The 71,760-nt window shown below is 43.7% G+C and overlaps 4 protein-coding genes across 15 annotated transcripts; 3 read left to right on the plus strand and 1 right to left on the minus strand.

Annotated features, from left to right (window-relative positions):
- Positions 1 to 25,713: 25,713 nt before the first annotated feature.
- On the plus strand, positions 25,714 to 32,936 carry LOC123145036 (F-box protein At5g51370). Its single transcript, XM_044564334.1, has 3 exons — positions 25,714 to 27,181; positions 32,115 to 32,376; positions 32,471 to 32,936. The coding sequence occupies exons 1-3, from the start codon at positions 26,019 to 26,021 to the stop codon at positions 32,534 to 32,536; spliced, it is 1,491 nt and encodes a 496-aa protein (XP_044420269.1). The 5' UTR covers positions 25,714 to 26,018; the 3' UTR covers positions 32,537 to 32,936.
- A 209-nt stretch (positions 32,937 to 33,145) lies between these two features.
- On the plus strand, positions 33,146 to 36,558 carry LOC123145037 (remorin 4.2). Its single transcript, XM_044564335.1, has 6 exons — positions 33,146 to 33,810; positions 34,411 to 34,522; positions 34,620 to 34,838; positions 34,915 to 35,125; positions 35,565 to 35,646; positions 35,733 to 36,558. The coding sequence occupies exons 1-6, from the start codon at positions 33,352 to 33,354 to the stop codon at positions 35,922 to 35,924; spliced, it is 1,275 nt and encodes a 424-aa protein (XP_044420270.1). The 5' UTR covers positions 33,146 to 33,351; the 3' UTR covers positions 35,925 to 36,558.
- Positions 36,559 to 42,866: 6,308 nt separating this feature from the next.
- Positions 42,867 to 44,009, plus strand: LOC123145038 (uncharacterized). The gene is made up of 2 exons (XM_044564336.1): positions 42,867 to 43,478; positions 43,569 to 44,009. The coding sequence occupies exons 1-2, from the start codon at positions 43,151 to 43,153 to the stop codon at positions 43,592 to 43,594; spliced, it is 354 nt and encodes a 117-aa protein (XP_044420271.1). The 5' UTR covers positions 42,867 to 43,150; the 3' UTR covers positions 43,595 to 44,009.
- Positions 44,010 to 45,274: 1,265 nt separating this feature from the next.
- On the minus strand, positions 45,275 to 47,450 carry LOC123145039 (protein NUCLEAR FUSION DEFECTIVE 6, mitochondrial). Of its 12 annotated transcripts, XR_006472065.1 has the most exons (5): positions 47,203 to 47,450; positions 46,998 to 47,122; positions 46,207 to 46,232; positions 45,803 to 45,844; positions 45,275 to 45,583 (listed from the first exon to the last, which is right to left on the minus strand). XR_006472065.1 is itself a non-coding variant. In XM_044564343.1 (4 exons), the coding sequence occupies exons 1-3, from the start codon at positions 47,322 to 47,324 to the stop codon at positions 45,825 to 45,827; spliced, it is 267 nt and encodes an 88-aa protein (XP_044420278.1). In that variant the 5' UTR covers positions 47,325 to 47,450; the 3' UTR covers positions 45,275 to 45,583; positions 45,803 to 45,824. The 12 variants fall into 12 exon arrangements, 8 of the variants coding, with proteins under 8 accessions (XP_044420278.1, XP_044420279.1, XP_044420276.1 ...); XR_006472063.1 differs by lacking the exon at positions 46,207 to 46,232 and having other exon boundaries at positions 46,922 to 47,122; XR_006472062.1 differs by lacking the exon at positions 45,803 to 45,844 and having other exon boundaries at positions 46,922 to 47,122.
- Between the last annotated feature and the right edge of the window lie 24,310 nt (positions 47,451 to 71,760).

Genomic DNA, 71,760 nt, shown 5'->3' on the forward strand with positions numbered 1-71,760 from the left:
CCTAGTATCCACTATGTTCTGAGATTGATGTTGCTATGACTTTGCTATGCTTAATGCTTGTCACTAGGGCCCGAGTGCCATGATTTCAGATCTGAACCTATTATGTTTTCATGAACATATGTGAGTTCTTGATCCTATCTTGCAAGTCTATAGTCACCTACTATGTGTTATGATCCGGCAACCCCGAAGTGACAATAATCGGGACCACTCCCCGTGATGACCGTAGTTTGAGGAGTTCATGTATTCACTATGTGTTAATGCTTTGTTCCGGTACTCTATTAAAAGGAGGCCTTAATATCCCTTAGTTTCCATTAGGACCCCGCTGCCACGGGAGGGTAGGACAAAAGATGTCATGCAAGTTCTTTTCCATAAGCATGTATGACTATATTCGGAATACATGCCTACATTACATTGATGAATTGGAGCTAGTTCTGTGTCACCTTATGTTATGACTGTTACATGATGAACCGCATCCGGCATAATTCTCTATCACCGATCCAATTCCTACGAGCTTTTCACATATTGTTCTTCACTTATTTACTTTTCCGTTGCTACTGTTACAATCACTACAAAACCCAAAAATATTACTTTTGCTACCGTTACTGTTACTTCCATACTACTTTGCTACTAAATACTTTGCTGCAGATATTAAGTTATCCAGGTGTGGTTGAATTGACAACTCAACTGCTAATACTTGAGAATATTCTTTGGCTCCCCTTGTCTCGAATCAATAAATTTGGGTTGAATACTCTACCCTCGAAAACTGTTGCGATCCCCTATACTTGTGGGTTATCAAGACTATTTTCTGGCGCCGTTGCCGGGGAGCATAGCTCTATTCTTTGAGTCACTTGGGATTTATATCTGCTGGTCACTGTGAAGAACTTGAAAGACGCAAAAACAAAAATTTATCCCTCAACTACGAGGGGAGGTAAGGAAATGCCATCTAGCTCTGCACTTGATTCACCTTCTGTTTTGAGTAAGCTTGCGGCACCTAAACCTGCTCCTGCTATTAATTCTGATATGTCGCATGTTATTGATGTGCCACTTCTGCTATGCATGATACTTATGATGAAACTACTTCTATGCTTGATACTACTGTGCCACTTGGTGAATTTCTTGATGAACAACTTGCTAGGGCTAGAGAGAATGAAATTATTGAAACTGATAGTATTGAAGATAGTGATGATGAAGACTCTCCCCCTAATAAATATGAATTGCCTGTTGTGCTTGAGGGTTATGTTCTGTATGAAGAATCTGCTAGAGCCATTCTTGCTTGCAATGATAGAAGTGATCTTAAGAAGTTATTAGCTAAATGGAAGCAGCAATCTCTTAATGCTAGAATGAAACCTGACCCTGCTTTTGCTACTTCACCTATCTTTGTTACTGATGAGGATTATGAATTCTAATAATTACTTTGGTTGAATCTGATCCTTTTTTATGGCTATGAATCTGAAACTGTTGTGGCACATCTTACTAAATTAAATGATATAGCCACCCTGTTCACTAATGATGAGAGAACTCGCTACTTTTATATCCTTAAAATATTTCCGTTCTCATTAAAGGGTGATGCTAAGATATGGTTTAATTCTCTTGACCATGGTTGTGTGCATAGTCCCCAGGATATGATTTATTACTTCTCTGCTAAATATTTCCCTGCTCATAAGAAACAAGCTGCTTTAAGGGATATATATAATTTTGTGCAAATTGAAGAAGAGAGTCTCCCACAAGCTTGGGGAGGCTTCTCCAATTACTTAATGCTTTGCCTGATCATCCTCTTAAGAAAAATGAAATACTTGATATCTTTTATAATGGACTAACCGATGCTTCGAGAGATTACCTGGATAGTTGTGTTGGTTCTGTTTTCAGGGAAAGAACACCGGATGAAGCTGAGATTCTATTGAATAATATGTTGACCAATGAAAATAATTGGACACTTCCTGAGCCAATTCCTGAGCCTATTCCTAAACCAACTCCGAAGAAAAGGGGAGTTCTATTTCTCAGTCCTGAAGATATGCAAGAGGCAAAGAAATCTATGAAAGAAAAGGGTATTAAAGCTGAAGATGTCAAGAATTTACCTCCTATTGAAGAAATACATGGTCTTAATTTACCGCCTGTTGAAGAAATATATGATCTTAATCCTTCACCTATTGAAGAAACACATGGTCTTGATAACCCGACACAGGTAGTAAAGGTAAATTCTCTCTATAGATTTGATGAAGGTGATATTCCTCACTATAAGTCTGCTAGACAATGCTTAGAAGAGTTTGATAATTTTATTCTCAAACAAGAAAACTTCAATGCTTATTTTAGTAGACAATTGAAATACAATTCCGATACGCTTGAATACTTGGGTGATTGTATGTCTAGAGTTAAAGGTGAACTTAAACTCATTAGTAAACATGCTTCTATGGTTACCACTCAAGTAGAACAAGTACTTAAAGCTCAAAATGATTTGCTCAATGAATTAAATAGTAAGAATAATGATTATGTTGTTAGAGTGGCTACTAGAACTGGTAAAATGACTCAGGAACCTTTGTATCCTGAAGGCCATCCTAAGAGAATTGAGCAAGATTCTCAGAGAAATAATATTGATGCACCTAGTCCTTCTAAAAAGAAGAAAAAGAAAAATGATAGGACTTTGCATGCTTCTAGTGAACCTATTGCTGAAACACCTGAGAATCCAAATGATATTTCTATTTCTGATGCTGAAACACAATCTGGTAATGAACACGAACCTAGTGATAATGTTAATGATAATGTTCATGATGATGCTCAACCTAGCAATGACAATGATGTAGAAGCTGAACCTGCTGTTGATCTTGATAACCCACAATCAAAGAATCAACGTTATGATAAGAGAGACTTTGTTGCTAGGAAACATGGTAAAGAAAGAGAACCATGGGTTCAGAAACCCATGCCTTTTCCTCCCAAACCATCCAAGAAAAAGGATGATGAGGATTTTGAGCGCTTTGCTGAAATGATTAGACCTATCTTTTTGCGTATGCAATTAACTGATATGCTCAAAATGAATCCTTATGCTAAGTATATGAAAGAAATTGTCACTAATAAAAGAAAGATACCGGAAGCTAAAATTTCCACCATGCTTGCTAATTATACTTTTAAGGGTGGAATACCTAAGAAACTAGGAGATCCAGGAGTACCAACTATACCATGCTCCATTAAAAGAAACTATGTTAAAACTGCTTTATGTGATCTTGGAGCCGGTGTTAGTGTTATGCCTCTCTCTTTATATCGTAGACTTGATTTGAATAAGTTGACACCTACTAAAATATCTTTGCAAATGGCTGATAAATCAACTGCTATACCTGTCGGTATTTGTGAGGATGTGCCTGTTGTGGTTGCAAACGTTACTATTTTAACGGACTTTGTTATTCTTGATATTCCCGAGGACGATGGTATGTCTATTATTCTTGGAAGACCCTTTTTAAACACTGCAGGGGCTATTATTGATTGCAACAAAGGCAATGTCACTTTTCATGTTAATGGCAATGAGCATACAGTACACTTTCCGAGGAAACAACCTCAAGTCCATAGTATCAATTCTATTGGAAAAATTCCATCGATTATTTTTGGAGGTTTTGAATTTCCTCTACCTACTGTCAAGAAGAAATATGATATTCTTATTATTGGGATGTGCATATCCCCGTTGAGGTAACATAGTGTTATTCGAAATTTCTCCGGTTCCATGTTATTCGGAATGAGCTTGTTAACAAGACCTGATCAACCTTGTTAGTGGATTCCTTTTGATGAGCATGGGATGGATGAAACTAGAAGCACAACCTTCTGTACCCTCTCTCTACTTTCTGTTATTTAGCTGAAATAAAGTAAAAATAGTATTTTCCTGTCTGTTTTCTGAATTATCCATGCAATATAAAAATACCCCGAAAATAAAAGTTCTCCAAATGCCCCGAAATTGAAATATGATTTTTTCTGGAATATTTGAGAATATCTGGCACTGAGAACACAGCAGGGGGAGCAGACACCTGGCCACGAGGGTCCAGGGCGCGCCCACCCCTATAGGGCGCGCCCCCTGCCTCGTGGGCCCATGGTGGCTCCCCTCCACTTATTCCTGCACCCACACACTTCTTCTTCCTCCCAAAAAATCACCACCCAGCTCAAGCACGAGTTCTAGCTTATTTTGCTGCGATTTTCGATCTCCTTGCTCAAAGCACCTCTCACAAAACTGCTTGGGGAGATTGTTCCTTGGTATGTGACTCCTCCATTGGTCCAATTAGTTTTTGTTCTAGTGCTTTATTCATTGCAAATTTGTGCTGCCTAGGTGACCATGTTCTTGAGCTTGCATGTCAAATTTATATGGTTCCAAGTAGTTCTAATGCTTGATATAGTCTCTAGGCACTTGTAGGAGTAGTTGCTATCAATTTTGTTGAGCTTGGTTCACTTTTATTTGAAGTTACTAAAAATTTCAGAAATTTTTCAGAGGAAGAAATATGCTTAGGAAAATATACCAAGGTGGTCCTTCAAGGAAGCAAGGACCCAGACTCGCAATGCGCGATGCCGATGATGAGCCACCAAGGAACGCTCCAGTGCGGCCTTGTGAATGGCCTTCAGAAGGCTTTATGGATCGAGCGGGAATCAAGGAAGAATTTAACGCGTATTTGCGTAACGCTGATCTTGTGAGCTTGGGGAGAAAAGTGCTGCCAGTACCACTATCTCACTAGTTCCTTTGTGAGGAGGTTTGAATTTTCATCTTCACGCAATTCTCAAACTGTCTTATTTGATCTCTATGAAAAATCTTATACTATGGACTTAGAGGATTTTACCACTGCTTGCAAACTTCCACAATGGGGTAGTGTTGGAAATATGCCCTAGAGGCAATAATAAATGGTTATTATTATATTTCTTTGTTCATGATAATTGTCTATTGTTCATGCTATAATTGTGTTATCCGGAAATCGTAATACATGTGTGAATACATAGACCACAACGTGTCCTTAGTAAGCCTCTAGTTGACTAGCTCGTTGATCAACAAATAGTCATGGTTTCCTGACTATGGACATTGGATGTCATTGATAACGGGATCACATCATTAGGAGAATGATGTGATGGACAAGACCCAATCCTAAGCATAGCTCAAAGATCGTGTAGTTCGTTTGCTAGAGCTTTTCCAATGTCAAGTATCTTTTCCTTAGACCATGAGATCGTGCAACTCCCGGATATCGTAGGAGTGCTTTGGGTGTACCAAACGTCACAACGTAACTGGGTGACTATAAAGGTATGAAGGAAATATGCGCTAGAGGCAATAATAAAGTTATTATTTATTTCCTTATATCATGATAAATGTTTATTATTCATGCTAGAATTGTATTAACCGGAAACATAATACATGTGTGAATACATAGACAAACAGAGTGTCACTAGTATGCCTCTACTTGACTAGCTCGTTAATCAAAGATGGTTCTGTTTCCTAGCCATAGACATGAGTTGTCATTTGATTAACGAGATCACCTCATTAGGAGAATGACGTGATTGACCTGACCCATTCCGTTAGCTTAGCACCCGATCGTTTAGTATGTTGCTATTGCTTTCTTCATGACTTATACATGTTCCTATGACTATGAGATTATGCAACTCCCGTTTACCAGAGGAACACTTTGTGTGCTACCAAACGTCACAACGTAAATGGGTGATTATAAAGGTGCTCTACAGGTGTCTCCAAAGGTACTTGTTGGGTTGGCGTATTTCGAGATTAGGATTTGTCACTCTGATTGTCGGAGAGGTATCTCTGGGCCCACTCGGTAATGCACATCACTATAAGCCTTGCAAGCATTGTGACTAATGAGTTAGTTGCGGGATGATGTATTACGGAACGAGTAAAGAGACTTGCCGGTAACGAGATTGAACTAGGTATCGAGATACCGACGATCAAATCTTGGGCAAGTAACATACCGGTGACAAAGGGAACAACGTATGTTGTTATGCGGTCTGACCGATAAAGATCTTCGTAGAATATGTGGGAGCCAATATGGACATCCAGGTCCCGCTATTGGTTATTGACCGGAGACGTGTCTCGGTCATGTCTACATAGTTCTCGAACCCGTAGGGTCTGCACGCTTAACGTTACGATGACAGTTTTATTGAGTTTTGATGTACCGAAGGAGTTCGGAGTCCCGGATGAGATCGGAGATATGACGAGGAGTCTCGAAATGGTCGAGACGTAAAAATCGATATATTGGACGACTATATTCGGACTTCGGAAAGGTTCCGAGTGATTCGGGTATTTTTCGGAGTACCGGAGAGTTACGGGAATTCGTATTGGGCCTTAATGGGCCATACGGGAAAGGAGAGAAAGGCCTCAAAAGGTGGCCGCACCCCTCCCCATGATCCGGTCCGAATTGGACTAGGGAAGGGGGGCGCACCCTTCCTTCTTTCTCCTTCCCCCTTCCCTTCTCCTACTCCCACAAGGAAAGGAGGAGTCCTACTCCCGGTGGGAGTAGGACTCCCCCCATGGCGCGCCTCTCCTCTTGGCCGGCTGCCTCCCCCTTGCTCCTTTATATACGGGGGCACCCTAGACACATAACAATTGATCCTTGAGATCTCTTAGCCGTGTGCGGTGCCCCCCTCCACTATATTACACCTCGATAATACCGTTGCGGAGCTTAGGCGAAGCCCTGCGTCGGTGGAACATCATCATCGTCACCACGCCGTCGTGCTGACGAAACTCTCCCTCAACACTCGGCTGGATTGGAGTTTGAGGGACGTCATCGAGCTGAACGTGTGTAGAACTCGGAGGTGCCGTACGTTCGGTACTTGATCGGTCGGATCGTGAAGACGTACGACTACATCAACCGCGTTGTGATAACGCTTCCGCTGTCGGTCTACGAGGGTACGTGGACAACACTCTCCCCTCTCGTTGCTATGCATCACCATGATCTTGCGTGTGCGTAGGATTTTTTTTGAAATTACTACGTTCCCCAACAAGGTACACTACGGGTATCTCCGAAAGTGTCTGTTGAGTTGGCACGGATCGAGACTGGGATTTGTCACTCCGTATGACGGAGAGGTATCTCTGGGCCCACTCGGTAATGCATCATCATAATGAGCTCAATGTGACTAAGGAGTTAGCCACGGGATCATGCATTACGGTACGAGTAAAGTGACTTGCCGGTAACGAGATTGAACAAGGTATTGGGATACCGACGATCGAATCTCGGGCAAGTAACGTACCGATTGACAAAGGGAATTGTATACGGGATTGATTGAATCCTCGACATCGTGGTTCATCCGATGAGATCATCGTGGAACATGTGGGAGCCAACATGGGTATCCAGATCCCGTTGTTGGTTATTGACCGGAGAGGCGTCTCGGTCATGTCTGCATGTCTCCCGAACCCGTAGGGTCTACACACTTAAGGTTCGGTGACGCTAGGGTTGTAGAGATATTAGTATGCGGAAACCCGAAAGTTGTTCGGAGTCCCGGATGAGATCCGGACGTCACGAGGAGTTCCGGAATGGTCCGGAGGTGAAGAATTATATATGGGAAGTCCAGTTTCGGCCACCGGGAAAGTTTCGGGGGTTATCGGTATTGTACCGGGACCACCGGAAGGGTCCCGGGGGTCCATCGGGTGGGGCCACCTATTCCGGAGGGCCCCATGGGCTGAAGTGGGAAGGGAACCAGCCCTTAGTGGGCTGGGGCGCCCCCCCCTTGGGCCTCCCCCCGCGCCTAGGGTTGGAAACCCTAGGGGTGGGGGCGCCCCACTTGGCTTGGGGGGGAAGCCACCCCCTTCCCCCTTGGCCGCCGCCCCCGCTTGGAGATCTGATCTCCCAGGGCCGGCGCCCCCCAGGGATCCCTATATATAGTGGGGGGAGGGAGGGCAGCAGCACCACAGCCCCTGGCGCCTCCCTCTCTCCCCTGCAACACCTCTCCCTCTCGCAGAAGCTTGGCGAAGCCCTACCGAGATCCCCGCTACTTCCACCACCACGCCGTCGTGCTGCTGGATCTCCATCAACCTCTCCTTCCCCCTTGCTGGATCAAGAAGGAGGAGACGTCGCTGCTCCGTACGTGTGTTGAACGCGGAGGTGTCGTTCGTTCGGCACTCGGTCATCGGTGATTTGGATCACGGCGAGTACGACTCCATCAACCCCGTTCATCGGCACGCTTCCGCTCGCGATCTACAAGGGTATGTAGATGCACTCCTTTCCCCTCGTTGCTAGTATACTCCATAGATGGATCTTGGTGATGCGTAGGAAATTTTAAAATTCTGCTATGATCCCCAACAGTGGTATCAGAGCCAGGCCTATGCGTAGTTACTATGCACGAGTAGAACACAAAGCAGTTGTGGGCGTAGATGTTGCCAATTCTTCTTGCCGCTACTAGTCTTATCTTGTTTCGGCGGTATTGTGGGATGAAGCGGCCTGGACCGACCTTACATGTACGCTTACGTGAGACAGGTTCCACCGACTGACATGCACTAGTTGCATAAGGTGGCTAGCGGGTGTCTGTCTCTCCCACTTTAGTCGGAACGGATTCGATGAAAAGGGTCCTTATGAAGGGTAAATAGAAATTGGCATATCACGTTGTGGTTTTACGTAGGTAAGAAACGTTCTTGCTAGAAACCTATACAAGCCACGTAAAAACTTGCAACAACAGTTAGAGGACGTCTAACTTGTTTTTGCAGCATGTGCTATGTGATGTGATATGGACAGAAGATGTGATGAATGATATATGTGATGTATGAGATTGATCATATTCTTGTAATAGGAATCACGACTTGCATGTCGATGAGTATGACAACCGGCAGGAGCCATAGGAGTTGTCTTTATTTTTTGTATGACCTGCGTGTCATTGAATAACGCCATGTAAATTACTTTACTTTATTGCTAAACGCGTTAGCCATAGAAGTAGAAGTAATCGTTGGCGTGACAACTTCATGAAGACACAATGATGGAGATCATGGTGTCATGCCGGTGACGAAGATGATCATGGTGCCCCGAAGATGGAGATCAAAGGAGCAAAATGATATTGGCCATATCATGTCACTATTTGATTGCATGTGATGTTTATCATGTTTTGCATCTTATTTGCTTAGAACGACGGTAGTAAGTAAGATGATCCCTTGTAATAATTTCAAGAAAGTGTTCCCCCTAACTGTGCACCGTTGCGAAGGTTCGTTGTTTTGAAGCACCACGTGATGATCGGGTGTGATAGATTCTAACGTTCGCATACAACGGGTGTTGACGAGCCTAGCATGTACAGACATGGCCTCGGAACACACGCAATACACTTAGGTTGACTTGACGAGCCTAGCATGTACAGACATGGCCTCGGAACTCGGAGGACCGAAAGGTCGAGCATGAGTCGTATAGAAGATACGATCAACATGGAGATGTTCACCGATCTTGACTAGTCCGTCTCACGTGATGATCGGACACGGGCTAGTTAACTCGGATCATGTTTCACTTAGATGACTAGAGGGATGTCTATCTGAGTGGGAGTTCATTGAATAATTTGATTAGATGAACTTAATTATCATGAACTTAGTCTAAAATCTTTACAATATGTCTTGTAGATCAAATGGCCCACGTTGTCCTCAACTTCAACGCGTTCCTAGAGAAAACCAAGCTGAAAGATGATGGCAGCAACTATACGGACTGGGTCCGGAACCTCAGGATCATCCTCATAGCTGCCAAGAAAGATTATGTCCTAGAAGCACCGCTAGGTGAAGCACCCATCCCAGAGAACCAAGACGTTATGAACGCTTGGCAATCACGTGCTGATGATTACTCCCTCGTTCAGTGCGGCATGCTTTACAGCTTAGAACCGGGACTCCAAAAGCGTTTTGAGAAACATGGAGCATATGAGATATTCGAAGAGCTGAAAATGGTTTTCCAAGCTCATGCCCGGGTCGAGAGATATGAAGTCTCCGACAAGTTCTTCAGCTGTAAAATGGAGGAAAATAGTTCTGTTAGTGAGCACATACTCAGAATGTCTGGGTTACACAACCGCTTGTCTCAGCTGGGAGTTAATCTCCCGGATGACGCGGTCATTGACAGAATCCTTCAGTCGCTTCCACCAAGCTACAAGAGCTTTGTGATGAACTTCAATATGCAGGGGATGGAAAAGACCATTCCTGAGGTATATTCAATGCTGAAATCAGCGGAGGTGGAGATTAAAAAGGAACATCAAGTGTTGATGGTGAATAAAACCACTAAGTTCAAGAAAGGCAAGGGCAAGAAGAACTTCAAGAAGAACGGCAAGGGAGTTGCCGCGCCCAGTAAACCAGTTACTGGGAAGAAGTCAAGGAATGGACCCAAGCCTGAGACTGAGTGCTTTTATTGCAAGGGAAGTGGTCACTGGAAGCGGAACTGCCCCAAAAACTTAGCGGACAAGAAGGCCGGCAACACCAAAGGTATATGTGATATACATGTAATTGATGTGTACCTTACCAGTACTCGCAGTAGCTCCTGGGTATTTGATACCGGTGCGGTTGCTCATATTTGTAACTCAAAACAGGAACTGCGGAATAAGCGGAGACTGGCAAAGGACGAGGTGACGATGCGCGTCGGGAATGGTTCCAAGGTCGATGTGATCGCCGTCGACACGCTACCTCTGCATTTACCTACGGGATTAGTTTTAAACCTCAATAATTGTTATTTAGTGCCAGCTTTGAGCATGAACATTGTGTCTGGATCTCGTTTAATTCGAGATGGCTACTCATTTAAATCCGAGAATAATGGTTGTTCTATTTATATGAGAGATATGTTTTATGGTCATGCCCCGCTGGTCAATGGTTTATTCTTGATGAATGTCGAACGTGATGTTACACATATTCATAGTGTGAATACCAAAAGATGTAAAGTTGATAACGATAGCCCCACATACTTGTGGCACTGCCGCCTTGGTCACATTGGTGTCAAATGCATGAAGAAGCTCCATGCTGATGGACTTTTGGAGTCTCTTGATTACGAATCATTTGACACGTGCGAACCATGCCTCATGGGTAAGATGACCAAGACTCCGTTCTTCGGAACAATGGAGCGAGCAACCAACTTATTGGAAATCATACATACCGATGTGTGCGGTCCAATGAGTGTTGAGGCTCGCGGAGGATATCGTTATGTTCTCACTCTCACTGATGACTTAAGTAGATATGGGTATGTCTACCTAATGAAACACAAGGCTGAAACCTTTGAAAAGTTCAAGGAATTTCAGAGTGAGGTTGAGAATCAACGTGACAGGAAAATAAAGTTCTTACGACCAGATCGTGGTGGAGAATATTTAAGTCACGAATTTGGTACGCACTTAAAGAAATGTGGAATCATTTCACAACTCACGCCGCCTGGAACACCTCAGCGAAATGGTGTGTCCGAACGTCGTAATCGCACTCTATTGGATATGGTGCGATCTATGATGTCTCTTACCGATCTACCGCTCGCATTTTGGGGCTTTGCTTTAGAGACTGCCGCATTCACTTTAAATAGGGCTCCGTCGAAATCTGTTGAGACGACACCGTATGAATTATGGTTTGGGAAGAAACCTAAGCTGTCGTTTCTAAAAGTTTGGGGATGCGATGCTTATGTCAAGAAACTTCAACCTGAAAAGCTCGAACCCAAGTCGGAAAAATGCTTCTTCATAGGATACCCTAAGGAAACTATTGGGTATACCTTCTACCTCAGATCCGAAGGCAAGATCTTTGTTGCCAAGAATGGGTCCTTTCTGGAGAAAGAGTTTCTCTCGAAAGAATTAAGTGGGAGGAAAGTGGAACTTGATGAGGTGATAGTCACCCCTTCCGAACCGGAAAGTAGCGCAGCGCGGGAAGATGTTCCTGTGGTGCCTACACCGACTGGGGAGGAAGTTAATGATGATGATCATGAAGCTTCAGATCAAGTTACTGCCGAACTTCGTAGGTCCACAAGGACACGTTCCGCACCAGAGTGGTACGGCAACCCTGTCCTGGAAATCATGTTGTTAGACAACGGTGAACCTTCGAACTATAAAGAAGCGATGGCGGGCCCGGATTCCAACAAATGGCTTGAAGCCATGCAATCCGAGATAGGATCCATGTATGAAAATGAAGTATGGACTTTGACTGACTTGCCCGATGATCGGCGAGCCATAGAAAATAAATGGATCTTTAAGAAGAAGACAGACGCGGATGGTAATGTGACCATCTATAAGGCTCGACTTGTCACTAAGGGTTATCGACAAGTTCAAGGGGTTGACTACGATGAGACTTTCTCACCCGTAGCGAAGCTGAAGTCCGTCCGAATCATGTTAGCAATTGCCGCATTCTATGATTATGAGATATGGCAAATGGACGTCAAAATGGCATTCCTTAACGGTTTTCTTAAGGAAGAATTGTATATGATGCAGCCGGAAGGTTTTGTCGATCCTAAGAATGCTAACAAGGTATGCAAGCTCCAGCGCTCCATCTATGGACTGGTGCAAGCATCTCGGAGTTGGAACATTCGTTTTGATGAGATGATCAAAGCGTTTGGGTTTACACAGACTTATGGAGAAGCCTGTGTTTACAAGAAAGTGAGTGGGAGCTCTGTAGCATTTCTCTTATTATATGTGGATGACATACTATTGATGGGAAATGATATAGAATTCTTGGAAAGTATAAAGGCCTATTTGAATAAGTGTTTTTCAATGAAGGACCTTGGAGAAGCTGCTTATATATTAGGCATCAAGATCTATAGAGATAGATCAAGACGCCTCATTGGTCTTTCACAGAGTACGTACCTTGACAAGATATTGAAGAAGTTCAATATGGATCAGTCCAAGAAGGGGTTCTTGCCTGTATTGCAAGGTGTGCAATTGAGCACGGCTCAATGCCCGACCACGGCATAAGATAAAGAAAAGATGAGTGTCATTCCCTATGCCTCGGCCATAGGGTCTATTATGTATGCCATGCTGTGTACCAGACCTGATGTAAACCTTGCCGTAAGTTAGGAAGGTACCAAAGTAATCTCGGCATGGAACACTGGACAGCGGTCAAGAATATCCTGAAGTACCTGAAGAGGACTAAGGATATGTTTCTCGTTTATGGAGGTGACGAAGAGCTCGTCGTAAAGGGTTACGTCGACGCTAGCTTTGACACAGATCTGGATGACTCGAAGTCACAAACCGGATACATGTATATTTTGAATGGAGGAGCAGTAAGATGGTGCAGTTGCAAGCAAAGCGTCGTGGCGGGATCTACATGTGAAGCGGAGTACATGGCAGCCTCAGAGGTAGCGCAAGAAGCAATCTGGATGAAGGAGTTCATTACCGACCTAGGGGTGATTCCCAATGCGTCGGGCCCGATGACTCTCTTCTGTGACAACACTGGAGCTATTGCCCTTGCCAAGGAGCCCAGGTTTCACAGGAAGACCAGGCATATCAAGCGTCGCTTCAACTCCATTCATGAAAGTGTTCAAAATGGAGACATAGATATCTGTAAAGTACATACGGACCTGAATGTAGCAGATCCATTGACTAAACCTCTCCCTAGAGCAAAACATGATCAACACCAGAACGCTATGGGTGTTCGATTCATCACAATGTAACTAGATTATTGACTCTAGTGCAAGTGGGAGAATGTTGGAAATATGCCCTAGAGGCAATAATAATGGTTATTATTATATTTCTTTGTTCATGATAATTGTCTATTGTTCATGCTATAATTGTGTTATCCGGAAATCGTAATACATGTGTGAATACATAGACCACAACGTGTCCCTAGTAAGCCTCTAGTTGACTAGCTCGTTGATCAACAGATAGTCATGGTTTCCTGACTATGGACATTGGATGTCATTGATAACGGGATCACATCATTAGGAGAATGATGTGATGGACAAGACCCAATCCTACGCATAGCTCAAAGATCGTGTAGTTCGTTTGCTAGAGCTTTTCCAATGTCAAGTATCTTTTCCTTAGACCATGAGATCATGCAACTCCCGGATATCGTAGGAGTGCTTTGGGTGTACCAAACGTCACAACGTAACTGGGTGACTATAAAGGTACACTACGGGTATCTCCGAAAGTGTCTGTTGAGTTGGCATGGATCGAGACTGGGATTTGTCACTCCGTATGACGGAGAGGTATCTCTGGGCCCACTCGGTAATGCATCATCATAATGAGCTCAATGTGACTAAGGAGTTAGCCACGGGATCATGCATTACGGTACGAGTAAAGTGACTTGCCGGTAACGAGATTGAACAAGGTATTGGGATACCGACGATCGAATCTCGGGCAAGTAACGTACCGATTGACAAAGGGAATTGTATACGGGATTGATTGAATCCTCGACATCGTGGTTCATCCGATGAGATCATCGTGGAACATGTGGGAGCCAACATGGGTATCCAGATCCCGCTGTTGGTTATTGACCGGAGAGGCGTCTCGGTCATGTCTGCATGTCTTCCGAACCCGTAGGGTCTACACACTTAAGGTTCGGTGACGCTAGGGTTGTAGAGATATTAGTATGCGGAAACCCGAAAGTTGTTCGGAGTCCCGGATGAGATCCCGGACGTCACGAGGAGTTCCGGAATGGTCCGGAGGTGAAGAATTATATATGGGAAGTCCAGTTTCGGCCACCGGGAAAGTTTCGGGGTTATCGGTATTGTACCGGGACCACCGGAAGGGTCCTGGGGGTCCACCGGGTGGGGCCACCTATCCCGGAGGGGCCCATGGGCTGAAGTGGGAAGGGAACCAGCCCTTAGTGGGCTGGGGCGCCCCCCCTTGGGCCTCCCCCAGCGCCTAGGGTTGGAAACCCTAGGGGTGGGGGGCGCCCCACTTGGCTTGGGGGGGAAGCCACCCCCCTTCCCCCTTGGCCGCCGCCCCCCTTGGAGATCTGATCTCCCAGGGCCGGCGCCCCCCAGGGGTCCCTATATATAGTGGGGGGAGGGAGGGCAGCAGCACCACAGCCCCTGGCGCCTCCCTCTCCCCCTGCAACACCTCTCCCTCTCGCAGAAGCTTGGCGAAGCCCTGCCGATATCCCCGCTACTTCCACCACCACGCCGTCGTGCTGCTGGATCTCCATCAACCTCTCCTTCCCCCTTGCTGGATCAAGAAGGAGGAGACGTCGCTGCTCCGTACGTGTGTTGAACGCGGAGGTGCCGTCCGTTCGACACTCGGTCATCGGTGATTTGGATCACGGCGAGTACGACTCCATTAACCCCGTTCATCGGAACGCTTCCGCTCGCGATCTACAAGGGTATGTAGATGCACTCCTTTCCCCTCGTTGCTAGTATACTCCATAGATGGATCTTGGTGATGCGTAGGAAATTTTAAAATTCTGCTACGATCCCCAACCCAACAGGTAGTACTAGTGAACCTCGCAAATCTGAATTTAGAGAATTTGTTGCTAGTATAACTGTGGGGGAATCTAGAGATATAGCACAAGCTACCATAGGGAGCATTCATTTTCCTGCTATACATTATTTTGCTCTCTTTATAGGTAGGTGCATAAATGGTAAGGATGAAGCATGTCACATGTGTGTCCCTGACCTCAGTATTCTTAGAAGTGCTGTGTTAGGAGATAAATCTTATAATTTGGGAGCCATTGTTGCATGTAGATTGCATCATAATAGATTTAATGGAGATTTCTTTGGTGGAATTTATGCAACCCGCTTAGCTGATTTTCTTGGTGTAACCATACGTGATGATGATATTGAACTGCCTCCTACTTATCTAGACTTTAATGCTATGGTTCACCATCAGGTTGTCGAGAGGAATGAACCACCTCTCCAGTACAGACTAATCTTTGACAGGCGTCACGCCGTCAATATTGTTCTTCCTGCCCCTACTCTCTTTGACTTTCAGGAAAAAGGGAGACATTACATAACCAGAGAGGAGGCGGAGGAGTATAGGAGGAGGGCTGAGATAGCTCGCCTCCAAGCTGCAGCACACGATGCAATGACCGCTGCATCTCAGTACGACCCCGGTTATAACTTTGGATATCCGCCAGGCCATCCGTGGCAATAAACCAACTTAGGCCAAAAGCCTAAGCTTGGGGGAGTACGTATTTCTCACCGACATTACATTCATGTTCACACACTCATTGCTAGACGTCGGTGCTCATGCTTTTTCACTGTAATATCCATGCTAGTTTATTTTCCTTTTTCTTGCTTTCTTCTTGTGTGTTTAATAAAACTTAAGAAAAACCAAAAAAATAAGTGTAGCTTTTAGTTAGTTTACTTTTCTTGCTGTAGTAGTAATAAATAAAAAGAAAACCCAAAAAGATTTCTTGTTCTTCTTTTGCTTGTTGGGAGCTTTCCCGTGTAAATAGTTTTATTTTATTTTCTTTTCTTTGGGGGTCGATAGGAGAAGACCATGATTAAAATTGTTAAAGTGGCTCTTATATGCATTATTGTTGATTTAACCAAGAGTCCATATTGCCTTGTCTTCTCCTGTTTATTGAATGCTCGCGGATTCCAGCTTAGTCCAATGCACGTGCACTATTATTATTATTCACATCGTTCGGTCATGCAAGTGAAAGGCAATTATGACGATATATGATGGACTGATTGAGATGAGAGAAGCTGGTATGAACTCGACCTCTCTTGTTTTTGTAAATATGATTAGTTCATCGTTCCTGATTCAGCCTATTATGAATAAACATGTTTGCAATGACAATTAGAGATCATAGTTGCTTATGTTATGCTTGATTAGCTATGAGTTATAATGGTTTACCTTGCGTGCCAACATGCTATTGAAATGGTTGTGATGTGGTATAGTGGGGTGGCATCCTCCTTTGAATGATTTAAGTGACTTGACTTGGCACATGTTCATACATGTAGATGAAACAAATCAACATAGCCTTCACGATATTTATGTTCATGGTGGATTATCCTACTCATGCTTGCACTTAATGTTTATTATTTTTAATGCATGTTCATGACTATTGTCGCTCTCTAGTTGGTCGCTTCCCAGTCTTTTGCTAGCCTTCACTTGTACTAAGCGGGAATACTGCTTGTGCATCCAATCCCTTAAACCCCAAAGTTATTCCATATGAGTCCACCAATACCTTCCTATATGTGGTATCTACCTGCCGCTCCAAGTAAATTTGTATGTGCCAAACTCTAAACCTTCAAATGAAATTATGTTTTGTATGCTCGAATAGCTCATGTATCAACTAGGGTTGTCCGTATCTTCCATGCTAGGCGGGTTATTCTCAAGAGGAGTGGACTCCGCTCCTCACTCACGAGAAAATGGCTGGTCACTGGGATGCCCAGTCCCATGCTTTATGCAAACCAAATCAAAATAATTGCAAACAAAACTCCCCCTGGGACTGTTGCTAGTTGGAGGCACTCGTTGTTTCGAGCAAGCCATGGATTGATGCTTGTTGGTGGAGGGGGAGTATAAACTTTACCATTCTGTTTGGGAACCGCCTATAATGTGTGTAGCATGGAAGATATCGCCATCTCTTGGTTGTTATGTTGACAATGAAAGTATGCCGCTCAAAATACTATTTATCTCTATTTCAAAATCGAGCTATGGCACCTCTACAAATCCCTGCTTCCCTCTGCGAAGGGCCTATCTATTTACTTTTATGTCGAGTCATCACCCTCTTATTAAAAAGCACCAGCTAGAGAGCACGGCTGTCATATGCATCCATTACTATTAATTTATATTGGGTATGACTATGATTGGATCTCTTTTGCCATGAATTACAATGTCTAGTCAGTCCTTGATCTTTAAAGGTGCTCTGCATTTATGTTTTGCGGTCTCAGAAAGGGCTAGCGAGATACCATCCTGTTATATCATATTATGATTGTTTTGAGAAAGTGTTGTCATCCGAGATTTATTATTATTGCTCGCTAGTTGATTATGCCATTGATATGGGTAAACATGAGACCTAAGAGTTATTGTGAATATGGTTAGTTCATAATCTTTGCTGAAAACTTGAATGCTGGCTTTACATATTTACAACAACAAGAGCAAACAGAGTTTGTAAAAGTTTTTCTTTATCAATTTCAATTTGTCAACTGAATTGCTTGAGGACAAGCAAAGGTTTAAGCTTGGGGGAGTTGATACGTCTCCGTCGTATCTACTTTTCCAAACACTTTTGCCCTTGTTTTGGACTCTAACTTGCATGATTTGAATGGAACTAACCCGGACTGACGCTGTTTTCAGCAGAATTGCCATGGTGTTATTTATGTGTAGAAACAAAAGTTCTCGGAATGACCTGAAACTCCACGGAACTTATTTTTGGAAAATATTAAAAATACTGGAAGAAAAATCCACGTCAGGGGGGCCTCCACCTGTCCACGAGGGTGGGGGCGCGCCCCCCCTGCCACGTGGGGCCCCTGACGCTCCACCGACCTCAACTCCAACTCCATATATTCACTTTCGGGGAGAAAAAAATCAGAGAGAAGGATTCATCGCGTTTTACGATACGGAGCCACCGCCAAGCCCAAAAACCTCTCGGGAGGGCTGATCTGGAGTCCGTTCAGGGCTCCGAAGAGGGGAATCCGTCGCCGTCGTCATCATCAACCACCCCCCATCACCAATTCATGATGCTCACCGCCGTGCGTGAGTAATTCCATCGTAGGCTTGCTGGACGGTGATGGGTTGGATGAGATTTATCATGTAATCGAGTTAGTTTTGTTAGGGTTTGATCCCTAGTATCCACTATGTTCTGAGATTGATGTTGCTATGACTTTGCTATGCTTAATGCTTGTCACTAGGGCCCGAGTGCCATGATTTCAGATCTGAACCTATTATGTTTTCATGAATATATGTGAGTTCTTGATCCTATCTTGCAAGTCTATAGTCACCTACTATGTGTTATGATCCGGCAACCCCGAAGTGACAATAATCGGGACCACTCCCGGTGATGACCGTAGTTTGAGGAGTTCATGTATTCACTATGTGTTAATGCTTTGTTCCGGTACTCTATTAAAAGGAGGCCTTAATATCCCTTAGTTTCCATTAGGACCCCACTGCCACGGGAGGGTAGGACAAAAGATGTCATGCAAGTTCTTTTCCATAAGCACGTATGACTATATTCGGAATACATGCCTACATTACATTGATGAATTGGAGCTAGTTCTGTGTCACCTTATGTTATGACTGTTACATGATGAACCGCATCCGGCATAATTCTCTATCACCGATCCAATGCCTACGAGCTTTTCACATATTGTTCTTCGCTTATTTACTTTTCCGTTGCTACTGTTACAATCACTACAAAACCCAAAAATATTACTTTCGCTACCGTTACTGTTACTTCCATACTACTTTGCTACTAAATACTTTGCTGCAGATATTAAGTTATCCAGGTGTGGTTGAATTGACAACTCAACTGCTAATACTTGAGAATATTCTTTGGCTCCCCTTGTGTCGAATCAATAAATTTGGGTTGAATACTCTACCCTCGAAAACTGTTGCGATCCCCTATACTTGTGGGTTATCACACCTGTGTCTCCTCAGATGCAGACTCCTCCTCTGAATCCATCTCCTTGCCAACAAATGCACGAGCCTTGCTGGATGAGCTTTTCTTGTGTGATGAAGACTTCGACGAAGACTTGGAAGAAGACTTTGAGGATTTCTTCTTCTTCTTGTCATCAGAATCATATTCCTTGCTCTTCTTCTTGGTCTCATTGTCCCACTGTGGACACTCATAGATGTAGTGACCAGGTTTCTTGCACTTGTGACATGTTCTCTTCTTGTGATCACGAGTGGAAGCTTCATCATTTCTTGAGCTGGATCTTGAAGCCTTTCTTCTTGGTGAACTTTTGGAACTTCTTCACAAGCATAGCAAGCTCCTTTCCAATGTCTTCAGGATCCTCAAAACTGCAGTCGGATTCTTCTTCAGATGAGGAAACAACCTTTGCCTTCAAAGCGCGAGTTCGGCCATAGTTGGGACCATAGGTATCTATTTTCTCAGATAGCTGGAACTCATGTGTGTTGAGCCTCTCAAGTATGCCAGACGGATCGAGAGTCTTGAAGTCAGGGCGTTCTTGAATCATCAGGGCCAGGGTGTCGAATGAGCTGTCAAGCGATCTCAGAAGCATCTTGACGATTTCGTGCTTGGTGATCTCAGTGGCGCCGAGTGCGCGAAGCTCATTTGTGATATCAGTGAGGCGATCAAATGTGAGTTGGACACTCTCATTTTCATTTCTCTTGAAGCGGTTGAAGAGGTTGCGAAGAACACTAATCCTTGAGTCTCTCTGGGTTGAGACGCCTTCGTTGACCTCGGAGAGCCAGTCCCAGACTAGCTTCACAGATTCCAGAGCACTCACACGGCCATACTGTCCTTTGGTCAGATGACCACAGATGATGTTCTTGGCAGTTGAGTCCAGTTGAATGAACCTCTTGACATCAGCAGCAGTGACACCTTCACCGACCTTGGGAACGCCGTTCATGACGACATACAAGAGGTCGACGTCAATGGCTTCAAGATGCAAACGCATCTTATTCTTCCTGTAGGGGTAATCAGTGCCATCGAAGACAGGGTACGCAGCGGAGACTTTGATTATCCATGCAGTCGACATAGCTAAAACTCCAGGTGGTTAAACCGAATCACACAAAACAAGGGAGCACCTTGCTCTGATACCAATTGAAAGTGCTAGTTATCGACTAGAGGGGGGTGAATAGGCGATTTTTATGAAAGTCTTCAAAACACGGGGGCTTTGAAGACAAACAGTAGAAATAAACCTATTGATATGCAGCAGAAGGTAGACTACACTAGACAGGCCATAGTCAAGTAAGCAATGAAGTGAAAGCACGAAGACTATTAGTAGCTAGGTAGTATGGATTAGGATGGGAGATAGTATGAAGCCAAACAACAACAGTCTTCACACAGTGAAGACAGTCAGATCATGCAGGCAGGCAATGACTTCACGAAGACAAACTGTAAGTAAAGAGAGGTAAGGGATAGAACCAGTTGCTTGGTGAGGACAAGGATTTGTTGGACCAGTTCCAGTTGCTGTGACAGCTGTATGTCTGGTTAGGGAGGCTGAGATTTAACTCAAAAGACCGCGTCTTTTACCTTATTTCCCTTGAGCTAAGGACACTTAGTCCTCACCCAATCACTCTGGTAAGTATTCAAGGTAGACTTCCAAACCTTAACAGACTCGTTCACCGGCAATCCACAATGACTCTTGGATGCTCAGAACGTGACGCCTAACCGGCTGGAGGATTCACACTCCTCAAGTGTAACAAGTCTTCAGATCACGCAGATAGAAAGACTTCAGTGATGCCTAACACTTTGGCTCTGGGTGTTTTGGGCTTTGTCCTCGCAAGGATCTCTCTCTCAAATGCTTCGGAGGTGGGTTGCTCTCAAACGACAAAAGCCATGCACTAACTCTGAGCAGACACCAATTTATGGTGTAGGGGGTGGGCTATTTATAGCCAGGAGGCAACCCGACCTGATTTGTCCGAAATGACCCTGGGTCACTAAGGAACTGACACGTGTCCAACGGTCAGATTTCAAACACATGCGGCATCTTGACTTGGGCTACAAGCAAAGCTGACTCATCCAGCTCTGGATAAGATTTGCTCTCATTGTCTTCGCTCGAAGGCATAGGATTTGGTTGAGCATCACTTCAGTCACTCTGACTTTGTTCACTTAGACCCCACTTAACAGTACGGTGGTTCCTATGACTCAAGAAAGAAGAAAAAGGAACTACGAAACAACTATGTCTTCGCACTCCATAATCTTCACGTGAATGTCTTCTCAAGTCATAATCTTCGTTGTGAATGTCTTCACAGACCACCATTGTCTTCAATGTCTTCACACATTTTTAGGGGTCATCTCTGGTAGGTAAACCGAATCAATAAGGGACTACTACCTGTGTTATCCTGCAATTCTCACAAACACATTAGTCCCTTAACCAAGTTTGTCGTCAATACTCCAAAACCTACTAGGGGTGGCACTAGATGCACTTACACTTTCTCCTTCACAAGGCCAAAAATTGTATATAGAATTCCGATCACGATGAACTAGATGCATAGGATAATTTTTTGGTGAAATTCCAATTTCAATCGATTCTAGTTCCAAGATCCAATATCATCGCATAGCCTATACCATGTCAATGCTTTTCCCTTCAAAAATAAAGGGAAAACCTTCTTCTTAGCTTCATCTCCGGATAAATCTGCAAGCTTAAGTAATCCACAAATTTCATCCACATATATCAACTGCATATCAGGATGTTCAGTTCCATCTCCTGCATAAGGATTAGCTAGTAATTGTTCTATCATACCTGAAGGAATTTCATAACTAATATTTTTAGTATGCGCAGTAGGTTGAGGGGCAACTAATTGTGCTTCCGGTCAAGGTGAAGATACCCCGAAAACCCCCTAAAAGGATGGTTCTCCATAGTAACAAGTGACAATAAATTTCAGCACGTAGTATAAATTTTTCCTTACCAATTTCCACTTACCAAGAGCGCTTCATTCCCCGGCAAACGGCGCCAGAAAAGAACCTTGATGACCCACAAGTATACGGTATCAGTCGTAGTCCTTTCGATAAGTAAGAGTGTCGAACCCAATGAGGAGCAGAAGGAAATGACAAGTGGTTTTCAGCAAGGTATGTTCTGCAAGCACTGAAATAGTCGGTAACAGGTAGTTTGATAGCAAGATAATTTGTAACGAGCAAGTAACGATAGTGGTAAATAAAGTGCAGCAAGGTAGCCCAATCCTTTTGTGGCAAAGGACAGGTCAAAACGGTCATTTATGAGAGGCAAAGCATTCTTGAGGGTACATGGGAATTTCCCCATATCACTTTCATCATGTTGGTTTGATTCGTGTTTGCTACTTTGATAAATTGATATGTGGGTGGACTGGTGCTTAGGTCCTGTTCTTACTTGAACAAACCTCCTACTCATGATTAACCCCCTCGCAAGCATCCATAACTACGAGAAAGTATTAAGGTAAAATCTAACCATAGCATTAAACTTTTGGATCCAAATCGGTCCCTTACGAAGTAGCGCATAAACTAGGGTTTAAGCTTCTGTCACTCTAGCAACCCATCATGTAATAACTATTCCACAATGCATTCCCTTAGGCCCAAATACGGTGAAGTGACATGTAGTCGACGTTCACATGACACCACTAAGGGAATCACAACATACATATCATCAAAATATCGAACACATGTCAAGTTCACATGATTACTTGCAATATGACTTCTCCCGTGACCTCAAGAACAAAAGTAACTACTCACAAATGATAATCACGCTCAAGAACAGAGGGGTATTAAATAGCATAATGGATCCGAACATATAATCTTCTACCAAATAAACCATATAGTAATCAACTACAAGATGTAATCAACACTACTAGTCACCCACAGGTACCAATCTGAGGTTCCGGTACAAAGATTGAACACAAGAGATGAACTAGGGTTTGAGAGGAGATGGTGTTGTTGAAGATGTTGATGGAGATTGCCCTACCAAAGATGAGATATTTGTTGGTGATGACGATGGCGATGATTTCCCCTCCGGGAGGGAAATTTCCCCAGCGGAATCGCTCCGCCGGAGGGCGAAAGTGCTCCTGCCCAAGTTCCACCTCGAGACGGCGGCGCTTCGTATCGAAAGTCCCCTCCTGATTTTTTCTAGGTCAGAATGACCAATATACTAGAAGATGGGCACCGGAGGTGGGCCGTGCTGAGCACAACCCACCAGGACGCGCCTGGGGGGTCTGGCGCGCCCTGGTGTCTTGTGCTCACCAGGTACCCCCCCTCCGGTAGTTATTTGCTCCAGTATTTTTTATATTTTCCAAAATAATTCTCCGTAAATTTTCAGCTCATTTGGAGATGTGCAGAATAGGTAACTCTGACGTAGCTTTTTTAGACCCAGAATTCCAGCTGCCGGCATTCCCTCTCTTTGTGTAAACCTTGCATATTATGAGAGAAAAGACATTAGAATTACTTCATAAAGCATTATTATGCATATAAACATTATAAATAACAGTAGGAAAACATGATGCAAAATAGACGTATCAAGGATCCCAAGCCGTCGCCGTATAATGTGTCCTTCAGAAATGACAAAATGGGCTCGATGACGTACAAGGATCGCAAATCCTTGATCGTGTGGCCGACGAAGAGATAGACGGCGGCTGAACCAGAGGGGTTGGGGATGGACCACTTAATCTGTGACATGGCCCGCGTGAAGCCGCCGCTGTCGACGAGCTTGATGTCGTAGCCAGCTTTCCTGAGATACAATAATACGCTAGCCCACTGACGTGAAGTCTTCGGCATGGTAACGTATTCAACGTCCTCGCTGGCTTCCGCGGCGAGGAGTTGCTACGGGATCGTGTATCGTCTATCTATGTATGAATTGTTGTTTTTTAATTTTGCATGTAATGAATTGAATTGTCGTTTATTTTGTATCGTCAGATTATTGAATTGGTGATGAATTTATGCTATAAGATGGACGTGTATGGATTTGCATGGATATGTGGATATGTAATTGACATTTGGAAAGTGTGGTTGTATGGGAGGGCAAATGAGGACCCGCCTAACACTGTCCGTGGGCGCGTCTAGACACGTCCGCAGACGTATAGTGACCGATTCGCCTACTCCGGTTGTAGAGGATCACACGGTTGCGCTGCAATCAAAATCGGGCCTAACTTGTGGTTGGATGATTAGTAGGGTAGTGATATCCATAACCCACCAAGTTCAAGTCCTAGACTTGACACCGATATTCGCATTTTTCAAGATATATTTTAGTCATTTCGGCGATGTGCATTCAACGAAGGGAGACGTTCCCGTCGACTACGAAGGCATCCGTGACGACTTCATCGTTTTCAAGATAATATGCCGGCTCAGCCTCTCGAAGATGCTCATAAGGCAGGGTGTGCGACTACGCATGCATGTTTTCATAAAGGTAAGTGTATGTGCATGTGTATGAGCGTCTGCGTCTGTGTTAAAAAAAAACCCGGCCCCAAACTGTTGGTCCATGCATGCAACACATTATCCCAGCCCATCCTTTGGTTGGCTCGTTGTGGCCTCTCTGCCCTCTAGCGTAACCGAATTCGCTGCAAAAATAAATACTCTACTCCCGTAACAGAAACGGCAGCAGAAAAGAGAAAACAAACCCTGCGATGACCTAGAGCAATCGCAACTGCAGACTTTATTTTCGAAGTACTAGAGCAGTTAGGGCCTGTTTGGTTTCAAATAAGTCACCAACTTATAAGTCGAAAAGTGAAAAAAATGACTTATTTTGGCAAACTGACCCAACTTATAAGTCACTCCAACTTATAAGTCATAAGTTGCTCCACCCCAACTTAAAACTTATAAGTCACCCTCTTTTGCATGAGTCACATCACCTTTACATAAAAAAACAAGATGGAAAGGTGTGGTCAGGTGACTTATAAATCAGATGATAACCAAACAGGCGTGACTTATTGAAACCAAACAGGCCCTTAATCTACTACTGGAGTAGTAGCCTTTAAGGAAAAACTAGGCGACCACTTTAACGCTCAAGAAAAGGGAAAGGCAGGCGCCGTAAACCTAACGCCGCCGCAGTACAGGGAGTACATGTACATCCATCACGGCCTGAATGTACTCTACCACGACGAGCGACGAGGCCGATTGTTCCTCGCAAGCTTCATCCCTCCCTCGCCCTTCACAACGAACAGTTTATAGAAATTGAAATAAAGTTTAACTACATCGACCAGCTCGGCAACGGAACAGACAAGAAGAAAAGCTCATATTTTTCCTTGGAGATGGAGAGATACAGGAAGAGGTTCGTTCACAGACGGACGGAGACAAGGAAAGGATTTGAAAAACTTTTCCCCACCACCACACACTTGCCTGGCCCAGAGCCCCAACGGAATCTACACCGCCTGCTTATCCCGCGCCCCCCGCGCCTGCCTCAAGCGCCAACTCCGATTTCCAAATCCCACGCAAAAACCCTCCACCGCAATCTCCCTCTTTTTTCCAAACCTCAGATCCCCCACCGCGCCGCGCCGCACAATCGCCGTCTCCCTGCGGCGCCTGGAACCGAAGCGCCGCCGCAGGCCCGTCGGTCGCGGCCGGGGGAGCCGGGCCATGCGGCGGCCCGGCGCTGCGCCGTTCGGAGGAAGTGCACCAATAGCGCCGGAAAATGCCTGAGCCCGACCGCAACTCCCTCAGCGCCGGCCGCGGCCAACACCGCGACGGGCTCAAGGGCTGGCCCGACCTCTGGCTGCTCCCCGGGAAGCCGCCGCACTCGCCCACCGCGGCCATGGCCCCGCCGCCGCCGCCGCCGGACCGCGCCCCCGACCAAACCCTAGCCTTCTCGGACGAGCTCCTCCTCCGCGTCCTCGCCTACCTCCCGGAGCCCCACCTCACGGCCTCCGCCTCGCTCGTCTGCAAGAGGTGGATGCGCCTCTCCGGCCGCCTGCGCCGCCGCCTCGCGGTGCGGGACTGGGCTTTCGTCACGCACCGCCTCCCCTACCGCTTCCCCGACCTGGCGGTCCTCGACCTGTTCCCGGCCTCCATAGCCGCCCCGGCCGCGCCGTCTCGGGCCTCCCCCGTCCTCACCTGCGGCGCGGTCTCGCTAACCCTAGACCCCGGCGCCGACCCGCCGCTCGGCGCTTGCCGGTTCCTCGCCGACGATGTGCTTGACAGGGGCCTCGCTGTCGTCGCCGCCAGGTTCCCTAACCTCCGGCGCTTATCGGCCACAGCCGCGTCCGAGTCCGCTGGCCTCATGGATATCGCCGGAGGCTGCGCCACTCTACAAGAGCTTGAGCTCCACCGATGCACTGACCTTGCCCTCCGCCCGGTCTCTGCCTTTGCGCACCTCCAGATCCTCCGCATCGTCGCCGCGTCCTCGCCGCTGTATGGCACCAGTGAAGATGGCGGGGTAACTGACATCGGCCTCACCATCCTCGCCCATGGCTGCAAACGGTTGGTTAAGCTGGAGCTTGTGGGTTGCGAGGGCAGCTACGACGGCATAGCAGCTGTGGGACGGTGCTGTGCGATGCTGGAGGAGCTCACCATTGCTGAGCACAGGATGGACGGCGGGTGGCTTGCTGCTCTAGCTTTCTGTGGCAACCTCAAGACCCTGCGGCTTCAGGGGTGTGCCAGGATTGATGATGATCCTGGGCCTGCTGAACATCTCGGCGCCTGCCTCACGCTCGAGAGCCTGCAATTGCATCGGTGCCAGCTACGTGACCGCCACGCCCTCCATGCTCTCTTTTTGGTCTGTGAGGGTGCTCGCGAGTTGCTGGTCCAGAATTGTTGGGGCCTTGAAGACGACATGTTTGCGTTGGCTGGCCTATGCAGGTACTGTAACCACCAATCTGACTCTTCAAATGTATTGGCACTAGTTTCTTAATAGATTATCATAATTGCTTCTAATGGGGACAGTTTGCGCCTTCTACTGTTTAATTATTCATGCTTTTTGTTTGTTCTGTGATAATGACATGCCTGCCAATAAAAGGAGCCTTAGGTATCTAAGTGTCAGGGGATAGAATGCTTGCAATACATGCCCCCCCCGCATGATTGAACTGACCATCGCTTTTTTGATGATTGAATGATAAGTAACTATCTTGAGGTTAAGTAGCATTCTGGTTGTCTGTGAGAGTGTTCTAACAACCAATACTAAGATAGCATTTGCTAGCAAATTTTTACATTTGTGGTCTATACCCTTGGTATGTTATCTTGTTACAAGTACTGTACTTTAGTTATCTTTTTGCTCTATATTCTGTTCGTACTGTTAGTTGTTTAAAGAAAACAATAGGTGTAGTTAACGTATTCAAGGTTGATGTTGTCAGCTGATATATTTAGTGTGCTGGGTGCACCGATTTGAAGGTGTGTGCTTAAGTGAAACCTTTTCTCTACTTATACTACTTTATTAAAAAGAAAGTACCGTTCCCTCTTACGTCAAATCCTTCGTCCAACCTTCTGAATTTTATTTATGGTAAAACCTGGTACCGATCAGACATGTTTGCTAGCCCAATAAATAGCAATAAATTCACAGCCCGTAGACAAATAAATACCACAACAATTAATCTCTTATCTTTGGTACCCCAATAAAGTAGATTCATCACGGGCATATACCTATTTTGGCCCTCGTTGCAACACACGGGCACATACTATTTTGGCCCCCGTGGCAACGAACGGGCACGTACCTCGTCTACATAAATGACCTTTGCGTGTGATGCCATTTCTTTTAGTAAACTTTCTTCTCTTCTGTTGATAAAAGCCTCATCATGAAACTATTTATGAAATGCTCGTCCAGGTAGCTCACTGGCTGTTCCACAGATCATCAATAATTTCTTATGGCCAGGCACTAGTGACCTGTAAACTGTAAAATCTGACTTGGTTGTCTGCATAATTTCATTTGATTAGGGTATACGTTACTTCTATTTGCATCACAAATTAGGCTCCATTGCAGACATCCAACTTAATATTTGGATGTCTAATTTAGAGACTTGCAAACCGTCAGTAATTTGGACATGTGTGATGGAATTTTTTTCAGCATAGAATTGACTTTCCTGGGGAAAGGAAGCAACAGATGGCCAATCTTGCACCTGTTATATGCTGAATATTTGGATGTCTTTTGCGTCTTCAATTGCCTGCTGAATGATGTCCCAGACCACTGGTTGCCAATTTTCCAATTTCATGGTGTGGTAGAACGGCTGAAAAGTGCCAAGCATTCCAGCATATCATATGTTAATGTAGCTACGTAGGATTTGGTAGATAATTGCCCTCACATGAAGAGATCATTATGCCATTAGCGCTCTTCTGCAGTTCTGCTGTTTGTCACATATTTATTGTTTGCATTTGATTAGTCCTCAAGGCATCTGAGTAAGTGCTTCCTAAAAGTGGCATGCTACTGTTTCTCTCTGAGAATGGAATGTATTTCCTCATCTTGTCGAGTGCAATTATTTCGGCCCTGACCAGGAAACGCCTTAATATCCAGCTTGTCTGCCGTGTAGTTACCTTTTTCGTGACTCTGCAAATGGATTCTACCAAGTCAACTATTCTAGCTTGTTTCCTGGATAGTGCATCCTGTGCCATTCATACCTAGGGGTGTGTTTGGTTTGAGTCATCAGGCGGAACGTAACGGGTTCGTTCCGTTCACAGGAGTTGTTCTTGTGTTTGGTTGGGTAGAGGAACCAGAACCCACTCGTTCCAGAGAATGGCATATTCCATCCATATGCGGACACACCTGTACCTCCGATTTGGTGGAACCACGCAGAACGGCTCTTGCATCTCACCCCTCCCCATGACTCACTCACCCCAAAGGCCCAAACTCCATCATTATCTCAGCGCCGCCACCCCTCTCGCCTCCCTCCCTCTCTCAATCTGTCACCTGCGCCGGCAAGTCCCGCAGCTCTTCCTCTCTGGTGGTGCCACCCTCTCTGGCGGCGGGCCAGTAGGTACGGCGGCTGGTACCAGCGAGGTGGGCTGCGAGATGGTGTCCAGCAGCGGCGTGGACCTCCACCCGGAGTCCTTCGTCACGCCTAAAGAGAGCAGAGCAGCGGCAGCGCAGATTTTGTTGCCGATTTGGCTGGTAGCAGAGCAGTGGCTCCAACGCATCAGAAAGCAAAGGACTAGACCAGCAGCATTGGCAGTAGGGAAGACGAGTAGCTGCTGCAACCAGGGAGCTCTCGATCTCACCGATTTGGATTGGTTTTAGGGACTAATGCGTGCAGTTCATTGAGAAGAAGCTCCGCCTCTAGTTCTGAAAGCGTTTAATTAATTTTGTTCCTAACCTTTTCTAATGGTCTAACCTTCATCCTGGTTTCGATTTTCTTCCATATTTTCATCTTTTCAAGAGAGCTGTGAGGTAAATTTTAGACATATTTGTTCATATACTATAAACCTTTCCCAACTTCCATATTTAGGGACTTGCAAAACGTCAATAATTTGGACATGTGCGATGGATTTTTTTTCAAATACTTGACAGTATCCCTAAGCTTATTGATCAAAGTTTGCAATGGAGCAACGCCATCATTCACTATCAAATTGACAATGTGTGCACAGCAGCGAACATGGAGGTATTTAGGAATAAATTGAGCCGATTTCCTAGCAATGATCTTGTCCATCAATCTCTTAGCAGCATTATCATTTGAGGAAGCATTATCCATAGTGATTGTCATGATCTTATCTTCTACTGCCTCCGTCCCATAATATAAGAGCGTTTTTGACACTAAGTATTTCCATTTATATTATGGGACGTGAGGGAGTATTTTCCATTCTTCGCAATACTCGAAAACTGACTTCTTGATAAGGACCAAGCTTTTAAATCTAGGCCGATACGACCGATATCTAGGCCGATATATCACTTTTGGGGCTCTACCGATATAGACATAACATATCATTTTGTAAATATCATTTTCAAACATATCATCCGATATGGACCGAAATATCGGCCGATATCTAGCCCGATATGTCCACAGATATAGAACGATATGTAGGTGACACCAATTATTTATTAGAATACAGTGAAATAAGATTATGCATTTACAACTTCATTATATATTATCAAAGTCATGCACAATGTTTCGTACGAATGCATATATATTGTATTGTTTTTTATCATAGAGTAAGGATTTTGTGAATCTTTCCTTAATAGTTTCTTAACCAACAAGTTAATAAACTAGGAATCTAAAAGTGTCATGCAAAAGCATTAACATCATACATTTCTTTTTACTAAAAATAAATGTTTTGAACTAGAAGAATGAAAAAAACTAGACATTGTTTCTCCAATATATCTACATATCGTACGATATATCACCCGATATCCGACATCCGATATGTCGAAGCCAAACCGATACGAACCCGATATCCGACATCCGATATGTCGAAGCCAAACCGATACGAACCCGATATCCGATATTTTGAAGCTTGATAAGGACAACCATAATCTAAGAGCGTTTTTGACTCTAAGTATTTCCTCTTATATTATGGGACGGAGGGAGTATTTTCCATTCTTGGCAACACTCGAAAACTGACTTCTTGATATATGACAACAACAAAGAATTCTTGATATATGAGGTAAGCTTAAATTGCCATGAGTATATAAAAATCAACATTCTTGTTCTAATTGCCATGAGTATATAAAGAATTCTTGATATACGAGGTAAGTTTTAAATTGCCATGAGTAAATGAGAATATCACCATTCTTACAAGAGAGGTGAGCTGAATCAAATTCGTCTTTGTTCCATCCCTTCAACCAAACAGTGAAACGGAACCATTCCATTTCATCATTTGACTACAACCAAACACAGGAATGGAACGGACCCATTCTACTGGAATGGAACCATGACATTCCATTTTACTTGGTTCCTCAACCAAACACACCCTAGATTTCTGGATGCAATACGGAGCTAGTGAACTAGTGGGCTGAAAAAAAATGACACCAACACTCCAACAGGAACTGGTCCCTGTGGCAATTTTATTAAGAAGAAACAACCAAGCACACAACCTACAGAGCTTGGGGCTCGAACGCGGGTGGCAGGCTGGGCGCGCAGCGGGCCGCGTGACACTAGCCAACTGGTCTGACACCAGTTTCCAACTAATGGGCTGAAATGAATGGCTAATAACCAGACGCACAACGTAAAATAGGCAAGAGCTGGTAGGGCCATCTCAACCCCAAACACAGCCTAAGCGTGCATCTGGGTTATTTAGAAATGAACGGGTAATAACCAGACGCACGCCGTAAAATAGGCAAGAGCTTGTAGGGCCATCTCAACCCCAAACACAGCCTAAGCGTGCATCTGGGTTATTAGAAATGAACGGGTAATAACTAGACTCACACCTGGGCTGTGTTTGGCATCCAGGTAGCCGTACCAGCTTTTGCCTGTTTTACTGTTTGTAACCAACTTTTTTCTGCTTTCATGGTAATTTTTTCACAACAGATTATAAATTAAGTTCAGGGTAACAGATTTCAGCAACTGCATACTGAGCCTTATTCAGCTGAAATTCATTGAACTTCAAACTACCTGGAAGCTTAATGGAAGTGCTAGTACAAAACAATCCTAGTTTTTCTGTGTGTGGATATTGATATTTTCTTATCAAGAAATCTGTTTTTCACAAAAAAAAATCGTCTTGCGGAAATGCTTTTGTCATACGACATTCCTATAGAGTAATAATAGGTACTATGACATTTTTGTCCACAGTCTACATTTCTGGAAACTTATATTTATGTATTGCAGTTGGATGTACTATAGGACTGTGACTAACGGTCGTCTCACTTGTTTTTCAGGAGAGTGAAATTGCTGTCCTTAGAAGGCTGCTCATTATTAACAACTCGAGGTGTCGAATCTGTAGTCACCTCATGGAATGATTTGCAGAGTCTACAAGTTGTCGCGTGCAACAAAATAAAGGACGAGGAAATGACTGGTGCACTCTCAGAGCTTTTCTCTAATCTCAAAGAGCTGAAGTGGAGGCCCGACAACAAATCTCTCCTGGCGGCAAGCCTAGTGGGCACTGGAATGGGAAAGAAGGGCAGAGTATTTTTCAAAAGGGTATGAAGTCTGATCATCTTGGTGTGCTCCGTTCCCTGCGATGATGCGCTTCATCTCTTCTTTGCCCGTAAGGATTGAGCTTTTCTTGTGGCAGATTTTACCGGGCCATCAACGAGTCAAGGGCAAGGTGCTCAACTATCCAGCGGGTGTTGCTGCTTAGTCTGATCGCTCTTTTGGTCCAGACAGAATTTTACGTGCTGCTGCAAAATTCGTATACTTGGAGCTGGTGCAAATTCTTCGGATTTGGATCAAAGTTCTTCATTTTTGGAAGCTGGCACACCCAAGGGCAATTGAGATACCAACTGCCCAGATTTGTGTTTTTGGCAGAGTTGTAACAAGCTGACACTACCCCATGAGAGGTTCCTAACCAATATTTATGTACGCTACAGAATTTTTCTTTTATAAGTTATGGCAGAACTTGTTAGTTCCCGATGATGAATCAGACGGAAGCACCAAAAGTGTTCGTGTTTTACGTCAAATGACTTGACTGTTGAATGGTTTTTGTTGCCTGCACACTTTGCAATGCAGAAATGCCTTCTTTTTTTAGGCAAATGCAGAAATACGTCGGTGTCTACTTGATGCAGTGTGTTCTTCGTGCAAATCTGATGGTGATGAATTAATTTGGTTTGTCAGAAGACTCACTTGCCAGTCTGCCCTGGAATGTTGATGTTGCCTTTGGATTTCCTTTTTTCTTTGTAGACAAAGCCTTCGCATTTTTTTTTTGGAGACAAGCCTTTGCATTTGCATTTGCTGAGCAGCTGTTCTTTCTCTGTGTCACGAACAGGAGAGGAGGAAGCACCCGTCCCAGCTGCCAGACGGCCCAGCGCAGAGCCCACCTCGCTTGATATAAAGCCCAGCCGTACCATCTTCGGCTCTCCTCCTCTCCCTCAATCTCTCGAATCGCGCGCCCTCTGCAACTGCCAGACGCACCCCCGCGGAGAAGAGGCGAGGTGCGCAGAGCAAGAAGCCAAGAAGATGGCCGCCGCCCTCGACGGCGTCTCCTCCTGCGGCAGCATCAACATGCGCCGCGTCGACCACCTCCTCCCGCTCCCGCTCCCCTGCGTCGGCGAGTCGACCGCCGCCTCCCGCGTCTCGCTGGGCTCCTCCCCCGCCCGCTCCGACGCCTCCGAGGGCGCCGCCTCCTTCTACGCCGAGCCCCACCCGGAGGACCAGCCCGAGGCGTCCGCGGGGAGGAGCACGCAGATGCTGCTCGCCATGGCCGCCATGGGCGGGCGCGGCGGCCCCTACGGCCGCCGCCCGGCGTCCTCCTACGGCAGCTGCGCCGCCTGGAGCGCCGGCTCCCTCACCGCGCACCGCCCGGCCTCCCCGTCGCCCATATGCAGCCCCGTCAGCAGCAAAGGCGGCGACGGCTGCCGGGGCGGCGGAGAGCGGCGCGACGATGGCGACACGTCCTCCTTCGTCACGTCACAGCAGGTCGGTTCCCGTGTTCTTGGTGCTCTTTCGCGTTGTTCCTGACAGGATCTCGCTTGACAAGTAGATAACTCAAAGGTTCTTGATTTTCCCTGCCGTCAGTCTTGAACTATTGCTCTGTAGCACGCGGTTCATGAGTTGTGTTGGGCTCCATCGATTCCTTTTGTCAAGTCTTGGAGCAGATGTAGGTTCTTGGATGGAACTGTTCGGTTTCTTGTATTGCTCACAGGAACGAAGCCCTCGATATCTTAGCATTCTGTTAAAGTTTCATAGGATTCTTGATTGATAGATGTTCCAGGAAACGATTGGAAACTCCTAATGATTATTAACTACCGAGCAGCAAAGGCTGCACATTTGCGATCTAGGCTTGCTGCTAAATTTCTGCTTGCTGAATCTTGAGTTGGACAAAGACTGGAGTAACATTATCTCAATCATACCGATGGTGCATTTATTTGATCGACCAACCAGATTAGGATGATTTGGTGTCTGGTTCCATCCAATTATTACTTGTTGCTTCCAGTTTTGTACCCACCTAGTTATGCTTTCTACCCATTTGATCTTTCATAAGTACTTGGGAGGTGCTAATAAGCCAAACTACCTCAGGAACAAGAGCAAGGGAGGTTACCAACGAGAGAAGATTTCGCCAAGTGTTCTGCTACGCCACGAAACATCCGACTACAGACTCCCAGGCACCCTTCTCTGCCGGACAGGAGAGGTTGCGCCTTTTGTCTGCCTCCCCCTTTCATAGATCAGCCTCACATTTTTTTTCTTGCATGTCATGTTCAATTAGTTTGCTTGATGGAATTATGCAGCTAACGGATCCAGTCGAGGGCCTCCAAAATTCGTCCACAAGGCCACGCCAGCTAGATTGATGCGCCGAGCTCGCTCCTCACATAACTACCATGGGAAGCGCATGGGAGCAATTGATGCTGTCAATGAATGGAGATTGCCTAAAGTAAGTGAAGAGGCAGATGAGGCAGTGGATCAGAAGGACTGGCAGGATGATGCTATGTCATCTCGTGTATCCTCAGGTATTGGCTTAAATCTCTTGAGACCTATCAGTTTTTCAGCAGAACATGCATTTGAGACAATCCTTTATTGTTTCAGCTCGTGATTGGAACTTCGAGTCGGATAGTGCCTATGAGGGAAGCAATCATGATGGTCGTGCTTTTGAGCATTCAGAGGTCGAGGATTGTGCAGCTGCAGTGCAAAGGATGGAGAGACGGCTGCGGTGCCCTGCGAGGAAACATGAGGAAAATGCTGTCCACGCCAAGTTGGTTGCCTGGAAGGATGCACAGATTGCAAAGCTCATAGAAAAGTAATCCCTCTTATCTCATCTTTAATCATTACCTCTTAGCATGCATTTGTTAGCAGTTAACTAGGGAGTTGTTCAGAATCAAGAATTGTTCATATAACAAGAATAGTTGTATTGAGCGAATGATGACGAGGAATTAAATGGCTTGGGGAATGATCACATGTAGAATAATATGTTTGTTATCATAAAGGAACAGTTTGTGCTAAACTCTATCTTACATTGGAATAAAACAGAAGAGCATGCTCCTGATTATTGGTACATACATGACTGTTTGTGACTTGTGACTGTCTAGTTTGTTGAAATGAAAACTCGGGCTGATCCGTTATCAACTCATCGTGTATAGAGTTCATGAGCTAATAAAATTGGATTTGTGTGTTACAAAAGGATAGTTCTTTGTAACTTATCTAGACAGAGCACTTACGATGTTACTTCAATCAACTAGGCTGAATCAGAAAGAAGCCCAGATCGATAAATGGCAGAAGAATAAGATTGCACAGGCCAGGCATAAACTGACAAAAACTGAGGTATACTTCAGTTCACTGCATTGAATTTTTGAATTTGATAGCATTGCACCCGCAGTTTCACATATTTGTGTCTGAACTGAATGCAGAAGAAGTTGGAGAAGCAGAGAGCTGAAGCTGCAGTGAAGATGCAAAAGGCGATAGAAGATGCAGAGAGGAGAGCTGATAAGAAGAGAGTCAAGAAGCAGGCAGCCACCAACAGTCGGATAGATGGTGTCAAGAGAGCCCTGGAGGAGATGTCTAGGACAGGAAGGCTACCCTGGACACTTGCTTTTCTGTGATCCGGCTCTTGCTTGTGCTAGTTCCAGACAAGCCGATTGGTATAAGCTCCTACCAGTGCCAGCACAGCAAGACTAAAACTAACGAAATCGACAGCGTCAAATACTAAAGAAAGGACCATATACTGTATAGAATGGTGGTTTGCTGTCCTGTGATGATGGAAGAAGTTTTAGGTCATGGAACACTTGGTCAGCATTTGAACACAGATTCTTAAACGTGACATTAGTCTCCCCATTGGAGAAGTGGAAAATTCTGCACTGTTGGCTTGATGATTGTGGCATTGGTTACAAGCAGTTTGGGTGTATCCAAATAATTTGCAGGTACTATACTGTTCTGAAATTTATTCTGCAGCTGACCCTATATATGCACTGGCAGGGGAGGCAGGCAGGTACCAGACCATGGCCACGCCTGCTGCTTCATCAGGTATAGGAGTAGACAAGAAACTGGTTGCTCAATATGCCACTGTCAATGTATACTACTACTCAAAATTCAGTTACCTTTTCAGTACACAAAATTCAGTTATCTTTTCAGTACGCCTGCTGCTTCATCAGGTTTAGGAGTACTTTGGGGAAGACATCGAAGTTTAGCACATGGAATTACTTTTACCTATGTTTTTTCAAAAGAATTACTTGCTAGCGAAAACTCAACAGTTTTGACACAAATTTGATTTTTAAATTTTTTGTGATTTGCTTGTGATAATCTTTGTGAACGATGAATAAGTAGCAAAGTTTCTGATTCCAGTATTTCATGAATGTTTTTTTTATTACATCGAAACACTTTGGTTTTCGAAACAACCCATCAGAACCAAGTTGACAACGTTGGCGAAAGCTGAGGTTCTTCAAGGCCCACTATGAAAGCATGCTTTATCAAACGTTTCAATCGTTATTAGTTGATGTGGCCGGTGATAGTTTTGTCCTAGACACCTCAGATGGTGACTTTAATTGACATCGTCTTTCTAACGGATTCTTTGCCGTCGTGGAGGGAAATCGAGCATAGGTTCCGCTGAGAATGGCCAAAAGGCGTGTGTATGGAGGAGACATCGTGGCAACTGCTTGTATCATCCACGGAGAGTGATTGAAAGAAAAGAAAAATGGCATTTCCTATACTCCCTCCGTCCCGAATTACTTGTCTTAGACGGATGTAATACTTCTCAATTTCAGCTTCATATGTACCAGCACGCTCACCACCACATAACATGCATTGTTGTGGATCTTGATTGTCCCGTCTATCTAATCAGCCTCCTCATCTGGCAAACCAACTTTATTCCTGCGGGTCTGCTAAAACTCACGGTGCTACATATTTCGCATATCACAGTTGATTCTTTGACGTATGATTTCTTGGTTGTTCATGCTCACCGAGCCAAAGGCAGCGAGGACACGGAGCAGGGGAGGGGTTTTGTAACACCAAGGAAGATGGTCGGGCACGATGGGGTTAGAGAGGTGGTCGGGAACAACGACAGAACTGCTAGCAGCCGGGTGTGGCGGCATGGCAAAGGCCACACTGTAGCACTGCCACGAGCAAGGGAGACAACCAATTAGCATGGACAAGAGTGTTTAGAATTGAGATCGAGAGAGACAATAAATGATTCCAGTGTTCTTTATTCATCATGGATGTACACTTATATACAAGGGGAACGGATGCATCCATGGGACGCGACGGTTCACTGAGGCGTCTCCTCGAGAGGCAACTGCCAATATGGGAAGCGGGGATTATCCCTTAATAACCACTGGGTTATTATTTTCAACACCCCCCCTAATCACCGCTTGACATAAGGATCCATTATCTTGATTAAGTCTCCTTCGAAAACCCTGTGGGAAAAATATGAGGAGTATAGAGTTTGATATGTTGCTAAAACTCCTTTAAACCCAGTGGGAAAAATAAGGAGAAAATGATGCAACATATAATGGTTATTGTCTCTTTTAACTCAATACGAGAAAACCCATAGAGTTCAGAGGACAATAAATATGTCGTATATACTTTCCCAAAAACCCCGGTGGGGAAAACAGAAAGTATGACATATGATCTCATGTTGATATTACCTCATTAAAAACCTTTATGAGAACCTGTATAGTAAACTCATGAAGGGAAAAAGAGTATAATATGATGCATTGAACAGGAACAATTTAGGAAGATACTCCCCCTGATTCTTGCATATTCCGAAGTCGTCATATACCAATTCCATGTACACATTCCTGGAATGTAAAAGTTGGTAGATACTTGGTGAACAAATCAGTTGCATGATTTGACTTGCAAGATATGCAATATAGTGATATTGCTTATTATGTAACCTGTTTGCATCCGGGCAACACAAGAAACATTATCGTTGAGATAATGGTTGGTGGATGTAGTCATGAGGTCTGTTTCGAAGACTCTTCATGAGAGGGCTACCACACCTAGTAGGAACACTAAGCCTGTCTACGATCTGACATAGTGGGGATCTGATCGATGTATCCAATGATATCGGTGTTTACATTTCTGTGAAACTAAAAAACCAGGACAAGATGTTTGGTGCCTTGGAGATATCGAAAGATATTCTTGAATACCAACCAATTGTGTTTGGTGGATCCAATGGCATTATGGAACGTTGAGTCCCAATATCTCATTTCCATCATCTCTTGGTCTAAATAGATCTTTCTCTACGTCCAGAGAATGAACCACCATGAGAGTTATGGATTTATAAGACTTGTCCACAATGAATTTCTCCAATATATTTTAAATATAGACAACATAGTGTACCAAAATGTATGAGTGAAGGTGCTCAAGTTGTAGTAACGAGCGGTATCTTGGTTTTACCCAAATCCTTCATTTAAACTCCGTCGTTTAGATGATTACATGTATCGTCATTGCAGGAGTAATCACTGTGTATGACAGACAAACATGGATAACCATCATTGTAGAAGTAATCCTTGTGTAAAGGAACTCACTAAGTCGGTTGTACCAAATGTACCGACAACAATAAGTCATATGGTGACTTACTGATTTTTACACAATGTATGTTGCATTTTGTATTTCGATTCAGAATTGAGATTCCATTGGAAATCAATCATATATGTCTGAATCTAGTGAGCCACATGGATATGTGATCACTACATCTATCAACTGCAGAGATAGATGATTTTGAACTGCCAATGATATAAATTATCGGAAAGAGATTCCACCTCTGGAGAATAGTTGGGTATCTACGTGAACCCTTGTGCTACAATACTTGCTCTATGTTTCACCACCTCGTTATTCTCAATTCTGTTTCTAGAAGAAAACTGGTGTAGGTATTGCTTATGAATACCTTCCCATTATTGAGCAAGATCATTTCTACCTAGATTATACCCTTTGCTTGAGTTCAATCCGAGTGTTGTTCACACTTTGCCATGGCCATGGTCTTTGGATCTGAATCACTTGAAAGGTTTTTTCAATCTAGTTGAGAAATGTATGTCGACAATTGTAGACTTCCGGTTATATGTTTCTCCAGAATCTATATATCAATATATAGTTGATGGAAATATCGTTACCCATAGTGACTGCTCGCGATTTCCCAATGCGATTGAGTCGGGTATTCCGATGTCCCGGTCATTGTGTGCACTATGACCTGGGTTGGCGGGGGTTTCCCATCCATTGGGTGTATACTACCCATTAGGTGTCTGTCAATGTGAAGTTGACTTGCATTTACTGAGTCACAGGCCTTGATATCCTTGCTTGCAAGAAGCTGAATCCTGATGTACTTTTCCCATACATCTCCCCCTGTTGCTTTGAACGGGGAGTGGAGTGAATTTTGTTGCTACCTCCACTCTTTCAGGCGTACTTTTGCGGGATTGTAGGATTGTGTGACACCTTTATAGTCAGTAAGTGAATCTGGCAGGTTATTTGCAATGTGTTGCAAATCTTCTGAACGCATGGTTCAGATCTTTGAGTACGTGGATTTGAGGCAGAAATGTGTTGAAGATTCCACTAATTTCCTGGCATTTTTTATGGTACTTGAAATCTCTCCCTAATGCCTGGAAATGTTCCTCATTGAATTAGCATATTGGCCTTGAATAACTCCCCATGCGAGGGGCTTGAGGTATTGACGGAAATACAGTTATTCCTCACATAGATCCCAACTATATGTTGAGGGGCCAATGATGTATGCCGGGTGGTGATATCGGTATGCAACCGAATTACCGCAGATAGGAAATACTTGGTAGATTTCCACGTATCAAAGATAGAGGGGAATAAGATAATGCAGTTCCGTCATGAGCGTGTAAAACTGCATGACTCCAACGTAAAGTTGGTAAGTTGCAATTCCAAAGTAAAGATAATGCAATGAGCTTAACTCTTTGGATAGGATTCTACCAAACCATTTTGAGTCTAGACATTAGGACAAATTGCTAAACTTCAATCCAAAGGCCATAGAGAAGGCCCTCGAGGAGAATTCTGCAATGTTATCCATTCGATTTTCTTGAAATCGGTGTCAGGATAATGAGCCAATGGTTTCGTGTGAATAAAGCACACACTTAAGACCATCATGTAGATATGTCTTTTAGAACCATGGCATACCTGAATATTCTACTCAATGGCTGGGAAGAGCCACTTACCTCGACTTGATGCATTCAAGGAGTCAGAGTGGTTCAGCGTAAACTTTAAGGTGTGCGAGCCTTAAAATTAGCTTCCCTGTGTCACTTGTCATGCACATAAAATCCAAATGTTATTAGAATTTAGCATCATAATAATCATAAAATATTGGAATTGCTAATAGTTTTGGTTTCAACCCAATGTCTCGGTGACCAAGGCGGGTATGCCAAGTTTGTCATGTACAAGACACTCTGGAAAACTATCTTGTACGCAACATGTGCTACAGGTGGTGTCATATGTGTAGTACAATCCAGATGATGCATAGAGAATGTGCTTGCCATATCCGTTGCATATGGTAAAGAGAAGTTATTTCTCTTTGTTGTCATCAGAAGTTTCGCTATGGAAACTATTCTGACGGATACCTCCATAGTTTAGTAGGGCACGAGTTAAACCTGGGAAGCAATAAAGCATCTCGATGTTACTCGAGTACCCATAGGGATAGTAAATATGACTCGAGTTGAGCCAACAAATACCTCATCCCGTCTAGCGATTTTAAAATATCTCCTTTCTCTCAATGAGAGTGGAAACATTGGACTTCCCTAAGTATAGAGTTTGTGGTGCATATGTCCACAAGGCACATATCATTTTTCATCGGATTGACTCCCGTAGAAATCTATATATAGACATGAAGATTCTCAATATGAAAATCACTGTCAGATATATAGACTACATACAAATGTATTTGCATCAAATTGCTGATACATTATATTGTGATATACAAGATATGATGACAACAATAATCATGTTCTTATTATAACATCATAAATGGACATAAATAAATAGATCACTAAGGAGACTAAGGGACTAAATGTATAGTCTCCAAACATGTCGGTTGATGCATATTCAACCATCATGCTCTCCATGCTCATAGGTCTCGTGACAGCTTGATGGTGTCAGGTTGAGGGTTTGAAGTGAGTTTCAAACCATTACCCTTGAGATCCTTTGCGTCCCGGTGGCGTGGTTTGGGTTGCACGCGCTATCCCATGGGATGCAAGACTGATCTTGATGTCCACGACCCGCTTAAGTAAGTTGTGGCCATTGAGGGCAAGAGCCTCAAATTGTTAGCCATCGATTACTTATAGGGGCAAGCCAGAGATAATTAATTTACAAGAAGTAAATTAAAAACCATCATGTTTTGTAATAAGAATGCAAAAATTTGACTCAAGTGTATAACTTGAAAATGCTCAACCTCAATTGTGGGAACATAACAGATCATACAGATCTCACAGTAATAGAGATAGTCTGCATATGGGCAGTAGATCCAACTCATTACCTTGTGTTTTCCTAATATAATGAGGGAGATGTCATTGTCAAAAATTTACAAGTGTGTTGTGCGGGAGAAATCAATCTCAACCGATGTGACATGTTCATGAAGAATGTCAATGTGGTAAACACAAAGAACATATTATCTCCGGTGAAAAACCGGTAATTTATTTATATTACACATTGCGCAATATAAATACATCTTAATGTTGCAAAATTAATAGATTTCAAGAAGGTGGCTCGAAATCATTAGTGTGAATCTCAAATTGCTAAGGATGACACCTTGAATTTTGCATATGTATTTGCAAGAAATTGAAAATCTCAATTGCAAATAGATGTATTATTCTCGACATGTAGTGAACATGGAGATACATACATTCCGAAATACATCGTACTTAACGGAAATACACTATTATTGTAATGAATAGTAATAATGTTGTAAACTTGATGTTCAAGTGAGAACTTGAATTGTACAGACCTCAAATTAAATGAGATGATGTTGTATCAAGTTGCAAGATAATTCAGCAAAGTGAATTAATATTTTGCGAGAGAAAATTAATCTCAACCGCAATGAGATTATTTTGCGAGAAAATAATAATTCTCAATCGCAAATCTATATTATTGTGCGAGAAAACTTAGTCTCAATCGCAGAACAATGTCATTGTACCGGTATAGAACATGTTATAGGTCAAGCAAATAACAGCCACATATTTCTGGAATTTCAAAACTCTACAGAAAATGGGCTAATAGCAGATCTATACATTTCTTAAACGTCACAAATGCTAATGAATAGCAAATGATGTAAGACACAAGTTTTGGCCTATTCCGAAAATAGGTAAAGCCACTGGACGAGACTTGCCTGCTCCCTTCCCATGCTCCCATCCATGCTCCCGCATATGTGGCTTGATTTGATTGAAAGAAAATAAGGCCCGGCCCCACCCCCTGAAAATCAGGGAGGAGATGATTAGATTAGAAAAGAAAAAGAAAAAAGAACAGCCGTAGGATGAAGTGGGAGCACGGATGGGAGCATGCAGAGCAGGCCAAAGCCAACTCGCGAAGAGATAAGGAAGCCTTATCTCTTCTACTTCGGAGATAGGAACTCTGAACGTCCCCAATGATTTCCACCGAGACGCAGCCCAGCTTCTCCATGACGCCGTGCAGGCCATGTGCTGCTGCCGCCGCATAGGGGGGCGGCTGCACCGTGCACTGTCGGCAGTTGGTACAGGCCGTGACACCACCCGCCGGGAGATAGTGGTCGAGGGCATCGCCTCGCCGTTGTCATGGTCTGCGACTTCGCCGAGGTTGCCGCCTGCGCGTGCAGGTTGCGGTCCTCGGGCGCTCTGCGCCGGAGGACGTCGGCATGCTGCGCATCGGAAATCGAGGCCGAGCAGAGCGTCGAGGGGGCGCCAACGCACCGCGTGCTGAGGAGCGCCGAGCGGTTGACGGCGAGCGTCACCGCGCCACACGTCGGGGCTGCCGTTGCCCTGCGCGTCTCCGCGTGATGGAGGCTGGGAGTCGGGGTCAAGCGCCTGAGGGCCCGCCACCGTTTCCGACGCCAGAGGCCAAGCCGGTGGTGCCGGTGCTCCAGTCCATCATGGGGCCGAGGCCAGACGAAGCCGATGCCGTCGTCATTGACGTTCTTGATGGCCTGATGGCGACAAGCGCCACCACCAAGTCCAGAGACGATGGTAATTAAGTGAGGAATTTTACCTTTCCTTGATTCGTTCTCGATGAACGCCAATGCCCCTGTTGTTCGTTCTCTTGTTCATTCCCTGTAGGGTATCGCTCTCAAAGAGGCAGTTAGAAATTGAGAGATTTCTGTCGTGACCCTGCACGGGGCGAGGCTGCCGCTTGGAAGCGCTTGCGCCGGGCTGATGGCCGCCGCGGTAGCGGGCGCCACCACGCCAAACCGAGGGCTGCGGTGGTTGAACTCGCGAGCGAGCGAGGTCGTAGCCAGGCGCTGATAGAATCGCTCCGCCGGGAGCGTGCTGATAACGTGTTTAGAATTGAGATCGAGAGAGACAACAAATAATTCCAGTGTTTTTTATTCATCATGGATGTACACTTATATACAAGGGAAACGGATGCGTCCATGGGACGCGACGGTTCAATGAGGCGTCTCCCCGAGAGGCAACTGCCAATATGGGAAGCGGGGATTATCCCTTAATAACCACTGGGTTATTATTTTCAACAAAGAGCATCTTCAATCGGATCTTCCACTTCACCCCCATATGTTTGGGCAAGCAGTTCGAACATGGTATGGATAAAAAATTGTCACCCAAGCCTCTAAATCTAGCCCATATGTTCGGGCTGTCCAGCACTACCCATTTCTAGCCCGTCTGTGAGACGGATATGAGAAGGGCACGCAGAATCTCTGGCCTATATGGACGCCGATGCACAGTGCACAGCACACATTGCGGCCTACCCGAGCTCGCAGGAGGAGGGCATGGAGGTTGACCCCGCCGCTGCTAGGTTTGAGGTGGCGAATGTCGTGGCCGACAACATCCACCTCCTCTTGATGAAGGTGGTGGAGGAGAAATTCCGCCTCACCCGAGCCTAGGAGGTGGAACACCAGTCGACGAAGGTGCAGTTCGAGGCCGAGCATGGGGGTACTGCCACCTTCGTGGAGAGCCACGCCGTCATTGAGTCCGAGCAGGTGGCGGCAGCAAAACACCATGAAATCCACCGCCACGACATCGAGCAGGAGGAGCTCCTCGCAGACAACACTGACTAGGAGATGCCATCTATTCGCCCCACTGTCAACGACCATAAGGCCACAGCTACAGCAAGGGGTCCATCGAGCTCTCCTCCGACAAGTAGGAGTAGGGTAGTATGTAGTTTGCAATTTTTCTTTTCAAATGTAGCTTTTTTCTATTTCCGTATGTATGAAATGGTTTGGAGATGCTCCAAGAGGGCGGAGGCAGTGGGTAGATGTAGAAGAAAAGGAAGAGCCGTCCGATGAGATGCAACAGTTGCTGAAATCGACGCTAGTTTCAGAAAGAAAAAAAACAAGCGATCTAGGCGACCCATTTTAAGGTAGAGTAGAATACTACTCCCTCCCTCCCAAAATTCTTGTCTTAGATACAGATGTATCTAATCAGTCTTTCTAAATATTTCAAATGGACTACCATATACAGATGTATATAGACATATTTTAGAGTGTAGATCCACTCATTTTGCTCCGTATGTATTCACCTATTAAAATATCTAGAAAGACAAATATTTAGGAGCAGAGGGAGTAGAATACACAGGTTTTCATTTGGCTAACCAACCTTTTCTATTATAACAGCCATTTCTTCACAGCACGCCAGCAACCACAACGATTCCACACTTTAAAACGTGACAAAACCTGGAAGCTGCAAATTTAAACAAAATTCACAGAAACATTGCAGAGACCATGGAAATGAAGAAATGAGACTATCTGGTGGGATGTAAGCTGATTCCAAGTTCGGAAATGACTTGTATGAATGCAGCTAGAATATCGAATAGCAGACAGGCAATACTGCATTATTAAACTCGTTTCTCATCGATCATTACCATATAAATGGCATTCAGAACTGTTGTTAACAAACACAGCCATCAATCTGCAATTTGTCCTTGCATGTTTATATCAAGATAAAAGATATGATCTCAAAACTTGGAAAGGCCCAACAGAACCGCGATTGTGCGTGTCACAAATAAATTACCACAGAAGTTCATTTAGTTCACTACTCTACAAAATTCTATCAGACTGATTGCACGACACAAGCAGGTCTTCCCGCGTTTTATCACCTTGGAGCAGATAGACCCATCTCTATATAAAACAAACAAATAAAGTATACATCAGGAGATTGAACATCGCAATGGCACCTTTATTCTTTAAATTTAAGCATGGAAGCATACAGCGTTGAAGTGTTCCTGTTACTAGAAATAATAATGTTACAAGAAATTGACTGTCTAAGACATAACACTACGGCTAAGACAGATGTCGAGCAATATGTTTGGAGCATATCCACAATAGCCAAGCGCCCACCTTAAGACATTGCGTAAATGTTTCACGTATCATCATTTTCATCTGAGAAAAGAAGAATGGTAATGTTGTAAACTACACTGGCAGGCGGATTCATACAACTCACTTTGTTAAATAGAATTTCAAGAGAAAATGTAACCGTCTTACAAAGCAAAGAGAGAACAATATAGGAAAGTTGCATAAATAATATTGCATATATTTTTCACAAACAGGTTGCTTAGCAAAATCACGACCGCTGCGTAAAACATAGGGAAATGGCGTATTTTATCCATCAATCTGTTCTTCAAGAAAGGCGGCTATAATTATATGTAAATAATATAAAGCTAGTCTTCAGGTACAAATTTGACATGTTTAGGCACTCATTCTTGATGATTGAGAAGCAAAACAGCAAGCTTCCAGTAAAATACCTTTCAAGAACTAGCAACTCATGTGCCTGCAGAAACCAAATGTCTCACTCAATTGACCTCAATACAAAAATCTATGAAAGAATATTGTTGAACAAATGAATTTGCAATCATTATTGGCTTATAGTATGAAAAAAAAAGTTTTCTCTCTCGGAGTGTAGGTAAAGGAGGTATAGTATGGAGTGCTGACCAGCTAGAGAGACCCAAAGGTAGCACTGACATGCGCAACCTAAGAATTAAAGTGATTTGCTGTTCCTACCCAAACATAAACAGAAGATTAAGGTAGTCATGTTACTACACACAGTGATGTCACCGTGGAACAGCACTAGCACACTATTACGCCAATACGGTGTTATATAGGACATTATTTTGGTAAGAATTAGAGGAATTTAGAGTTTATGCAGATGGACATCTCTAATTCCCCATTTTCATTAGTCAAACCATCTACAGTGAGCTGAATACTTTCCCTTTGGAATATAAATAATAGCAAACAAACACCAAATGGAACTTCTTAGAACACTGGCATTTCGGTGATACGACGACGACCACACACATTTGGACAAAAATTACACAGAATCATCGACAGGAAAGTGACCAAAGGGTGACACAGAGCAAACAAGCAGCATCAGATTCTTCACCATGCTAAGCAAGCAACTAAACTAATGGCGCGCAAGATTAAAGGAAAATACAAGTATGCACGGGCGGGCGCAGTTCTCACCCAAACCGAAAAGACAGACAACAGCTTCATCGATGGTACGATTGTTAAAGTCCGGGATAGGTGCGACAGAGGATACCCTGAGAGAGAGCGGAGGAGCTCCGGGACGCCGTGCTCAGCCGCGAAGTCAGCCTCGCCGCGGCCACCGCGCTGTGCAGCGGCAGCAGCGACATTCCCGCGCAGCACCCCAGCTCCAGCGGCACCCTGCACGCCACAGACCATTCCGCGTCACAGATCCGGCACCCACATGGATAAGGCTATCAACTGCGTCGCCGTTTGTTTACCTGGAGATTAACGGGGCGCGGCGGGCGGCGGAGCGGCCGACGGAGGGCATGGAGCGGGAGGCCGCCGAGCGGCAGGCCGCCGTGGCGGCGCGGGCGGCGGCGCGGAAGCAGGTCGAGGCCATCTCTGAGGGTTTGGGGAAGGCGGAGGGAGATGGGAAAGGGAGAGGCGGGCGGGCGAGGACCGAGGAGAGTAGAAGCGTTTAGGGCTCGGCGTCAGGAATGCGGCGGCGACACGGGCTGGGAAGGAAGGACACATTTCCAGCTCCATATTGGGCCGCACACCCAAGACCCAACAATAGCTGATCCTGTTCGGCAGGCCGCCAAATGTGCCACACCGAAAAAACAGGCTGCATTTTCTTGGGCAGAAAGGATTGGAAGCGGAACGAAAACAGAATAGTTCGTCCGGTTACAAAAGAATGAAAACAGAATCGTTTTTTGTGTCGACGTTATTTTGACAATTTCGTGTTCGGTGTCAAAACCAATTTGATGATTTCATATTCACTACTAACGATTTGTGGGCTTGGCAAATTCAACGTCTATCACCTCGGAAAAACAACGACATACCAACCATCATCGAGAGGTGCATGATACAACAAGGTGTAAGGGTTGTACAGAAGATTTACCCCGTAAAACCTAGGGTTTCTCCCGGACAGCGGTGACACCGTTGGAACTCATCTTTTACCGACGCTCTAGGCGGGCCTTTCCTCGTTGACATCGGGAAATGTCCTTGGGCTCTATAGCGCGAGCGCATGCCTAATCCTTCACATCCTGGAGGAGGAAGTAGTGGTAGTGATGACGGCGGAAACGGGTGGGTCAGGATGGATCCAAAACCTCCGAAACCGATGGATAAGTTGATGATCTACTTTGAAGACTCGAGATAATTGAAGGAAGATGATGTTGTTGATCTTTTGGGCCGGTCAGCGAGCCTCCGCAGGAGACATGTTGGGCGGTGTTGATAAGGGTATGCGTGAAAGCCCCCTCTAGTCATATGGCTTTCTTCACGGCCATGCAGGTGGCATGGGGTTGTGCGCAAGAGGTGAAGTTTCGAGCTCTGGATGATTACTTGTTCACAGTGGAGTTCGAGTGCTTTGGAGACTGGAACACGACAGGCCCATGGCTCTTTAGGCACAATGCAGTGCTAATTGAAGAATACAATTGACTAATTAGTATAGAAATATGTCTCTAGACTCCATCAAGGCCTGGACGAGGATCATTGAATTGCCGAACTTGGTACGCAATAATTCCGTGTCTAAGGTAATGGCTTCAAAGATGGGAGAAGTGCTAGAAGTAGAGATGTGCCTGGATGGTGTGGAATACATCAAGTTTGTGCGAGTTAGGGTGAAGATCAAGCTTGATAAGCCCTTGCTACATTTCTGCCAGGGAATGTGGCACCTTGTAAGCCTGGTCAAATATTTCAAGTGTTGTACGAAATGATGCCCTAGTTCTGTGTAAACCGTGGTACAATGGGACATATTGCTAATCAATGTGGAGAACGGGTGCATGACCCCTCCAACTTTCTCATGGTCTAAAGACAAACGTAGATGTAAACACTTTATACAAAAATGTCGACATCATATTGATGGTGTGATCTTGCAGTATCTCATAAGTTAGGTCTTTCCAATACCATTGTTACCCTAAGAATGTGTTCTGGTCATTGTCAGCATACTTGTTACGATAACAATGTTCATGGTTAGGAAAACATAACGTCAACAATACATGAGCTAGTACAAAGGCCTGACTAGGGATATGTTTGGTGTTTATCTTTTCACACATGCAGATAGGTTTGTTGCCTCCTAATCTCACATTCCTTCAAGAACCACCCAACACTGAAATATAAACTTAATCATGAAAATAACAACTTTATGATCGCCTTTATGGCATATTTCAATATTCATCTTGACCACCGCACACTCAAGCGCTCTTTTTGTTCTTGCAATCTTTTATTACCAACCCCTAACATTTTTTGGTATTTGCTAAGTACTTTAGCTACCTTCTTCAATCCTATCCTACAAAGTACCTTAGTTACTGCACTTGCAACCTCTCTTAGTTTTAGAGAACCTATCTTATTTCATAACGTTCATGACTTTCCAAAAAACTCATGAATTTTTAAAAGTTTCATGGATTTTGAAAAAAAAACTCTCAGCTTGAAAATTCCATGGATTTGGGAAAAAATTGTGAAGTTAAAGAGTTCACGGATTTGAAAAAGGTCATGAATTTGGAAAAAATCATCTTTTTTTAAATCACAGATTCCAAAAAGTTTATGAATCTGAAAAAGTTCATGAATTTGAAAAATGTTCACCAGTATCAAAAACATCAGCAGATTTTATAAAATGTTCATCATTTTTTTATAAAAGGTTCACACATTTAAAAATATATTCATGAATTTAACAAAGGTTCACAAATTAAAGATGTTCAGGTATTTAAAAAAATTCCACAAAAAAATGAAAGACAAAAAAACTGAAAAGGAAAAGAGAAAAAAACAAAAAAACAAACAATAATTGGTAGAAAACCACAGTGGAAAAACATAGAAAACAAAAAATTGATCTAAAAGCATCTAGCAGCTAAACGGGAGCTAGCAGAGGGGATATAATGGGTCGGCTCAATACAGGACCATGTGAGCACTTCGTACGATTAACGAAGGAAATGACGTCTTAGGGGCTCTTGTATGTCGCGCATTTGCGTCCGATTTGCGCGTGCCGCAAAGCATCTATTAGCTTCCCAAAAATGGAGCTAGCAGAGGGTATACATGGGCCGGCCCAATACGGGAGGACGCGTATGATTAACGAAGGAAACGTCGTCTTAGGGACTTCCTCAAAAAACAATTTCTTAGGGGCTCCTATATGTTGCGCATTGCAAGTAGGCTGGCCCATTTTCGCGAGGAGACAGTGAAAAAATCACCCAAAAAATGAATGCGCCCATGCGAGTGATCGAACCCTACACCGGGAATGAATACAATGCACCCACACTTGTGGTGCTCCCTGTGCACTGGATGTTGTATAACATTTTAAAAAATCCGGAAAAAACCTAGCACATTGACACAACATCAACTGTTGTCGAAAATTTTGTATCAAAATTTCAAACAGTTTTTGAGATTCAAATGACAAATTTGACATCATTGTGATAATGGGCCAAATCTAGAACCCAACATATGTTATGTACTATTCAGTGTTGAATTTGCCGTTTTTGTTTTCCGAGCTATGTTTCAAATTTGTGACAACCTAAATTAATGTTGTGTGAATGTGCTAATTGTTCTTTAAAAAAATTTAAACATTGAAAATGTGAAACATGAGTTTGGTGCACCGGTAGCACCACAAGCACATGTGCACCAGATATTCTCCTACCCTGCACCTCCAACAGTTAGTAGTCATGGCCAAACGAGCGGATGAGCTTCAATGTCTAATAAAGTAACACAGTTCACAAGAACTATCAGCCACTCCAGATCTAAAACATTGTTATGAATTTTCAAATGTGATATTTTTCTGCTTGTTTCTTTATTGTGGTTTTTTTTCAAATCTGAAATTACAAAAAATGTTAGAAATTTGAAAAAATGTTGCAATTTTTTCATTTTAAAATATTTTCATGATTACCAAAAACTGTCAGCTTTCAACAATGTTCGTAATTTGAAAAGTTGTTCGCATTTTCAAAAACTGTTTGGGAATTGAGAAATTATTTAGATTTTAATATTTTTCACATTCTCAAAAATCGTTTCCAAATTCCGAAAAATATGCACATTTAAAAAATTGTTTGTTGATTGAAAATTGTTTGGTTTTGATTAGTCAGAAAATTTTAAAATGGGTACATGTTTTGACATTCTGAACAGTTTTTGAAAAGCATGATTGTTTTTGAAAAATCAAACAAATTGTGAAAAACACGAGCATTTTTAGAAAAACCTGAACATTTTTTCCAAACGCGAAGATTTTTTGAATTTATGTACAAAATTTGAAAAACTAAAACCATTCTTGAAAAACATGAATATTTTTGGGAAAACCAGAACATTTTTTATAACACAAACATTTTCTGAACACAGGAACAATTTTTGAAATTCCCGAACAAAAGTTGAAACTGCTAACAATTTTTTGCAAAAGCACGAACATTTTTTGAAAAATTAAAATTTTTGAATATTTTTTTGACAAAATATATAAAATCTGATTTTTTTTGAAAAATAAAAATAAATTTGGAAACGAAAAGAAACAATAAAAAGAAAAACAAAAAGAGAGAAAGAAACTGAGATAGAAACAGAAAAATAAAAATAAGAAACCGTTTCTGGAATCTTCTAGAAGGTTCCTAGCAACAGGGAAAACCGCCTAGGAACCCTCTGAAGTTTCCAAAAACCGAAACGTGAAAGCTGTACGCATACTACAAATGGGCTGGGCCAAATCGCTCACTTGCGTCGCCGGCATGTGCATTTTGTTGACAGTTTGACGCAATGTGCTTCAAATAGGATTTTTCATCTGAAGGTGGCCATTTCTCGTTTAGCGCTTCATGCATTGGTTAACACTTTATTCATACGCAGCCACCGCGTCTGTAGTCCTATACGGGCCGGCCTATGTAGATTTATCGCTAGAGCTAGAATGATCCACTGTTTTTTGGGGTGGTTTTTTCAGGATGGGTCTTGGTAGATTTTCCCTTTGTGTTTCTTTCTTTAAAAAAATCACAAAAATGAATTATTTTTCAAATTCACGTCTATTTAATATCAAAATTGTGAACTTTTTTGAATGAACAAATTATTTTTTCAAGTCCATGGATGTTTTCAAAGTTTGTGAACTTTTTCAACACACAGACAATTTTTAGAATGCATGAATATTTTCCAAATTGATGAGCATTTTTTAATTCATTAACCTCTTTTAGAATCATGTTTTTTTAAGTCTATGAACTTTCCATGAAAAGTCAACGGTATTGTTCAATGGTCATTGGTCACGGTCGACGATTTTGGTTATCCGTTGCATCGAGAGAGAAAAAAAGTGCAACGATTGAGCGTAGGCTGGGATGCGGCCCATGAACGGGCGACTTGTTGACGCTCTTGTTCTCCAACTGGCGCCAGGGAGGGGCTCTCCTTAAGCGCTGAATAGGAATTGACGTTGAAGGTGGCTCTAAAATATGAGATCAAATATTTTGAATAAACAAATCTACAAAAAAGAAATGCACAAAACTCCCAAATTATGATAAGTGTCGCACATGCAGTGCGCTACTTGTCATCATCATCACCAGAGGAGGTGAGAGTGATTTTTGCGATGGATGGATATACCTACTAGTGATTTCGTTGAAATATTTTCTGGTGGATGACCTTGTAACTTGCTCAACTGGGCTGTCTTGTAGGCCTCGCCACATGTCTGCTGAAAAAACAATGGACCTCGGGCCAGCTGCGTCGTAGCCCATCGACCGTTGGAGATATATCAGACGACTGGGGGAATTCTCAGTCCGATATTCGTCGTGCTGAAGCTTTACTAGCACATGACTGTGACGTACAACATGGCACTGAATGCACAGGAGCACAAACCAAGCGACATATACCGAATCGGATCATGTTGAGCTTCGTTTGGTTTAAGAGGGCTGCACGTGAAGAGGAGAAATGGAAAGAGTTCTTTGCCCTCTTCTTGCATGCCGCAACGGGTATGGTATTCTAATCCGAACTGATCATGATTCTTCCTCATCTGGTCCAAACTTGCGTGATCTAGCATCAACTTACCCAAGACGCCCACCAGAACTGCAGCAAAAGACCTGCCTTTCTAGTTTCTACTACGTATACCGTCTTTGTTTCCTCAAAAAAAAATGTGGATATGGACGATCATGTTTCCATCGAGCAGTACACAACTACTCAACGTTAGTACAAAGTTGAGTCGTCTATTTTGAAACGTAAGGAGTACATGTTAAAATTAATGGGCTAGGCCCATAGCAATTTCTGAAATCTCAAAGCCCATGTGTAAAATGGTAAGTGGTGGTGCTAAGTTTAGTCCCACCTTGGAAGTTGAAGAAGAGTTGGACCTCTTTATATAGTGGGTTCTCTCCATCACTCTAAGTGGTGTGTGAGAAGAGAAAGGAAAACCACACGCGCGCGCTCGCTCGCCTCGCCTGGCGGGGCGTACATGCGACATGCGCATGAATGGTCCGCCGAAATCCCGTCTGTCTCCTTGCAGGAGCGCAGCTTCCTTTTGCCGTTTTATTTTTATGTCTTGGCAGACAAGTTTTTGATTTCTTGTCCAGTAAGTATACGAATTAGAAACCGAGTCGGTTTGGGATTGTGGTCGCGACACAATACCGCCTCTGGTCCTAATATATATACAGCTACCGGCTGCGGTCAGAGACATACCAAAAAACACCTAGGGTTTTGCCTCATCTCACAACTTGCGCCGCCATCGTAGTCTACTCCATCCCAAACGCCGGCGTGCATCGGCGCGTGGGAGAGCAGGTCTCCGGAACCATTCGTCTTTGCGATCCTGCACCGGGAGAGGACGAATTAGGTTTTTGGGAAGCGCTGTGCGCGACTGCTCAAATTCGTCATCACGGGTCGTCTTCCGTCCAAGTCGGGCGGTGCTACTCATCGTCGTATTCATCGCCGTCAGCAGCAGATCGTCGCCAACATCGTCATCAACACTGTCGCACCCATAATAGCTAACGATCAGTACGTCCAACATCCTCTGTTCATGTCTGTTTCTACAGCTATTGTTACGTGTTTGCTGCTGTTATGCATGTCTTGCTGTTCTTCTAGTTTGCTAGATTATTGCTTGCTAGTATCTCTTCTAGTCATGAATTATTTACTGGAATTAATCATGAACTTGCCTAATATTCCAACAATCCAAAAACCTAATTATAGGCAATTTCCTGAGTTAACTATGGCTGGATTCGCTGATGCACTGAGGCCGGATAAGTTTATCGGTGTGCACTTTAAGAGGTGGCAGGTGAAGACCACGCTCTGGCTTACTGCTCTGAAAGTTTTCCACGCTAGTGTTGGTGCTCCAGAGGGAATGACCGACGAAGATCGGAGAAAATTCCAGGAAGCCAATACTATGTTTGTGGGATGCATTCTGAGCGTTCTTGCTGACCGTCTGTGTGATGTGTACATGCACATAAACGACGGGAAAAATTCTGTGGGATGCACTGAATGCAAAATTCGGTGCAACAGATGCAGGCAGTGAACTGTACATCATGGAGAGTTTTCATGACTACAAGATGGTGAATAACCGTTCTGTGGTTGAACAAGCTCATGAGATATAGTGCATTGTGAAGGAACTTGAACTCCTTAAATGTGTTCTACCCGACAAATTCGTGGCTGGGTGCATGATTGCAAAGTTGCCTCCTTCATGGAGGAATTTCGCCACAACTCTGAAGCATAAGAGACAGGAGATATCAGTTGAAAATCTGATTGCATCTCTTGATGTTGAAGAAAAAGCTCGGGCTAAAGATACCAGTGAAAAAGGAGGTGAGGTTCAGCCTACTGCTAACATGGTGCAGAGGTACCCACAGAACAAGAACAAAGGGAAGAACAAACCTGTTTTCAACAAGCCTACCAAGACTACTACCTTCAAGAAGAAGAAGTTCAACAAGGCTGAGCTAGAGTGCTACGCCTGTGGGAAGCCTGGACACTTTTCCAAGGAATGCCCTGAACGTGCAGACCGCAGAGGGAAAACAAGCTCCAAGACTGTCAACATGGTGACCGCTAGCAATACTGATGGGTATGGTAATTTACCTATTGTGCTTTCAGTATTTCAATCATCTTCGTGGTGGATTGATTCGGGTGCTAACGTTCATGTGTGTGCTGACATCTCCATGTTTACTTCTTATCAGGTCGCAAGGGATTCTTCCGTCCTAATGGGGAACGGGTCACATGCTTCTGTTCGTGGGATTGGCACGGTGGATCTGAAGTTTACTTCGGGAAAGATCGTGCAACTAAGAAACGTGCAACATGTCCCTACTATGAACAAGAATCTAGTTAGCGGCTCCCTTCTATGTCGAGATGGATTTAAGGTAGTTTTAGGTCCAATAAAGTAATCGTGTCAAGATTTGGACAATTTATAGGAAAAGGCTATGAGTGCGGATGCTTGTTCCGCTTTTCTCTTTCAGATTTTTGCAATAAGTCAATAAACCAAATTTGTGCTAATGTTAATGATGATGCAAGTATTTGGCACTCTCGTTTATGTCATATTAATTTTGGTTTAATGTCTCGGCTATCCAGCATGAGTTTAATTCCGAACTTCACAGTTGCCAAATGTTCTAAGTGCCATAGTTGTGTGCAATCTAAGCAACCTCGAAAGCCTCATAAGCCTGCCGAGGAGAGAAACTTGGCACCTCTAGAACTCATACATTCTGATCTTTGTGAGATGAATGGTGTGTTGACAAAAGGTGGAAAGAGATATTTCATGACTTTGATTGATGATGCGACTAGATTTTGCTATGTTTATTTGTTGCAAACTAAAGATGAAGCGTTAGACCACTTTAAAATCTATAAAGCTGAAGTTGAAAATCAACTAGAGAGAAAGATCAAGCGTCTTAGGTCCGATCGTGGTGGAGAGTATTTTCCAAAAGTTTTTGATGAATTTTGTGAGGAACATGGTATTATTCATGAGAGGACGCCTCCCTATTCACCTCAATCAAATGGAGTGGCCGAGAGGAAAAACCGCACATTGACTGACTTGGTGAATGCCATGTTAGCCACTGCTGGTTTATCTAAGGCATGATGGGGGGAGGCTCTATTGACTTCATGTCATGTCCTGAATAGAGTTCCCAACAATAATAAAGAGAAAACCCCTTATGAGGAGTGGGTTGGGAGAAAACCATCACTTTCTTATTTGCGCACTTGGGGATGTTTGGCAAAGGTCAATATTCCTATTCCTAAGAAACGCAAACTTGGACCAAAGACAGTGGATTGTGTCTTTCTAGGGTATGCTCAACGGAGCATTGCTTATAGGTTTTTAGTGGTAAAATCTGAAGTACCTGATATGCATGTTGATACTATAATGGAATCTCGTGATGCAACATTTTTTGAGAACATATTTCCTATGAAAGATATGCATAGCATTGCTAGATTTTCTTCTGAGATAATTCCTGAATCTAGTACAACTGATGAATATTTCGAACAATCACATGAGGAAGTCCTTGAGAAGGATAACAATGAAGTTCCTAGAAGGAACAAGAGACAAAGGATTGCAAAATCCTTTGGTGATGATTTCATTGTATACCTTGTGGACGACACACCCAAGACGATTGCAGAAGCATATGCATCTCCGGATGTAGATGATTGGAAAGAAGCTGTTCATAATGAGATGGACTCAATTATTTCTAATGGAACTTGGGAACTAACTGATAGACCATATGGTTGTAAACCTGTGGGCTGTAAGTGGGTGTTCAAAAAGAAGCTAAAGCCTGATGGTACTATTGATAAGTACAAGGCGCGGCTAGTGGCCAAGGGCTACACTCAGAAAGAAGGCGAAGATTACTTTGACACCTATTCACCCGTTGCTAGAATGACCACCATTCGAGTGTTACTTTCCTTGGCTGCCTCTTATGGTCTTATCATTCATCAAATGGACGTAAAGACAACTTTTCTCAATGGAGAGTTGGAAGAGGAGATCTATATGGATCAGCCTGACGGGTTTGTGGTAAAGGGTGAAGAGAGAAAGGTGTGCAAGTTGTTAAAATCTTTGTATGGTCTGAAACAGGCACCTAAGCAATGGCATGAGAAGTTTGAAAGAACTCTGACTTCTGCAGGATTTGTCATTAACGAGGCCGATAGGTGTGTTTACTATCGCCATGGTGGGGGCAATAGTGTCATATTATGTTTGTATGTGGACGACATACTGATCTTTGGTACAAACATTAATGCAATTAATGAGGTCAAGTCTTTTCTATCAAAAAGTTTTGACATGAAAGATCTGGGAGAAGCCGATGTAATTCTAAACATCAAACTTATTAAGGATGAGAGTGGGATTACATTAACGCAATCTCACTATGTTGAGAAGGTCTTGAACCGATTCGGTTTTATGGATAGCAAGCCTTCTCCAACACCTTATGATCCCAGCGTGACACTCAGAAAGAACAAGAAAGAAACGAGAGATCAATTAAGATACTCTCAAATTGTCGGTTCACTCATGTACTTAGCTAGCGCTACAAGACCAGATATCTCTTTTGCTGTGAGCAAACTGAGTAGGTTCATGTCCAACCCGGGTGATGATCATTGGCATGCACTAGAAAGGGTCTTGCGCTATCTGAGAGGTACTATGAGTTACGGAATTACTTATTCAGGGCATCCTGCTGTGCTAGAAGGATATAGTGATTCAAATTGGATCTCCGATGTTGATGTACTTTACGCAACAAGTGGGTATGTATTTACTCATGGTGGTGGCGCAGTGTCATGGAGGTCTTGCAAGCAAACCATATTGACGAGGTCAACTATGGAAGCAGAATTAACTGCTTTGGACACAGCTACTGTTGAGGCAGAATGGCTGCGTGAGCTCTTGATGGACTTGCCGGTTGTTGAAAAACCTGTACCGGCTATTCTTATGAATTGTGATAACCAAACGGTTATCGCTAAAGTGAACAATTCTAAAGATAATGCAAAGTCATCAAGACACGTGAAAAGACGTTTGAAGTCTGTCAGGAAGTTGAGAAACTCCGGAGTAATAACTGTTACGTATATACAAACAGACAAAAACCTGGCAGATCCCTTTACAAAGGGACTATCACGAAATGTGATAGATATTGCATCGAGGGAGATGGGTACGAGACCCATAGATGTTACACCATAGTAGTAACCCAACCTTTGTGATCGGAGATCCCGTGAATTAGGATCTGGGAAGAACAAGCTATTGGTTAACTGAGGAGAGTAATAACTTATGATCGTCTCCAAGTGAAGATGCAAAACTCTCAGAGCTGTAAGGCTCAAATCTGTAAGGCAGGTTGGCAACATGCCTTAATGTGGTTCTATTGGCTATAATTAGCAAAGATGCTGTCCTACAGAGCAGTCTTGAAAGAACACACCTATATGAGTTCTGACTGTAAACGTCGCAGTCTATGAGATTTGGGTGATCTCTAGTAAGCTCACGAAGAGACCAGGGAGTATGACGTATAAGCTCCAAACCGCGGGGTAGCCTACTGGCGGTCAGGTACTGGTTAAGACTTTGAGTGAAACCTGTTCACACAAAACTAGCAATTCAAGGCATAGTCCATTGTCAAGTTGTGAATGGATGTAGCTTAAAATTCTAGGCAGAAGTTCAACTTAACAGTCTCTGCTGAAACACTGGTATATTAAACAAGTGGTGAGAGAAGGCAAATCTCTAAACGGGTATTTGAGATCTGGTGGGGGATTGTTAGAATTAATGGGCTAGGCCCATAGCAATTTCTGAAATCTCAAAGCCCATGTGTAAAATGGCAAGTGGTGGTGCTAAGTTTAGTCCCACCTTGGAAGTTGAAGAAGAGTTGGACCTCTTTATATAGTGGGTTCTCTCCACCACTCTAAGTGGTGTGTGAGAAGAGAAAGGGAAAACCACACGCGCGCGCTCGCTCGCCTGGCCTGGGCGGGGCGGGGCGGCGCGGCGCGGCGCGTACATGCGACATGAATGGTCCGCCGAAATCCGGTCCGTCTCCTTGCAGGAGCGCAGCTTCCTTTTGCCGTTTTATTTTTATGTCTTGGCAGACAAGTTTTTGATTTCTTGTCCGGTAAGTATACGAATTAGAAACCGAGTCGGTTTGGGATTGTGGTTGCGACACAATACCGCCTCTGGTCCTAATATATATACAGCTACCGGCTGCGGCCAGAGACACACCGAAAAACACCTAGGGTTTTGCCTCATCTCACAACTTGCGCCGCCATCGTAGTCTACTCCATCCCAAACGCCGGCGTGCATCGGCGCGTGGGAGAGCAGATCTCCGGAACCGTTCGTCTTTGCGATCCTGCACCGGGAGAGGACGAATTAGGTTTTTGGGAAGCGCTGTGCGCGACTGCTCAAATTCGTCATCACGGGTCGTCTTCCGTCCAAGTCGGGCGGTGCTACTCATCGTCGTATTCATCGCCGTCAGCAGCAGATCGTCGCCAACATCGTCATCAACACTGTCGCACCCATAATAGCTAACGATTAGTACGTCCAACATCCTCTGTTCATGTCTGTTTCTACAGCTATTGTTACGTGTTTGCTGCTGTTATGCATGTCTTGCTGTTCTTCTAGTTTGCTAGATTATTGCTTGCTAGTATCTCTTCTAGTCATGAATTATTTACTGGAATTAATCATGAACTTGCCTAATATTCCAGCAGTACACAGGATCCTTGACTTTGAGAATCAAGCAGCAAATCTGGCTAACGCTGCCGCGCGGCGACGGACCCCAGGAAGAAAGCGAACTCGCAACCGACGGACGATCGAGCGATGAATCGACATCGCGCGAGAAGAACACGTATGCCCGGGGCGATAGACTGTCTCACGCTGGTCCTGCCTCCTGCGTGCGCTCCACCTTGGCATGCCTGCAACTGCCGGCCGGCCGCTCTACGGTCCACCCGTCTACCTCGCTCTGTACAGGTCATGGCCACAGGTTCTGGATAAGGTCGAATGTCCCCTCAGCAGGTGCCCCCCGATGCACTTTTCTTATCTTGATCTGGGCAGAACACTACCTCACCTGGCTGTCAGTGAACACTCTAGTAGTAGTATTTGGCAAGGAAATGGACTTTGTCTGAATTTCGTCATTCGTTTCCCACGAGAAAAACATCCGCAGGTGTTCTCCTTCGGCAGCCACAACAGAGGTCCGGATCGATCGGGCAGGGAATCCGGACGAGCGACAGTGCCACAACCACATGCCGCTGCTCAGGTGGCGCGTCCCCCGCACATGCCGCAACAGTGCCGCACCACCCCCATCACGCGCGACTGTGCATGCACGGTGCAATGGATCGGCCGGTGGCCGTGCGTGCATGCATGCGCTTCCTTGTCCATGCTCCACGCAAACGCACGTAGCCAGACGATGATTCGGGTCACCCAGAGAAAACGAGAGGCACTGCTGCAGAACCGGAAATCCAGCGTACGCCGTGCATGCACCTGCGCTAGAAAGTCTCAGCCAAGTGCGTACACTACTGTTGCTACATACAGATGGTTTAGCTGCAAGATGGATCCTTCTAGTCTAAGCAACCAGGCAGGGGACTGACCGGACCCCTATGGGCGTGTTTGGTTATATTGCCGATCCAGCCTGGCCCGGCGAGCCTGGCTCTATTGAGCCGGTTTGAGGGGATGCAGGCCAAAAAAATCCAGATGCACATAGTTTGGTTGCCTGCATGTCCCTAGTTGCATAAGACAACCATTTTCTACCCAGCGTTTGGTTGCCCGCATTGCATTAGGCGCACATATGACATGGTGTTTGGTTGCAACCTGCATAAGGTGTTGTCACCACTTCTAACTAGTGGTGAGCTTACCATACAGAATCTGAACATGTAGCGCAATCTACTTAAACAAATGACAGTTTATCCTAACTACTATCAAATGACAGTTCAAATTATTAAGAGCCATTGGCTAAACAGGGGATAGTTCATCGGTGTTGCTGGTACCAGATCTACCTCTTCCTCTTCCTCTTCTGCTTCTGCTACTGCTGATGCTGCTTCTTGTTCTTCTTCCATCTTCTTCAAATCCTGCACTGACCTCTGTTAAGCCACATCGCCTCTACCCACTCCAACCTTTTGTTCTTCCAAGCGTCATTGTCAAATGCCTCCACACCATGGCCGGAGCTAACAACATCGTCAGGCTCGACATCTTCCTCCTCAGGCACGTGTTCATCAAACCCCCACTGGAGGATCCAGTTGTGCAGAATGCAACAAGCAAGAACTAGCTTAACCTCAGTGGAGTATGGGTGGAATGGCTTCTGATCCAGGATCTTAAACCTATTCTTCAGTGCTCCAAATGCCCTCTCAACAGTTACTCTAAGGCTGGAGTGTCTGAGATTAAACAGCTCATGTGCAGTCCTAGGATAATTCCTACCAGAGAACTCGTTGAGATGGTACCTTGTTTTCCTGAAGGGTGGAAGAATACCCGGCCGACATGCATAGCCAGCACCTCCAAGGTAGAACTTGCCGTCGGGGATGTTGATCCCATCAGGTCGACTCATGCTGTCAGTGAGAATGTTAGCATCGTGCGCTGACCCCTCCAGCCAGCCAGCACATATGTGAACTTCAGATCAAAGTCAACAGCAGCAAGCACATTCTGGCTTGTGTACTGCTTCCTCCCCCTGTATGCTGCAGACTGTGACCTAGGAACTCTGGCAGTGACATGAGTACCATCTATTGCCCCAATGCAATCCTGAAAATGGCATCACAAGCCTGTGTTAGTGCTCAACTTGAACAATACAAGCATATCAAGCCATGAATATCCTGAAAATTGTCAACGCTCACCTTGAAGTATGGATACCATCTTGGGCTTTCGCGAATCTTGGGTGGAGTCTGACCAGATGGTCTCCTGATCATCTCTCCTCTAAGCTCCCCAATAGCAAAAAGCACTTGCTTGAAGTACCTAGAGATGGTCTCCATTGATCTCCTGAACGTGTTGTGAATGACCCTGAACCTCTGGTTATGGCCAACAACATGGAGGAATGGCCACTTGCGCTTCCACACTGGTGTTGATGCTATCTTGTAGCAGCCCCCTGCTCCTGAAGGTCTCGACAAGCCTGACAAATGGTGCTCTTTTCATTCGAAGCATCCACAGAGCCTCGACGTCATTGCAGTTGTAGATGTAGTTCAGATTTTGGATCCTCTCCTGTTCCCGGGGAAATAATGGACCATAGCGGATCAAAGGTCTCCCAACACGATGAACAGCTCTCTGGTGCATGAACATGGCCCATGCCTGAATCACACTAATCAGTGCTGCTGCCTGGATTATCAGCCTCATCCGTGCGTCCATAACCTAGTCGACATCGACGGTTCGTTCAGTGGGAAATCGATCCTACACCTAGCTTAATGGCCTAACCACTGAGCTAACAAAGGGGGGAGGGGGTGCTGCTTACCGGCATCGGAGACGAGGACGGCGTAGGAGGAGCCATGACACAGACTAGGTCGACCAGACGGTGGCCAACAGCAAGGGGAGCACCAGATCCGCCGCAAACGCTGCCGCCTCTTCCGCCGCCGCCGCCTCTATTGCAGATCTGAAATCACAGCCGCCGCCGGTGGTGAGGCAGTAGGGAAGAAAGGGGGGCAGTGGCTATGGGTGAGGAAAGGGGGGTGAGGCTATTTTGGCGCCGGGACGGCACGCCAGATTTCCATCTCCCGTCATCCCCCTCGCCCTCGCCTCGCTCCCGCCCGTGCAAGCTCGCGCCGCACTCAGCCTGGCTCGCGAGAAACTGCCGATCCGAGCGTTTCCAGCAAGTCAGGCTCTGGGCTGCTTTGAGAAGCATGCGATGCAGGCCCAACAGGAAAACCAGGCAACCAAACAGGCCTCTCCCTTCCCGCGCGGGCCTGGTTGGGCTCGATGCGGGCAACCAAACACGCCCTATAAGTCCGTCCAAGTACGTACATCAAGATCAGGCACAGTACGCGCTCAAAGTCGTTGGCATCGCCTTATTAATGATGTACATGCTACCATATTAAGGGTGTCAATCATGCATACCAAGCTACGTACAATATGGTTCCGGGCTTTTTCATGTGAAAGTTTTTCTTAATTGCCCTACGGTTTAAGAGGAAATTTACAAATGGCGACATTTTTTTATCTAACGGGCGAAATAGTATGTTTGAGATAATTTCTAAAAGATTTTTTTGGAATGATGAAAATGATTTGGCGTTGGAAATTTTATGCAATTTACGCTCCTTTTTCATGTGAAACTTTTTCTGTAGTTCGAAACTATTTAAGAGTAATTTACAAAAATGCAAAAGTTTGAGCCAGATAGTATTTTTGCTTTAAATTCTAAACGGTTTCCAAGAATGTAGCAAATTATACTCCGCTAGAAATACGGTGCAAATGTGACACTTTTCCATACATAACTTCATTCCAAATTCCTTATGGTTTTAATTGTATTTACAATGGAATTCATTTTGGAGGCATAAATTTTAAATATTTTTCCCAAATGGGGCAAATGATATATCGTTGAAGAGTGGTGAAAAATGCTTAATTTTTTCATATAGGTATCTAATTCTTAACAGTTTTAGAGTAAATTACAAAATAGTGAGATCATGTGTGCAACAGTCATAACGAATACAGAGTGTTCGAAACGCACTCTATGCAGACTTTGAACTTCACGGGCGTGTCTGTTCAAACTTCACTCTGTTTCTTGTGTTGTTTTTTGGCCATAACTCCACAACCATTAATAAAAAAATTGGCAAATGACACACCATTCTAAAGTTGTTGAAAAGGACCATTTTTTGTGTTGAACATTGTTTTTCAAATTCACGATGGTTTAAGAGCATTTTTAAGTACAGTAAAACTCATATTGAATGGTATAGATAAAACTTTTGAACCATTTATTGGAATAAATGTATGATATACCATTGAAAATCTATGAATAGTATCAACTTTTTCATGTACGCTCCTTTTCTAATTCTTCACCGTTTATGAGTGGTTTTAAGAACAAATGATGCCGATTTGTTTTGAACATGTAAATCAGATATTTTTATAAACATATTTTTTTTGATTTTTTTAGTTTGAACTTCTTGGTATTGGTTTCAAAATTAGGAAAATCAAAATTTCATTTATAATATTGAACTAATCTATTATTTTAATTTGACTTCTTGGTTTAACTTTCACAAACAATTAAAACTCTATTTTGTATAAATATTGAACAATTATGTTATTTTAATTTGAACTTTTTAGTTTATGCTTTAGAAATGGTAAAATGTAAATATTTTTTATAAACATCAAACTACTATATTATTTTAATTTGAATTTCTTGGTTTTATTATTTAGAAGAGAGAAAATATAATATATTTTTGTATAAACATTGAATTACTCTATTATTGAATTTGAACATCATGTTTTTAGTTTTTAGATATTGGAAAATCCATTTTTTATGAACTTCAAATGGCCCTTTCAATTTAATTTAAACTTCTTAGTTCTATTTTTGAGAAACGGGAAAAAACTATTTTTTGTAAATATTGAACTGCTTTGTTATTCTAATTTGAACTTCTTTGTTTTACTTTTTAGAGACACGAAAACTTGATGTTTTTTATAAATATTGAAATACTATATTTTTTAATATGAACTGCTTGTTTTAATTTTTAGGAATGGGAAAACCACCTAATATTGAATTGATCTTTTCCTTTAATTTGAACTTCTTGATATTTTTAGAAATGAAAAAAATATATTAAATTTGAACTTCTTAGTTTTATTTTTGAGAACTGCTCCGTTATGTTAGTTTGCTTCTTGGTATATTTTGTTCATTACTAGCAAAAGGGTCCGTGCGTTGCAATGGGATAAAAAATGTCAATGTAATTTCTTGACAACAAAACACAGCGTGCACAACACAATAATCGAGCTCTCATTTTTAGTGAGAGACTTACTGATGGTAAAAGCCAGGAGTATATATTTCAAGGCATATGCATAATGTTTTTATCAATTTAATTCCATAATGATAAATGTAATTAAATTGCATCAAAAACCTATTAAATGAGATACTGTTACTTTATGAAATATCTTGAACTTTGTGAATACTTGTAAGATGATAGTAGTAGGAACCGTAAATTTTCCAAAAAATTAGAAAATAAAATAACTTACTTAGAGTTTGAACCTACTTAAATTTAAATTTACTTTGTATTTTAACGAGGAAATAATAACTATGTGTAATATGTAAATATTTTATTTGGATCATTAGTGGTCCATATAAGCAAACCAAAATTTTATGAGGCTTTTGAATAAAGTTTGAATGTTCAAACATTCCAAAAAGTTTTTGAATTAAAAATAAAATAATAAAGAAAAGGAAAGAAACCCCAATCCCATGAGTAGATGCGTGGCCACTGCTGCTCGCGTGTTCCTTTCCTTTCTCACCTCGTATTCACGCTCGTGTGCTCCTCTGTTGTCTGGACCTTTTCCCTCTCTCTTTATTGGGCTGAAAGCCAATTTGGCTCCTGGGAGCACGTGCTCCTACGCGCGAAAATTGGTTTTTGAAATGTCAAAGAATCCCAACAAAATTTTTATGTATTCATAGTCACATCAAATGCTACCTGCAAAGTTTTAGGCAAAAAGGGTAATCATTTTGGCCTGTAAAAAAACAAATTGAACACCAAATGTTACCCCAAATTTGTTTTTTTCACCAACCGAACACTACTGCTCCGTTTTGCATGAAAATTGTCAAGCATGCTTGTGACACTAACACGAACGTCCGCAAATTTGTATTTAGAATTTTTGATTTTTACCACTTTTGCCCCCCTTTATTGGGTCTCTTTCTTATTGACTTTTTATTGCCACCTACAACCATCTTGATTTAATTCCTTCTCTCAGTTTATCTGGTCCCGTAGGATAAACTAAACCACACCACATCATGTATTTTTTTATTATACCTGAAGAGGCTTGTTGATTGTCTACTGGTGGACATATATAAATCGGTGGAATTCACTATAAATTAGCAAGGTAGTACTATGTATTAATACAAGCGAACCCACTCTTTTAAGAGGACTAAAACTAGGTCAGTTGGTTACATCCTTTGGGACAGAAAGTAGAGGTCTTCGGTTCGATGGACATGTGCTTGCACCTCGATTCGTTTGAAACCCACAGAGATCAAAAGAGATTGCACACAAGAGGTGTGAAAACAGATCCAAAATAGACCCGACGGTGGACGAAAATTTAGATAGATGACGGACGATACCAAGAATATTACCTCCCTTTTTTAGTAGGTATAAATAGATTTAGAATGTTTTATTTTCTTAACTAGAGCTCTTTTTATATTGTGTTAGTGGAGAATATTTTTAGTAATTCACTCTAAGATGTCCTTTTATTAATTAGATGACTTTAAAATGTTTTTTTGTTACCTCTTTTTCATGTGAACTTCTCTTTTTCTTCACATGGTGTACCTTCTTGTGTTTCTTCGTTGCAAGAATTTCTCCCAAAAAATTCCATTTTAGCCAGCGCGTATTTGCTCTTTTCTAGCATTTTTAATATGAATTTCTCCCATATAATGTGTCTGACCTACAGTTGTTTTTGGCATGTGATCGTTTCATCATATGAATGAGTACTTTAGTTGAAGAACATTTCATGCTACTTTTTAAGACTAATGAGTTCTTGTGCACAATCTATCAAACAGTTGCGTTGCAAATTGATGCAATATACGAAATCTCATATGACTCATTGCTCAAGGGACCAAATTGGTCAACACCAAAGTAACGACAAAGTAGCTGACAATTAATTGACAAAGCATAGATGGAGGGCAGCACATGATGAAACTATAACACATTTTTGGGGTAGTGAACTTGCCATATAATGTAAATTTGAACTGTTATTTTTTTAACACAAACATTGAACTATTTTTTGCGTTTCATTTTATGGACTGATCGTATATACATAATGAAGTACTACACCAAAAGCAAATAAACTACAGATCACATTTCGAGTGCAATGTCTGAACTTTTCAGAAAGAATGATTTTTTTTCACGAACAAAACTTTCTGAACTTTGTGGTTTCCCAACATTGTACATCCTTTCAAAACAACATAGCAACAGTACTCACATTGCTTAGTCTGCTGACTACCTTTGATCCGGTTTCATATGTAGATAGTATCTACTTTCCACCCCAGAGGTGGCCCCGGGTATCGAACGCACGTGAAGAATCGCTGACTGAGAGGTGACTCTTGCAATGCAAGCTTGTGTCATCGCTAAAAGTTACATTTTTGGACCAAAATCGCACAGTATTAGGGAGAAACAATAAATGGAAACTAGGCCAAGGCTTAAGGTCTTAACTTGCAACTGTATGCTTGCATTTGGGATTTCATCTAAATATGCAGAGCATGGCTTGGTAGACACTGTTACTATGTGTTGTCGACACGTATATGTGGGGGATGTGTCCTAATAACCTCATGATCAATGAACAACCTACATTGTGATTCTACTGTCCAACCAAGGCACTTCCGTCGAGTGGGGTTACCTCGATTATGAATGATTTCTCCGAACCAACTCATTGGTGTTTAATGACTCCACCTCACGTCTTTCTAGTGAATTACTTTCAACTATCATACTTTTCCTTATTTTCACTAGCTTTCGGCATAACCTTCCACTCACCCCTGCACTTTACCTACACCTTGATTGATCCTTGGAATCCTGGGTACCTGCTGACCTTAGAACAAGAAGAGGCAAGAGAAAGATCTTTTGCGATACACGTAATACATTTGGCCTGAAATTCTATACCAACAATCACATACAAAAATACATAGGGGTTGCAAGTCTATGCCTCAGCCTTACCCGAGTGGACTACTCACACATCACAGATGAATCATAGAAGAAAGACATTGTATATCAAACTTGAAGATGAATGATAGATAAAAGTCTTACAAAGTCCCTGTATGTGATCTACCTCGATTACAAGTGATGGCTAATGGCTAGGGGAAGATTGCTATGGAGATGGAGATGTAAATCTAGATGTAGATGGGATTGACGACAGCTATGGAGATGGTGGATTTGGGTTTCGGTGTTGTATTGCCAATGGGAGGCTCTCTATTGTGACTGGGGCCTTGCCCCTTTTATAAATTTTGCTTGTGTTTATGTCACGAAGTTGGTGCCGAGTGGTATCACTGGTGCGCGTCGGTCCTAAACAAACGGTTTTTAACCCCTTTCCATGACGGCATTTGGAACCGTCGCTAAGTGAGTGTGGGCGATAGGGGGGTCCTTCCCACATGACCCACAAATCGTCAGGGGTAGGCCCTCCTGGGACCCAGGCTGGGGCCGTGTGCGATCGGGCGAGACATCGAAACCCAATCATTTCCGTAGGTATGTACATCCCACACAGTAATCCGAGAAAAACATTTCCGTAGGTATGTACATCCCACACGGTGAATCCCAGAAAAACATTTCCGTAGGTATGTATACACACAATCAATCCAAGGAATACGTTTCCGTTCTTATGTACATCCCACATAGTCAATCCAGGTTAAACGTTTCCGTTCGTATGTATATCACACGCAGTCAATCCAAGGAATACGTTTCCGTTCTTATGTACATCCCACATAGTCAATCCAGGGAAAACATTTCCGTTCGTACGCACATCCCACACAGTTTTATGTGTAGGCTCGTGTGTGAAAGGTGTAACTATCACACACGGTCTGCCTTGGTTAACTGCTTGCTTTTATCAACTATATCACACACGATTTGATGAAGAAAACTGTGTGGCATTGGGCTATCCATCGCAAGCGCTTTTACTGCTAGAACCGTCTGCAAAAGTCCATGACACATTTAGTAGGTTTATTAGTTTACAATTAATAATTCCAGTATTACGCAAATTCACATTTCATATCGAACAGCTGTTTGCCAATTTCATATCAGGCACATAAATATATTGTAACATCACAGTACGGTAGCTACATGAAAACAACAAAGTACAACATATAGCTAGTTCAACTTCATAAGAACAATATATTTATTTCCCTAATCGAGATCATCCAGGCTCGTCTTATCCACCTCTGCTTTCAGTTCAGTAAGAACCTATTTTGTTTGGGCCAACTGGGAAGGTGCCTCCTCCTTCGCCAACACCATCTTAGCAAAGTCTGATTTAAAAAATCTGAGCTCATTCTCCACCTTCAACTTTTTATCCCGGATCTTCAAATATTCTTTAGCGTTGACAACCGTTTCTCTAAGCCTACGTCGGTTCTCTTCCTCATACATGCTCCAGAGCTTCGCTAGGCACATTTTCAAAGACTATGGCCACTCTTGATCAACCCACTCCAAGTAAGAACACTCCCGTTCATCCTATAATATTTAAAACTAGATCAGTAACAATTGTAGGGGAAATGGGTTTATAGCAACATAGAAAATCACCAATGCTTATTTTGAAAAACTTAAGAAACATGTTAATTATGACATATCTTCTCAAAAAGATCAATGTGCAAATGAAATAATTGGTACTGAGACAACAACCAAATTCTGGAACATCAGAAGCTATAATTAACTACAACGATGCTACAAGTTCTTACTCATGTACAATAAATAACAAAGTGAACATTTTATGAGGAAGGTAAATATAACTGCAACAGCATAGCAATAGTGTTTGGATGACAGCAAATTGATACTAACAAATGTGTACATGCACAAATTTAGTAACATAGAACTAATAGCACTAAGGCCGTCCACTATGTATGCCAAAACTGGGGTAAAGACATCTGCTGCTACATCTCGCACCGGTGCCCTGCACTGGCGAGCCGATGCAGCGGAAAAAAATCAGGGACCCGGACTCCGAAGCACATAGTTGCTCCAGTGCCCAGTTCCTTCGTGCCATAAAGATTTAGTATTTTACTGCTTGGCTGCTCGGATGTTGTGACACCCTCGATTCAATCATACACTAATCATACACGCAAATGTGTACGATCAAGATCAAGGACTCACGGGAAGATATCACAACACAACTCTAGACACAAATTAAAAATAATACAGGCTTTATATTACAAGCCAGGGGCCTCGAGGGCTCGAATACATAAGCTCGAATACACAAGAGTCAGCGGAAGCAACAATATCTAAGTATAGACATAGGTTAGACAAGTTTGCCTTAAGAAGGCTAGCACAAAAGCAACAACGATCGAAAAGGCAAGGCCTCCTGCCTGGGAGCCTCCTAACTACTCCTGGTCGTCAGCGGTCTCCACGTGGTAGTAGGCACCCTCGGGGTAGTAGCAGTCGTCGTCGAAGGTGGCGTCTAGATCCTGGGCTCCACCATCTGGTTGCGGCATCCGAGAAGAATGGAAAGAGGTGGAAAAGGGGGAGCAAAGCAACCATGAGTACTCATCCAAAGTACTCGCAAGCAAGGATCTACACTACATATGCAACATTATCACAGAGAGGCTGTATATGTGGACTGGGCTGCAGAAATGCCAGAATAGGGGGGGAGAGCCTAGTCCTATCGAAGACTAGCATCTTCAACATCTTCCGCGGTCTTGCAGCATTAGAAGAGTACAGATGAACATAATGTAAAGTAGTAGTAGTGTTATCAACCTCGGCCAGATATCCTTTCTCGACTCCCTGCGAGAAAGCAATCCCAGAGCCATACTATCCAATTCTCATCACAATCCAATTCTCATCACAAGTATCCAGTTCTAGTTGTATCGATCGGGATACAACTCCAAGTGTCCGTTACCGTAGGACAGGCTATCGATAGATGTTTTCTTCCCTGCAGGGGTGCACCAACTTACCCACCACGCTCGATTAACTCCGGCCGGACACACTTTCCTGGGTCATGCCCGGCCTCGGCCAAACAATACGCCGCAACCCGACCTAGGCTTAATAGAGAGGTCAACACGCCAGACTAAACCTATGCCCCCAGGGGTCATGGGCCATCGCCCCGAGAACTCCTGCACATTGCGAACACGACCGGTGAGCAGACCTAGCTACCTCCTTCAAAAAGGCAGGTGCTTACGCAGTCCAACCCGGCGCGCGACGCTCAGTCGCATGACGTCTATTAAGCTTCGGTTGATGCATACGACGCAGAACGCCCATACTATGCCCACGTGATGGTTAGTGCTATCAGGCCAGAGGCCCTTCGGATCAAAAATCCAAATCATAGTGGATTAGGAGCACGCGGTAACAAGCAGAGACTCACGAAAGATGTGACCCCGTTGCCCCGTCTCGAGGACTTGCGGCAAGGGCTAGGAATGCCCGACCATGCCTCGTAATTATCTCGTGGGCACCCTCCAGGTCAACCCGTCTCCACATCATTCGCGGGTACCCCTCAGGGCCGACCCGCCTTTCCAAGTAACAGTGGTAAAGTCCAAGTATCCGTGTGTCCAAACATCAAGGGGAAAACCCGAGGAATCACCCCGGTGAATTCCACTCGATGTAATCATCAAGGTGAACACAAGAGGAACCACCCCCGAGGTTCACACTTGAGGGGTTGCACGACAGAGTCGTATCAGAAGTGGTTAAGGTGAAATCACCCTCGATGACCACGACCGAATAACTACACTACAGGGTTAACATCAGAAGTGCTGTAGAGGTCTCACCCTCGGCACTCGATAGTAACCTAGTAGTGTCGAGCAACTAAGGGGAAAGTGATGTGCGGTGCCGGGGCCTGGTCTTCGATCCCGTTGGTCGGGTCTTCTGATAATCCAGCAGGGCAGTCGTTGGATTTTTTGAGCAACTTTCATGTAGAAAACATTTTCATCCGAGTTATGGTTTATTTTCTATGAATTTCTAAAGTTTTATTAATATTCTGCAATTTAATTTAATTCGAAAATAATGATTAAAACGCTAGGGGCACCCAGCACAGGGTACACATAAGTGCACCAAGTGGCTGACAGGTGGGCTAGGGGGTCCCAGTTGACCAGTCAACGTTTGACTGGTCAATAGGGGGTGGGGCCCACCTGTCATTGACTGTTTTAGTCTAGTCTAATAGTTTAGTTACTAAACTAGGTGATTAGGATAATTAAGTTTAAATAATTAAGTTAATTAACTGTGTAACTAATTAATTAATTTTTTATTAATATATTTTATTTACA

Source organism: Triticum aestivum, chromosome 6D (genome assembly GCF_018294505.1).
Source record: "Triticum aestivum cultivar Chinese Spring chromosome 6D, IWGSC CS RefSeq v2.1, whole genome shotgun sequence".
In the NCBI taxonomy this organism is placed as follows: Eukaryota; Viridiplantae; Streptophyta; class Magnoliopsida; order Poales; family Poaceae; genus Triticum; species Triticum aestivum.

What these genes read in the sequence shown, in the direction of transcription:
- LOC123145036 (XM_044564334.1), top strand. Translation starts at nt 26,019, where the DNA reads ATGCCTGAGCCCGACCGCAACTCCCTCAGCGCCGGCCGCGGCCAACAC. An exon ending in GCGTTGGCTGGCCTATGCAG is followed by an intron (nt 27,182 to 32,114) that starts GTACTGTAACCA and finishes CTTGTTTTTCAG; the next exon opens with GAGAGTGAAATTGCTGTCCT. An exon ending in GCAGAGTATTTTTCAAAAGG is followed by an intron (nt 32,377 to 32,470) that starts GTATGAAGTCTG and finishes TTCTTGTGGCAG; the next exon opens with ATTTTACCGGGCCATCAACG.
- LOC123145037 (XM_044564335.1), top strand. Translation starts at nt 33,352, where the DNA reads ATGGCCGCCGCCCTCGACGGCGTCTCCTCCTGCGGCAGCATCAACATG. An exon ending in CCTTCGTCACGTCACAGCAG is followed by an intron (nt 33,811 to 34,410) that starts GTCGGTTCCCGT and finishes AAACTACCTCAG; the next exon opens with GAACAAGAGCAAGGGAGGTT. An exon ending in TTCTCTGCCGGACAGGAGAG is followed by an intron (nt 34,523 to 34,619) that starts GTTGCGCCTTTT and finishes GGAATTATGCAG; the next exon opens with CTAACGGATCCAGTCGAGGG.
- LOC123145038 (XM_044564336.1), top strand. Translation starts at nt 43,151, where the DNA reads ATGCTGCGCATCGGAAATCGAGGCCGAGCAGAGCGTCGAGGGGGCGCC. An exon ending in CACCAAGTCCAGAGACGATG is followed by an intron (nt 43,479 to 43,568) that starts GTAATTAAGTGA and finishes CATTCCCTGTAG; the next exon opens with GGTATCGCTCTCAAAGAGGC.
- LOC123145039 (XM_044564338.1), bottom strand. Translation starts at nt 47,324, where the DNA reads ATGGCCTCGACCTGCTTCCGCGCCGCCGCCCGCGCCGCCACGGCGGCC. An exon ending in CGCGCCCCGTTAATCTCCAG is followed by an intron (nt 47,123 to 47,202) that starts GTAAACAAACGG and finishes TGTGGCGTGCAG; the next exon opens with GGTGCCGCTGGAGCTGGGGT.